This window comes from Euprymna scolopes, chromosome 33 (genome assembly GCF_053919585.1).
Source record: "Euprymna scolopes isolate OS-2025 chromosome 33, ASM5391958v1, whole genome shotgun sequence".
NCBI classification, from domain to species: Eukaryota; Metazoa; Mollusca; class Cephalopoda; order Sepiida; family Sepiolidae; genus Euprymna; species Euprymna scolopes.
In genome coordinates, this window is record NC_136514.1 from 159048 (window position 1) to 231136 (window position 72089).

General features: G+C 39.8%; 1 protein-coding gene across 1 annotated transcript; it reads right to left on the bottom strand.

The window, feature by feature from the left end:
* Positions 1 to 28339: 28339 nt before the first annotated feature.
* Positions 28340 to 54494, bottom strand: LOC145258080 (uncharacterized). The gene is made up of 2 exons (XM_080115807.1): positions 53765 to 54494; positions 28340 to 30158 (listed from the first exon to the last, which is right to left on the bottom strand). The coding sequence occupies exon 2, from the start codon at positions 29955 to 29957 to the stop codon at positions 28986 to 28988; it is 972 nt and encodes a 323-aa protein (XP_079971933.1). The 5' UTR covers positions 29958 to 30158; positions 53765 to 54494; the 3' UTR covers positions 28340 to 28985.
* Between the last annotated feature and the right edge of the window lie 17595 nt (positions 54495 to 72089).

The window sequence follows — 72089 nt, forward strand, 5'->3', positions numbered from 1 at the left end:
TTGTTCTGTAGTCGAAATCCCCGAGCCATTCCGTTTTCCAGTGACTCAGGCGGTTTTGTCGTCAGTCCATATGCTTTGATATGCTCTATCACCCTTTTCGCAGTCAGCTCTGTTTCGTCCACTAGTACATCGCCGATGTAAGAGCAGGTGCCTCTCTTCACTGCATCGTCTTTGGCCAGCACTGTCTTAAGAACTGCCGTCATTATCTTTGTTGCGGAGTTCAGACCAAATCCTAATTTGGTCAGACAATAAACTTGACCTTTGTACTCTACGAATTGATATTTCCACAATTTCTGTTCCACATGAAGTTGGAGGTAGGCTGACTTCAGGTCCACAATTTTAGTTGCCTGCTTCATCCTCCTCCATTTCCTTACGACTTCTTCACACACGTCGATTCCATCCTTTGTGTGACAAGCGACAAACTTGTTCAGCTCACAGAAATCCAACACTGGCCTAACTTTCTTCTTAATAGGTTGGACCACAGCCATTAGTGGCAAAATTCTTTCAAATTTCCCTGACCATGGCATTAATATTCCTTCATCTACCCATCTCTCAACTTCTTTTTCAAACTGCGGCTCCGCAGCTCCTTTCAGTGTGCTTTTGTAGCAGCTGACCCGATTCATCAATACAGGTGGCTCCGCGGTCCATCTCCATTCTACCATTCATTTTTCGCCATCGATGCAGGCTCGGAAGTCATCATCCTCAATCAGACATGGTCGGGGGTTTGACGGTTGGTTGGTATCAGCCCTGGTTACACTTCCTGTTATTCCCGGTGCACTGATTGCCAAATTTCACCTGGCCTTTAGCAACAGTAGCTCCTCCCAGTCGGTCTATCGCGTCCAGGCCCAGCACCACATCAATTCCCGCAACCAGTCTATCCAGCACAATCACTCTTAGTCGCAATGGCATATTCCTCACTACAATCTCCGCATTTGCCTCTCCACATCATTTCACTTCTCTGCCATCCACCGCTCTAACGTTGCTGGTTCCATTCCAAGAGTTAGCGACGCTCGTAGTAATAAGTGTTGTTGTACATCCAGTATCAACAAGAGCTCTAGCCCTCTTTCCATTGATTGTGATCACTAACTGTGGCAACAAACTCTCATACGCCTGTTCAGTATAAAAGGGGTGACTACTGGCGCAATAGCACCCCTTTACTCGTTTCACAGAATCTGCTAATGTGCCCTACTTGACCACACTGAAAACAGATAATGTCTGGCCGTGGCTGCCTACAGTCTCTCATCAGGTGTGGTCCTTGACATCGAAAGCATTTACCAGTAAATCCACGGCCTTGCTTCATCACTGGTCGCTCCTTTCTGCTTGCCACAGCAGCCGCGACTGCTCCCAGCTCACCGGGCTGTTTCGCCAAAACTCTAGCATGCCTTAGAATCTCCTCCACCTCCATGGTTTCAATATTAGTAAGTCGTTGCAGTTCCATTGAGATGCGATCAGGGAAACCAGTTACAAGCGCCAGCTTTACAGTCTTCTCAAGGCTGCATCCTCCGTATCCAGCCAATCCTGCTAGTCGCGTTATCTCTGCCACATACACGTCCACAGACTCCCCAGTCAAGGTGACTCTTTTGAGCTTGTTGTAAGCCTCAAACGCGCTCTCGGAAAATGCGGTCTAACCGGTTTTCAATGCTCTCAGCAATGGCCTGATCCGTCTCTCCCATTTCTAGATAGACCGCTAGAGCACTTCCTTCCAAATACATTGGTATTAATGTGGCTACATCCTCGATCTTCAGCAGCCTTGCCACCAACTTCAGCTTGTTAAGCCACGCAACCACGTCACCTTCTCCAGTAAATGGCCTCAGGATATCGCTGCTCAATCTTACTCGGTCACCCATTTTTGTCACTGTGCCGAAATAGTTTGACGTTAAATTTGAACTCATCCTCAGATCAAAAGTCTCAAACTCAAATCCAACTGTTCTCTTCTCTCTGTACTTTCTACACTGACACCCAAAATAAAGAAGACGGCTCTTTTATAGAGAGACCCAACCACATGTCAGTTGCATACCCCCTTCCCCCTCTCGTCACATCACGTGATTTTCAGTCCATAAATACCAGGGGCGGCCATTTTTATTTTCTCTTTTTTTTTCTTTCCTAACACGAGCCGCACGATGCATGAGGTAAGGTTCTTTACTTTTAACCACACAAAAGTAATACTGCTTACACGTTCTTTGATGATTTGTCGGTCTCCTTGGATGTTATTAATTCCATAAACACCACTGCTGCCATGTTACGTTCACGGGTTAGTATCAGAGTGAAGACAACACAGAAGTTAAAATAAATTAGCAGCTTTATTGAGCGGCCATGTTACAAGACATAGTCCTCCTTCTTTTTAGGAGAGTTCTAAAAAAAGGGTGATGGCAGTGGTGTGGGTTTAGTTATACACAACAGTATTTACCCACTATGGTCAGTGCTGTCGCACGAGAAGGCTGCATGAAATTAAACCTAGCTGTGAAAGTAATCCGAGTGCGTACCTTGGTGTCCTGACGATATCAGATAAACAAATTGGTGACTCCGAGAAAATATATATGTACACGCACATACATAATAATAAGTTCTGTTAAAAAAAGTAAAATAATATTTTTATGAACAATAAGAAAAAGTTAGGATGTAAATTTTATTTCTAGAATTCTAATTATTATTCCCTAAATAAAAATTCGTAGGGTAGCGTAATTAAGATAGCAACACGATTTTTCTTCTATTCTTTACATATTTTTGTCGATAGAATAAGGATAGAACTAGGGTTTTGTTTTAATCGTGCACAACAAATGCATCAAGTTTTTTTTTTTTCGAAACTAAATTATTCCTTATAGGAAAATTTCGTTCCTGAAACGGCTGTCGGTATTCCTGTCAAATTCGGCGCCAGATACAGGATTGGCTTATATGGGCGAGTACGTTGTGTTCTGTCTCTGTGCCCCCTTACCCTCCGTATTGTATTATTACTATTCCTTTTTTTCCATGCCCTGCTGCTAGACTGTTGTAGTTTCCAGTGCGGTAAAATAAATAAATAAATATATATTTTTTTAAAAATGGCGACAACTTGTAACGTTAATGCCTCGTTAGTTCGCGACGACCCTGCTTTGTTTTTTGCTCAACTCGATTTATTTTTCAAACAAAAATCGATTGACAACCAGGCAGAGAAATTCTGTTACGTCGCATCCATTTTACCTCAGGATACAATTACTGAGGTAAGAGAGTTGATAATCTCTCCACCTACAGAAAAGCCGTACGATGTACTTAAGGAGAGAGTCACGACTGCTGTGACTGTTTCCACACATAAGCGTATTTCGCAGTTGTTGGAACAAGAGACTCTGGGAGATAGCAAGTCGTCCCAATTTCTAAAACGGTTACAAAAATTAGCTGAAGGTGCGATGGATAAAAGCATCGTTAAGCATATTTTCCTCCAACGGATCCCGACGGAGTATAAGGTGGCTATCGCTACTCAGGACGAGTCCACGCCGGTGGAACAACTCGCCGTCATAGCAGATCACATTGCAGACATATTATCCACACAATCGTCTGCAGTATCCAGCGTGAAGACCTCTGGAAGAGACGAGCTTCTGGAAAAATTAATGGAGGGCCAAAAACGGTTGGAAGCCCGTATGGACAGAATGGCGGAAGACATCGCCAGTATCATTAAAACAGAAGCAGGGACATGGCAGCAAAGGAGATCGCAGCCAGTCCTGGGAACGCAAGCAAGAAGCTATTTGTTGGAAGCACAAGAGATTTGGCGAAAATGCCAACTCTTGTATTCCACCTTGCAACTAGAAGGGGCAGGGAAAAGCCTAAACCGACAGACGAGAGCAGCATCAACTGTCGGTGCATCCTGCTCTGGCCACCTACTTTATGTTGTAGATAAAAATACAGGCATCTTGTTTTTGGTGGACAGTGGGGCACAAGTTTCCCTTATCCCGGCAACATCAGTGGACAAATGGTCTCCTCCCTGTAAATTTACACTGCGAGCTGTGAACTGTTCGATAATACGGACTTATGGGGAGAGGTGCATGGACCTTAACTTGGGTTTACGCAGATCGTTTATCCATGTTTTTATAGTGGCTGACGTAAGCAGTGCTATACTGGGTACTGACTTTCTGCAAGCATTTGGCCTGGTAGTAGATATGTCAGGCCAGTGTCTCCGAGATCCAAGCATACAACTTGCAGCATGTGGGGTGGTGGGGATTGGCACACCATTAGGTCCACATGTAGCACATGCAGACCAGGACGAAGCCTTCCTGAGTCTGTTGAAGGGATATCCTTCAATATCGGTCCCCTCCTTTCACAAGGAAGTGTTACCACAGACTGTAACTCATTACATTGAGACAAAAAGCCCACGCGTCCATTGTAAAGCCAGACGTTTAACACCTGAAAAAATAAAGGCTGCGAAAGCAGAATTTCAGCAGATGACGCATCTTGGCATAGTTCGTCCTTCAAATAGCGAATGGGCCTCGCCTCTTCATCTTGTTAGTAAGGGTCCAAATGCATGGCGGGCATGTGGGGACTACTGAGCTTTAAATGCCGCTACGAAACCGGATAGGTACCCAGTACCACATATCCAAGATATAACAGCAGTGGCCCAGAATAATAGGGTCTTTACTAAATTAGACCTTATTCGGGCATACCACCAGATCCCTGTGCAGTCCGAACATATTCCCAAAACGGCAATTACCACACCGTTTGGAATGTTTGAATTTTTGCGTGTTCCATTTGGTTTATGCAACGCAGCTCAAACGTTCCAACGTTTTATAGTCCAGGTTCTGCGAGACTTGCCATTTGTGTGTGCATACATAGATGACGTCCTCATTGCTAGCAGGAATAGGCAAGAACACATAGATCATGTGCACCAAGTATTCGATCGCCTGAACCAATATGGTGTTGTTTTAAATCCATCGAAATGTACTTTTGGTCAATCCGAGGTTATATTTTTGGGGCATCATATTTCAGAGAAGGGAATTTCCCCATCCCCAGAGACAGTCAAGTCCATCCGAGATTTACCTATCCCTGCTACAATGAGACAGTTGCGGCAATTTTTAGGATTAGTTAACTTCTATCGTAGGTTTCTCCCTCATGTTGCCCAAGTACTTTTGCCATTGACAGGTATGCTGACAAATGTGAAGAACTGCAACATTACACTATCGGAGGAAGCAATAGCAGCATTCAACAAAGTAAAGGCCATATTAGAAGACACCGCAAAGCTGTCCCACATTCAACCCGATAGTGAACTTTGCCTGGCAGTAGATGCATCTGCAACTGGAATTGGAGCGGTCCTGCAGCAAAAATGTAATGGGAACTGGCGACCTATTTCTTTCTTCTCCAGGAAATTGACTGACACAGAAACACGCTATAGCACATTTTCCAGAGAGTTGTTGGCCTCGTTTTCTGCGATAAGACATTATCGGTAGCTTCTAGAGGGACAGCCATTCTACTTGGTGACTGACCACAAGCCTCTATTAGGCGCTCTGCAGTCCTCCTCAGACAAATACTCTCCCCGAGAGGTTCGTCAGTTGGACTATATCCTACAGTTTACGTCGGATGTCAGACACGTGAAGGGAGCTGACAATATACCAGCAGATACACTGTCACGAGGAATAAACTCTTCACATTGGAACCTTCCGTCGAAGCCAACATCTTAGCTATGGAGCAAGAAAAAGACGAGCACCTGCAGAAGCTTCTGCAGAATAATGGAACATCACTGCAGCTGGTGAAAATGACACACCCCAACAGCCCTAGAAAAATAGTGTGTGATATCAGCACTAACAAACTGCACCCATATGTTCCAGCATCCTTAAGGAAAGACATATTCAACGCAGTACACGGGTTATCACACCCAGGGGCCAATGCGTCGATACGTTTGATGACAGACAGGTATGTCTGGCCGAGGATGAAAGCAGATGTGCGAGAATGGACAAAGAAGTGCTTGCAGTGTCAAAAAGTCAAGGTCGGTCGACATACACGTGTGCCACTAGGCACATTTCCAGTACCTGATGAGAGGTTCAAGCACATACACCTCTACATCACCGGTCCATTTCCGACATGTGAAGGCCAATGCTATCTTTTGACATGTGTCGACAGATTTTCAAGGTGGTTTGAAGCCTTACCAATGCCGGATATGACAGCATACACAACAGCCAGAACTTTCCTCGCTGGATGGGTAGCAAGATTCGGTGTCCTGGAAAATGTGACAACTGACAGAGGTAGACAGTTCGAGTCCGAACTGTTTCATAAACTCTCAGGACATTTGGGCACCAGAAGTATACACACGACAGCATACCATCCACAAGCAAACGGAGCAGTCGAACGTCTACATCGCAGCCTAAAGGCCTCTTTACGCGCAGTGCTTACCAGCAATACAAAGTGGTTAGAACACCTTCCTCTAATTTTGCTGGGTTTGCACACAGCAGTGAAGAAGGATATGTATTGCTCAGCAGCAGAAGCGCTGTATGGTACCACACTCCCCCTGCCAGCACAATATTTTTGTGATACACCAAATAAAGTTTGGAACCCTGCATCATTTGTTGATAGACTGACAAGAACCATGGCCAAAATGGCATATTCTCCATCAGAAATAAACAAGTGCGCTAACACATATGTGCCAAAGGCACTAGAGACATGCACACATGTGTTTGTTCACGATCCAGCTAGGTCGCATACCCTGAAACCACCGTACCGCGGACCTTTTAAAGTCAACAAGAAAAACAAGAAGAATTTCAGCGTCCTCATTAAGGACGAAGAACTAAATATCTCAATTGACAGGTTGAAACCCGCAACACTCGAGGATGCATATTTGGAAGTAGATCTCTCACAAAGGATGCCAGTCGAAATGACATTGGAAAAACGCCCTTATAAAAAACACGTTCGGGAAGACAGGTAAAATGGCCTGCCCATTTAAGAGACTTTGTCTCTACATAAAAAAAACAAAAAAAACAATCCTCTCACAACATTCAATTAAAAGTACTCCGTATTTGGGGGGGGGGAAGTGTTGTAGGGTGTGTAATAAATTGCGAACAGACGGGCTTACCTGACAAACGCTCAAGGTGTGCACTCTGCAAAGCGGGCACGTCCAAAGAAAAATGGCAAGATGGCGGCGGCCGGTTAATATTGCCAAGTAATCACGCAAAATCTCGTGTTCTCTCGCACACACGAGAGTTCAGCTTAGCATAAAAACGGGTCACGGTGAGCAAGAAGGGAGAAGGAAAAACGTAGTCAAGACAAAGACGACGCTTCTGACGACTGAGAAGAAAAAAGAAGAAAAAGAGCAAGAAGTAGAAGAGGAAGAAGAGAACGATACATGAGAAGACGAGGTGTGTGCGGTTTTGAGTAAATCGAAACAGACAGAAAAAAAACTCTGATTACAAGCTATTCTGGCTTTGGTATGGAGAAATTTGACATTAGATTAATTCCGGAATTCGATGGCTCCCCCACTGGTCCCTCGGTGGTCGAATGGCTGAAAAAGGCTGAGCGCGTTTGCCGGTTGTGCAAGATTAAAGACCCAGCTATGGTTATCCCATTGAGACTCACTAAAGGGGCTTATGCCGAGTACCAGCAGATAGTGGAGGATCCGACCATGGAGCAGATTACACAAGCGCTATACGGGGCATTTGGTACAGACCCTTTTGTCGCCTGGAGGCAGTTTTCTGAACGCCGACTTGGGCCGGGGGAGACAGTGGATGTCTACATGGCCGACTTGAAAAAGCTTGCCACTCCCTTCGGCGGTGCAAGTGATCGCATATTGGCATGCGCCTTTTTGTCGGGACTTCCGGATGAGGCAAGTCGACTGCTGCGAGCATCGTCAAGACTCACTGAGATTGGATTGGAGGAGTTATTGGCGAGAGCACGAAACATCTTGAAAGACGATCGAGAACTAGTCTCCGCAGCTGTTGACACTCTGGACTCGCCAACGAAGGGTCTACGATGCTATACCTGTGGTGGCCCCAACCACTTTTCCAGAGACTGCAAAAGCGGTACAAGGCGCACCCCTAATTATGGAGCACGACAAGTAATACGGTGTCACCAATGCAATAAGCCAGGCCACATAGCGCGGAATTGTCCGGGAAACGGGCAAGGGGAGGACGCCACAGCGCTAGCACCCTCCCCAACGCGGCATTGAACAAAGCGCTGCCTGCAGTAACAGTTCAAGTTGATGGATGTGAACGTTCAGCGCTGGTTGACACCGGCTGTACCCAAACCCTTCTTCGAAAGGAATATTGCGCCACATGGAAGAAACGAAGGATCCCTGTACTTACTGTCGGCCAAGGCTCATTGGTGTGTTGTGGGGTCAGCGTTGTTCATATCAGCATTGGCAATGGCTCTCCGGTTGCTGTGACGGTGTTAGTGGTCGATGGGGAGCTGCTCGGATATGACCTTCTCCTTGGAATGGACGCTATCACACAGCTAGGCGGAATTACTGTGAACGGCGCCGGTGATGTGAGCTTCTCTCGACCAAACAAACAAATGTGTGCAGCAATCACTCTCGATGAGCCCGACTTCCATGCAGAATACGATAAGGGCACAAACACTTGGGCAGCGTCCTGGAAATGGGCAGGCGACCAGCCACCAGTGTCATTGCAGAATCGACTTACAGAGTATCCCCCTCCTGCGTGGCTTAGGGGGCAGTACGAGGCAGAACTTCAAGTGTGGCTGGATAATGGCTGGTTAGTTCCATACCCAGAGGATGAGCTCGGGCCCCCGCGGGGGCTAATTCCCCTGATGGCTGTCAGACAAGAGAACAAGCAGAAAGTTCGACCTGTTCTTGATTACCGGGAACTTAATGAATACGTTGACCCACACACTGCGGGGGCTGATGTCTGTGCTCATAAACTATGGGAGTGGCGGCGGCAGCGTGCGGAAGCAGCCATACTGGACTTGCGAAGAGCGTACTTGCAAATACGTGTTGAGAAATCGCTGTGGCCGTTCCAGACGGTGGTGATCAAAGGAACTCGCTATTGCTTGACCAGGCTAGGATTCGGCCTGAATGTAGCCCCTAACATCATGACAGCAATTATGCAGGCGATCCGGCGTCAAGATGAAGCGGTGCAACATGCGACATCGTCATATATAGACGACATTTTTTTCAATGAGAGCCTCCTGTCTGCCCAGGCGGTCAAAGAACACTTCGAGCGCTTCGGATTGTCGTGCAAGGAGCCGGAGCGGCTACAGGACGGGGCGAAAGTGCTCGGACTGCAGGTGAGCGGAAGTGCAGATGGCCTTCAATGGGGAAGGAGTGGTGAAATCCCGGAAATCCCATCTACCATCACACGTCGGAGCACGTTTTCCATTTGCGGAAAATTGGTGGGTCACTTCCCTGTGTGTGGGTGGCTCCGAGTGGCTGTAGCGGCCATAAAGCGACGGGCAACTTCTATGTCAACTGGATGGGACGATGAGGTGCATGATTCTGCCCTGCGAAGCATGCTGGTGGAATTTGTGGCCAGAGTGACCAATGATGACCCTGTACGGGGGAGCTGGTGCGTTGATGGGAGTGAATTTACAGTTTGGGTAGACGCCAGCTCACTTGCCCTTGGCGTTGCTCTGGCGGTCGACGGAAGGATAATAGAAGATGCCTGCTGGCTTCGGCCGGAGAATAACGCCAAGCATATAAACCTAGCTGAACTCGATGCTACACTGAAAGGAGTCAATCTAGCGCTTCAGTGGCAGGCTAGAATCCTTCACATCATCACGGATTCCACGTGTGTGCATCGGTGGATGACCAATGCCTTGAACGGAAAAGCACGTCTGACAACGAAGGCGTCGGCCGAAATGTTGATCCGGAGGCGGCTTGCTACCCTAACCGAAACCACTAAGGAATACGACTTGGTCATAGATGTGACACTAGTGCAGTCCTGTTTGAATCAGGCGGATCGTCTGACCAGAGTGCCACGCCGTTGGCTAGACCTGCCAAAAGAAGTGAACGAGTCAGCACCTGTAAATTGCGCTGCAGTGGGACATAGACTCAGCCCGGAGCATATTAATGATGTCCATTGCCAAAGCGGGCACCCCGGTGTAAACCGAACGCTTTACTTCGCCAGATTGGTTGACCCCTCTGTGTCTCGGAGGGCTGTGAAATCTGTTGTGGGAAGCTGCAACACCTGCCGCTCGATCGACCCAGCACCTGTCCGGTGGAAGAAGGGAATACTCAGTGTGAAGCGTAATTGGGATAGGATTGTTATGGACATAACGCACTACAACAGGAGGCATTTTTTGACGCTTATCGACTGTGGACCATCTAGGTTTTCATTGTGGCGGCCCCTTCGCCGGCAGGACGCGGCTGCCATTATCCATGAGTTGGAAGGTGTGTTCCTCGAGCGTGGCCCTCCTTCTGAGATACTCACCGACAATGGCCCCGCTTTTGTTAGTGAGCCGTTTAAACAGTTTGCAGATGGCTGGAGTGTCCATCTGCGTTTTCGGTGTGCCCATGTTCCCAGTGGAAACGGGATTATTGAGCGCAATCACAGAACTGTTAAGACAATCGCAGCGCGGAAGGGGTGTACGATACCTGAAGCAGTCTATTGGTACAACGTCACCCCTAAGGACGATGTTTCACCCTCCACCGCGCCAGCCAACGCGCTACATACATACCGTGTCAGGGTGAGAGGTTTGGAGAGCAGCTCACTACCCAAACCGGAGCCACCACAAAAGAACATAAAAGAAGGAAATGTCGTCTGGGTTAAAAAAACCCGAGGCCAGTGCACGACTCGCTACGGAACCGGTCATGTCACCGAAGTGATCAGCCCACAGGCGGTGCGAGTTGATGGAGTACCTCGTCATATTAAAGACTTAAGATCAGTATTCCAAACGCAGCTGCCACTTGACGAAGATAGTGAAATTGAATCCGTGACCAGCGACCCATCATTCTGGTTCATGACGGCTTCAACGCACAGCGATACTGAGAGTGGTAGCCTTCAAAGTACTGACCCTCCTGCTGATGATGAAGACCCGGACAGTGATACTGCGATGCTCAGCTTTAGGTTCGCTGACCTTCGTGTCACGGAAGACAGCGCAGACGATGATGAAACCCCAAATCCCCCTCTCCGAAGAAGCACTCGAAGAAAAAGGCCACCGCCTCCCTGCTCTTTCTGTGATAATGAGATCAGGGGGGAGTGTGTAATAAATTGCGAACAGACGGGCTTACCTGACAAACGCTCAAGGTGTGCACTCTGCAAAGCGGGCACGTCCAAAGAAAAATGGCAAGATGGCGGCGGCCGGTTAATATTGCCAAGTAATCACGCAAAATCTCGTGTTCTCTCGCACACACGAGAGTTCAGCTTAGCATAAAAACGGGTCACGGTGAGCAAGAAGGGAGAAGGAAAAACGTAGTCAAGACAAAGACGACGCTTCTGACGACTGAGAAGAAAAAAGAAGAAAAAGAGCAAGAAGTAGAAGAGGAAGAAGAGAACGATACATGAGAAGACGAGGTGTGTGCGGTTTTGAGTAAATCGAAACAGACAGAAAAAAAAACTCTGATTACATAGGGGACTAAAAATCAGAGGACACCGGAGATGAGTAATCTGCCCCTGCTCTAAGGCTGGTCGGTTTTTCCCTTTGGTCACGGGCAGACGTGTCGCCTTTTCCCTCTCAAGAAGAGGAGAACCTTCGTTCCACCACGATGTGCGCTTTGAGAACTTTCGAACAGTCGGTGAGTCTTATCGAACCGTCGCTATTGTATTGTGTTTTATTGTTGTTTAAATGTTTGTCAGTGTATAATAAATTTGTAAACGTAATTGGGCGATTGTGTTTATTCATATATTTTTTGTTTAGTTAAAACTAACATGAGTAAACCATGGCGAACCGATATTATTATCAATGTAATTTCACTGAAATTCAAGCTGAACTCTGTGGCAGACGTGGCAGATGATTCCAGAACACATCTACAAGTTAAGGAGAGACTTAATCAGATCTCTCGGATACCCACAAAATCCTTCATGGTCCAAAACGTATTACATTCAAAGTGACTGGAATGATCACTGCTACTATCTCGCATGAAGAAGTTTCAACAAAATAGCGGATATGTATTATCCCTAATCTCGAGGAGCCGCTGTTAGGAAGCCAGCCATCGAAGCACTTAAGCTTGTAACTGTCCACCAAAACTTGCATACCATCAGTAGCCAAAAACGACTATTCGACAAAAAAAAATGCCAGACCTATTCCCAGGCCCAAGCACATTTGGGGAGGAATATACCATATTGTTACATCCAGATGCGAGTTCATACTCTGTACCCACACCATGACGCGTATCACTACCCTTGATGGAGAAAACACAGGCAGAAGTCCAGAGAATGGAAAAGCTGGGGTCATAAGCAAGATTGACATACCCACCGAATGGTGTTCTCCATGGTGATAGTACCAAAAGCAAACGGGACAATTAGGATATGCGTAGATCTCACAAAGCTCAATAAGTGTGTAAAACGTGTACTCCACATGCTCCCCACAGTCGACCACCTTTTGCCCCAGTTAGGGGAAGTAAAAATCATGAACAAATTGGACGCCAACAGTGGATATTGGCAGATTCCACTTTCATCAGAATCACGTTCACTGACGACCTTCATAACTCGATTTGGACGATACCAATTCAACCGAGTCCCGTTTGGTATATCATCAGCGAGTGAGATCTACCAAAAGCGTATGTCACAAGTACTAGAGACCGAAATCAGAGCAATACTGTGGGGCATATGGTTAGAAAAAAAAGAGTACCGAGCGTATCTGCATCCCTCTTTGGGAAAGAAGAAGGAAAGGATGGCTAGCTCATTTATATACACGAAGGGCATCTTGGGAAGGCAGGGCATGATGGGAGAAGCTAATTTTTTTCCTGTCTCTTCCTTTTTTTCTAGATAGGAGGATATAAAAGCTGGGGAAAATTCCCTGGAGCAGACACAAAGAAAAGAGTCGTGAACATCTTCTCTTGGAAAGTATTTCGTGTTGCTAACGCTCAGATTGTGCAGAGTGACATTGGTAGCGAGAGGCCAGGTGTGGTCGATTGGACAAGGAGAGGGCAGAAACGTGCTGTTGTCGAGCAAATGACTCACTCCTTCCCGAACCCCAGAACGTAATCCTGATTGTAACTTATATCATCAGCGAGTGAGATCTACCAAAGGCGTATGCCACAAGTACTAGAGACCGAAATCAGAGTCATATGCATGCAAGATGATGTGTTAGTATATGGAAAAATCAATAATAACATGATACTCGGCTGAAAAGCACACTACAAAAAATTCAGGCTGCTGGCATTACACTCAATTCCGAGAAATGTGAAATATCCAAGTTATTAGTAAAATTTCTTGGACAGATCCGGAAAGGCTTACTGGTGTCTTCAAATTCCGAACACCAAGGAACATGACGGAAACATGCCGGTTCCAAGAGAATCTATTAGTAAAATTCATCCCAAACCTAGCAGACATAACTAAACCATTAAGAGATTTGAGTCAGAAATACGCCTTTGTTTGGGACAGACTATCTTGTTGGACTACACTTCACACTGGAGACAGATCACAAACCACTGGTGCCACTACTAGGTAACAAGGACCTCAGTGAACTTCGAGCAAGGATACAGAGGTTTCAAATACGTTTAATGAGGTATGGATACACAATTCGCTATGTTCTTGGTAACGAACTATATACAGCTGATGCACTGAGAGCGGTATCCAGCAATGGACCCACCAAACAAGACAAGGGCCTAGAAGTGTTAGCAACGGCATTCGTCCACACCATGATGGAATCTTTACCTGCCACAGAAAAACGTATGAAAGAGTCGGAGGAATCCACTAAAACTGATGAAATGAGCAACTACATATTACAATATGTAAAAAACGGCTGGCCATCAAAGGACCATGTTCCAGCATCGATTAAACCCTATTGGGCCTACCGTGGCAGCATCACATATGAAAACAGATCATTGATGTATGGCACACGGATCATAATCGCATGACTGCTGAGACCGACCATCACCGCAAAAATCCACTCCGGTCATCAGGGAATTACCAGGTGCAGACAAAGAGCTCGCCAATCCATATGGTTGTGTAGCAGAATTAGCAATAACCGAAATGAGGGGAAATAGAGAGCTTACCTCGGATAGGTCTGTTGTGTTTCAGCCTGAGCGGAAGAGAAAGTTCCAAGATGGCGTCCATGGGGTTTTATTAGCGTTTACCCCATGCAGTTATCATAAAATCTGTCTACTCTCGCGCGATTATGCAAATACATAATTCCCGGTCATTATAAAGGCAGGTCACTGGAAAGCAGTCAGCGAGCGTCCTGCAGATTGTGTGTAGGTGGTTCTGGCGATTGGATTGTTCTTTGTGACGAACCACGTGTCTGCGAGAACGATTTTTTTCTTTCTGTTTTTTTTTTGTCTTCTTCTTTCTCCACGGTTATTACAGACAAGAAATCCCTCTCTTCTAGAGGTGGGCGATACTGACTATTTCCTATCTGTGTTCCTGATGTTTTGTTGTTGTTGTTTTTCCTACTACATTTTGCTTCAGGTGGCCAGGACTGTCTGACCAAGTCAAAAGGACTGTGGAAAACTGCCCAAGATGCGTCGAGCTAAGACACCAACCGCTTCAACCCCTAATGACAACTAAGTTTCCGACAAGACCATGGCACACTCTAACCTCTGATCTGTTTGAGTTGAAAGGCAGCAGCTATGTCATAGTTGTCGTCTACTTCTCTCGATATGCAGAGACCGCTGCTTACATCAATGATTCCAGTGCAATAATAAAGAGCTTCTTTTTTTTGCCAGACATGGAGCATCTGTCATCCTAAGAACAGACCCAGGAAGCCAATACACTTCAAAAGACTTTGCCAAGGTCGCAAACGACTGGGGATTTCAGCATGGTACAAACAGTCCTCGCTACTTCCAAAGCAATGGAGCTGCAGATGCCTGTGTAAAAACAATGAAACGAATGCTAAAAAAGATAAAAGACCCATATCTTTCTTTGCTTGCACACAGAACAACATTAATGGACTGTGTGTTTAGCCCTAGTGAACTGTTAATGAAGCGACGTCTGAGGACAAATGTCCCGACTCACCCGGATTTATTAAACCCCAGATGGCTCGATCTTGAAAGTTTTAGACAGAGGGAAAAGAGCCAGAAGGCCCAACAACGACTCATGCACTGCCTGTTTCATGCGTGAGGATGCCCACGGATAAAATATAACATAAAACGAGTCGTTGTGTTTACTCGGCAACCATCATTATTTAGTACTCTTTTTACACCGGTCACCTCCAAGGGGCGTTACTCCAAACGGTGTAACACCTGTTGCTGTTCATGCAGCATCTTCCCTTTTCACAAAGAAAGGAGAAAACAAACAACAACAAAAAACGTCTGAATGGAATTAAAATATATATATAAAAGCGACCTAGGCATTCATTGGGCAGACTACTCTCCTGCCTAACAGGGATTATTCTGCCCTTCCCTACTTTATTTCGCGTAGTCCCTGAATCTCACAGGATCTCTCACTACTCTTCCCGACCGTGTTGTCCGTAGGCTTGCTTTTGTTTGTTTGGGGCTTGATATCATTGGGGGTGGTGTCGAGTTAACTCCCTCTGCCAATTCACCTTCATACCCAGGTTGGCCTGTGTCATCTCTCTCTTCTATGCCGTTACCTTCATTCCTGACTATTTCGCTCTGCACTCCGCATGGCGGGTGAATCAACGATGTAAGTGGGGGTGCTTCTGCAGTTTTTTTCAAGTCGACCCTATTCCGTCGATATAACTCCCCATTCACTTTTACATTGTATGACCGCTCATCCAGTCTCTCCCATACTATTGCCTTCTTCCACTCTCTTTCTGGCCCTTTATATGGGGTTTCATCCGTACTACATCTCCAGGGTGTAACGGTTGAAGTGGTTTCACTTTGTGATTAAAAAACTGCTCTTGTCTCCTGCTGTCTCGTTTGACACACTTTTTGAGTTTTTTTGCCAATTCTGATCTGAGTAACTCCTCTCTAGTTGGGAGAAGCGTTTTTGATCTCCTTCACATCAGCTTCTGAGCTGGTGATAAGAGACCCTTAGATGGTGTATTCCTATGATCCAACCTTGCTAGGTATGGATCAGCCTTATCCTCCGTCGCTTTCCGAAAAAGGTTCTTTGCCATTTTTACTGCAGATTCCACTTTCCCATTCGCCTTGCTATTGTATGGACTGACAGGTGTATGTATAAAACACTTTTTAGCAAAGGTGGAAAATTCCTGGCTGCTAAACTGAGGCCCATTATCAGTTACCACCTGATCTGGTATTCCATGTCGTGCAAAATGATGTTTCAGTTTGGTTACTACTGTCTTAGCTTCTGTATTTTGAAGATGATCAATTTCCAAGAAGTTGCTCATGTAATCCACAGTACAAAGATAGTCTCTATCTGTAAACTTAAACAGGTCCACTCCCACTTTCGCCCAGGGTCTGTCAGGAACTTCATGGGCCATTAATGGTTCGGCTAGATTGGCTACTTCGTATTTTCTGCATGTGGGGCATTTTGAAACAGTCTCTGATCTCACTGTTCATGTTTGGCCAATACAAACATTCTCTTGCCCTTCTGCAACATCCTTCTATACCTAGGTGTGTAGAATGCAGCTTCTCCTTCAGTATAGCCCGCTGGGTAATTGGAACCACTACACGATTACCCCTGAAAATGAACCCATCTTGTACAGTCATTTCATTTCGTATACCAAAAAACGGTCTCACTTCTGGGTCAAGATGTATTTTTTCGTCTGGCCATCCCTCCACAATTACTTGCTGCAACTGCTGCATGCTTCGGTCTTCTTTTGTGGCTGAGCGCAGTTCAAGCAGCCTCCTCTCTGTTACAGGAATGTATTCAGCTTCCTTGACATCATCTTCATTGTCCATATCTTCGCTGTTCACTCCGTGGATGTGGTGAAATCAGAAGAACTCTCCCATCAACATCCGTTGATTATCTCCCTTTTCCTACTTCCTGTACAGCCCTCCTCCCTTTACCTGATTCCTCCTTTTTCGAGAGTCTCCTCGTGGTACGCACGCTTCTCTCATGGACTCCTCATGTGAGGATTTAGTTCAATAAAGCCCACTTGAGCAGTTACTCCACTCTGCCTTATTCTGTTCTCGTTGGTCTCTCTTTTCATCACAGTGGATATATGCTCTTGATAGTGATTCCTACCTGGATGGTACATAACGGTAGCATCGTAAGCCTGTAATCGCATCAGCATAATTTGCAGTCGTTTGGGGCATTTTCCCAACTCTTTTTTCATGATAGCTTCTAATGGCCTATGATCGGTCAGTACCGTTACCTGTCGACCAAGCGTATATTGATGAAACCGTTCGGTAGCATAGACTACTGCTAGCAGTTCTTTTTCAATTTGCGCATATCGGGTTTCTGTGTCAGTCAGCGCACGGCTGATATAGGCTAAAGGTTGACCTTCCTGCAGTAGTGCAGCCCTCATACCCTTCTCACTTGCATCACATTGAATGACCAAAGGTTTGTTGGGTTCATAGTATCTCAATACTGGTGCCTCCCTTACTAACCTTTTAATTTTTTCAAAAGCTCTTTCATGAATTTGGGACCACGTCCATGTTACATCTGCCTTCACTAAATTCCGAATTAGGGCCATCACGTCATCACGTCGGAAATATGTGGCAGAAACTTTGCCAAGTAGTTTACAAATCCAGCCAATCTTTGCACGCCTTTAACATCTGTTGGGCATGGCATCTCTTTTATAGCTTTTACCTTCCCAGGGTCAGGAAGTAAACTATCACTGGTTATCGTGTGACCTAGGAAAGATATAGATGTTTGTCGTAGGTTCAATTTCCCAGCATTCAATCGAATCCCACGATCCCGGCCTCTCTGCAACAGTTTTCTCAGTTTTTGTCATGATCAGCTGTTGCTTCCTCCATTGTTTTACCTTTCCCAATCACCAGAAGATCATCTGCTTTGTTGATCACACCCTCTAAATCCCATACATTGTTAAAGAGGGCCTTTTGAAATATCTCTGGAGCTGGAGTAATCCCAAACGGTAAAACCTTCCGCCGAAACCGACCAAATGGCGTGGTAAATGTAGTCAAACGACTGCCGACTTCATCCAATTTCAAATGCCAAAATCCATCTCGTAAATCCAGGGTGGAAAATACTTTGCTATCAGCCAGTTCTGGCAGCAAATCATCCAATGTAGGTAGTTGGAAATGTTCCCTTTTCAAAGCTTTATTTAGTGGTCTTGGGTCTATGCAAATCCTTAGATTTCCATTTTTCTTCATCACCAATGCCAATGCATTTACCCATAGAGTTGGCTCACTTACTGGTTCAATAACTTTCTTTTTAACCAGTTTCTCCAATTCAACTTTTAATTTGTCTTTCAGTGCGACTGGCACTCTTCGTGCTGCAGCTACATTTGGCGTTACTGCTGTATCCACCTCCAAATGTACCGCTTCAGGTAACTGACCCAATTCCTCTTTAAATACATCTCTGAACACGTTTATAATGCTGTCAGAGTTCTGGCTGCTGGATTCATCCACTTGGGAAATTTGGGCTATCATTTTGAACTGGTCCTGGTTGGTTGTGATGAGTGCCATCTTCTGAATTGCATTTGCTCCCAGTAAAGGATGGAAATGCTCTTTTACAATGACAAACTTAACTGTATATTTTTGTCCAGTTTTGGGGTTTATAATTTTGACTCGACACTCTCCCAATGGCTTTACTTCTGTTCCATTCCACATGACCAGTGTCTTATTTGAAGGCTCCAGTGTTTTCCCCATTACATGCTTCTCATTCAGTATGTTTACTGATGCTCCACTGTCAAGCTGCAAAATAATTGGCTTTCCTTTCACCATCATTTCCGCTTTTATCACCTCATGATTCACAGCGTTAACTTTTTTATTTTATTGTTACACTGTCTACCTGCCCATAGTCTGAAAAACTACTACTGTCATCTTGATCCTCGTATTGTTGCGTTTTGACAGTCTGCACCTTCTTTTTCCTTGTTAGTCTACATTTCGCAGAAAAATGATTTTTTCCATTACAGTTGTAGCATGTCTTGCCAAATGCAGGACATACTTCCTTGTTCGGTCCATGTTGCAGTGTACACGCTTTGCATTCTCTCACAGTTTTTTCCCCTGGCTTTTTCTTGTGTCTGAACTCCACTCGGTTCACTCTCTCAGGCCTTAGGATACTGGCTTTGTAACGTAGCATTTTCAGACAGCTTACAAATGTCTATACATCTTTGTAAATACAGCTGTCTTATCTTAAGTAACTCAGCTTGTGTCTGAGGGTTACGTATTCCCAGCACTACTTGATCTCTGAGTACTGAGGAAACGCAATTGTCACAAAAATTGCACGTTTTTACTAACGTCTGAAGTGCCGTAATAAAAGATTCCATGGTCTCCGTTTGTCCTTGCTTTCTCGTGTGAAAAACATAACGCTCGTAAGTTTCATTTGTTTCCCCTATAGCATATTTATCAAACGCCTGAATAATTTCCGTAGGCGTTCTTTCATCTTCGGGCGTTGAAAAGAGAAAGCCGTAGTACACTTTCAAAGCATCATCCCCTAACGTGTGAAGCAAAAGTGCAGTTTGATATTGTATCGACTGGGTTGTCAGATACCTAATAATAGCATAATTATGCCATTTCAGCTTAAATAGCTTCCAATTCTCTGTCAAATTCTGCTCCATACAAAGGGGTGGTGGTGGTCTTATGCCAGCTACCGCTCTGTTTATTACACTCATGTCTCCTTCCGACATTTTCTTTTTTCCTCAGCACTTCGTGGCGTCGTAATTTTCACACTGAAAAATTGAACGTTACTTATCTGTTTTTTTTTTCTTTTTCTGCTACCTTTCCACCGTTTTGTTTTTCTTCTCTTTATAGTACATCCCACTGCTATCACCATGTTTCATGTGTGAGGATGCCCACGGATAAAATATAACATAACATCAGTCGTTGTGTTTACTCGGCAACCATCTTTATTTAGTACTCTTTTTACACCGGTCACCTTCAAGGGGCATTACTCCAAACGGTGTAACACCTGTTGCTGTTCATGCAACAGGCTGCTGTCCAGTACCATGAGTGGGGCAGCAGCAGCTGAGGTGATGGCGGGAATGTAGTAATCTTAATAGCTGTTGTCGCTGCTAAAGGTTAATGGCTGCCGGCTGCTGATGGAATGAAGTTCTCAGCAGGACATGCTGATTGCTGAGCCGATCTGCCTGCTTGTCGGAAAGTATTTATACTTGTGTTGCGGACATAGTTGTAGACAAAAATGGCTTTCAGTGCTGGTCGTTGTTTTCATTTTTTATTTGTGTTTGTTTTTTGTTTTATTGTACTGTAGAGAGTAATCTATTTGATGTTTTTATACATGTGTCATATCAGTTTAAAGCTAAGAAAGTTGTGAATGTGTTCTAGAAGGCATTGTACTGTTGCAGTATTTTATGAGATAGTTATTTGTGTTTATGTGTTGCCAGAGTTTCGTCTGCTGTGATGTTTGCGATTTAGATTTTGATTGATGGCTTCCTGTTGTGGTTTTCTTTGTTGAGGTGAGTTGCGAGTTATTCCATTGATGTGAGTATATAAAGAAATGAGCTTTGATGTTGTCATCTGCATTTAGTGTGATCATTTATGTTGTATCGATAAACAGGGGTTGTCTTAGAGTCACCATTATTATCACCATCACTGTTCCTGCTGGTTTCTGGTTTATTCATCTAAATATGGAAGGGTATGCGATATTACAATGCCCCCCCCCCAAGATTTCGTTCATACTTACATGATAAAGTCTCTGAAACATGTTGGGAGTTGTCCCCTTGTTGTTCTTGCTGAGATTTTATATAAAAGGTGAAGTAGGCGTAGAGCTATACGTCTTATATTGTGCGTCTAGATTGTGGTGCCTGTTGCTGAAGATGTAGTGGTTGCTGTTGCATCTGTAGCGGTTGTAACTGTTTTATGGTGATTTTGGTCGTATGATGCTGGCTGTGTGCGTCGAACCTCCTTGGGTGGGTGTTGGTATCTGCATCTGTATTTAAAGCATGGAAGATCTTCGAGATATATCTGGCATGCGGGGAAACTGTGGCTGTTGACGAGCTTCTTGGTGCTGCTGTTCGGGCGAGGGTATCGATTGTGTCGATTCATTGTGTCTTTGTGAATCAGGTGTTGTTCTTAAGAAAGAAATGGGTGTTATATTGTCTCTATAATAAAGGGTTGAGTGTTTGATTATCATAAAGGGAATCGTGTGTGAGTGACATGTATTTTCAGAACCTACCTCTGCTTCTTCGATGTTGGACCATCTGGAAATTTCTCATCCTGGAGGGAGACTTGATACCTGTTTTTGGATGAAGATTCAATCACTCCAAGACAAGGAATTAGTTCTATAGTTTTTATTTCACTTTCTCCAGATGTCCTGCAGAAGGTGGAAGTGAAATCGACCTGTGTGGGTTCTTCTTCTACACACATCAGCGTTCGCCCCCCCCCCGTTAGGAGGAGGAGACAACGGGAAGCCGTCCATTGTCTTCTGTGTCCAAATCAAATCTCCACGATTCAGCTAACCTGATCACATGACTCACACGCAATCAAATCAGCTGATCTTTTACTTCTGGCCAACGTGTCTACACTATAACTCACCTCTTCCCCCTCTCTCTCTCTCTCTCTTTATCCTCCATCTTCCTCTCTCTCTCTCTCTCTCTCTCTCTCTCTCTCTCTCTCTCTCTCTCTATCCATTCTCTAACATGGGCCATTTTTGGGAGTCAAACTTTACACCGCGATCGAAGTATCTTTGTACTTTGGACCCTATACCAGTTGTGGTATAGGGATTGTCTATCATCCTGACGAGGTGGGGGTAGATGTTTGAGTTCCACACTTTGACTTTTTCGCTCAAAAGCATTGGGCTTATGATTAAAATAAGCTCGTCGACAGATAGTTCTGAGTTCCTATCCTTCTTGAATTTGCTCTTAATGTGGATGGCTGCTTCTCTAAGTGCATTTTCGAGTCGTCCTACAAAGTCTGTAAGTTTTTCATCTTCTCGCTGTTCTAGGTCCCACGCGCAGCTTAGGTGCGGAAGCTGGTCATCTAGCTGCTGTGGGTTGTTAGGAAGTATTCCTTTAAGAGGGTGAAGGTGGCTGTGTCTTGTTCAGAGTCGAGCATCTGTTGAAATACGCCTTGGTCCAACAAGTCTTTTGCGGACTTGACAAATTCGCCTTCCAGACTGGGGAATGTTGCTAGCTCTGGTGCGACGTGTATCATATATATTTTGTATAGTGCTGTGATAAATTGACTCACATCGTTTCCTGGGCAGAAGGGCTTTTGTTCTCTTGTAGCAGAAACAAATAGAACTCTTTTTCTTGTGCGTCAGTGCCTCCCCTGACTGTGCTATATGACACATACTGACCAATCAGAGGCATAGCGCAGGGACTTTCCTTACCCTCTAAGGAACTCTAACTGTTTCCGTTCCGGATGAGAAAAACTCCTTTCTTTTCCAGCCAGACGCTAAAGAGAGCGAACCTGTTTCCCCACTTTCCCTCTTTGCCTACACCGATATCGACGATTCCCACTTGGGAATAACTACCGGGCAAAGGCAGACAAGTTTTATCTGAGTTATCTCTTTTTGGCATCTTACCCTTACTCGCTTCAATAAACCTTTTCCTTGTTAAGTTTTACGAAGTTGTTTGTTCGTTTATTCAGTAACTTGTGTTGAAATATTTATTTTATTAGGGAGTGCCCGAAAAGCACTAACTCAACTCCCTAAAATGGTGACCCGACGTGTACACAAGTTTACTGAATGGCGAGCCTAATTTCTTCCCCATTTAAGCAAGAAAAAGGTGGCGAACAGAAATTCCTGTAAAATACTTTTTTCAAAAAAAAGTAATACTATACGGACAAACTTCACACCTCTGAGAAGGATATATATATATATATATATATATATATATATATATATATATATATATATATATATAAATTTGTCACGGAAACATTTTTTTTCGTCACCGTATAAAAAAACAACTTTTCTCGAGGAAAGTATGAGACAATACCGAGAGACTTCACAAAGGCATATTAAAAAAAAAAACGAAAAAGGAAGACATTATTTCCTGCACCAGACTCTTTTGAACCGCGTGGTGGATATCCTAGGAAAAAGAAAGCGAGAGATATGGATAGCAGTTCGTTGTAAATGACTTGAAAAAAAAGTGACTAAAAGTTTTTTTCCCCTCTACTTGGGGAAAATGACACCAGAACGCACACACATGCGAACAGGAGACAAGTAATTCAAGGGACAGTTAACTCCACGAAACAAAAGAGAGAACTTTTATTAAAAAAAAAAAACTTGCTTTCACGTATCAGCCAAAACGTAAGTACCCGTTTAAAGAATTCATTTACCTCCAGGTTATAGGTCACACACACAGGCACACACAGAAAACAAACAGAAAAAACACCCACAAACACATATTGTCCATTTTTTTACCACTGTTCTTTTGAATCATTTTTCTAGTTTATTTTCTTGTAAAATTTTTTATTCTCTCTTTTTAGCCTGTCAAATATTTTTCTTATTTTCGCCTCTGTCTAAATATTTTCCCTAAATATTTCCCCTTTTTTTCGTGGTCCTTCGACAATATCCTTTCTATATTTCGGATAGTTAATTTTTTTTGGTCTGTTATCACTTTCTTTATATATATATATGAGTATATAAAATAGTTGCTACAAGCCTTCGCAATGATGTCACAACCTAACGACATCGTGGGTATGGCTATTTTAAAAGCCATTGGGAGACTCACTCATGAGGTAAAAAAAATTGGCAAGCTGGAGCCGCAGTTGTGCAGGCACCGACTCTAGGCTAACTCCTTACATTCACGCCACTACCATCGCTACTCAAACAAGCCGAAACTGTGCTTTTATCACAGTCGTTTTGGTATGGAGGGGTGGAAATGCAAAAACCCCTGTTCATACATGAACCAGGGAAACTAAGGTCTGGGGAGCTGAGCACGGCAGACCTTAGTTTCTCCACGGGATATTCACAACAACCGTGCCTATTTCGTTATGGACTCGCAATCCCAAGCACGTTGTATTGTTGATACGGGTGCAGCTTGCAGTATCTGGCAATTGAAACTCATTAAGAGAAGCCACCAGTGTCGCTTATCACACTGCAAGCGGTAACTCATTCTCCCATTCCCACGTATGGACAAATTTCACGTTCTCTGCACTTGGAATTACGGAGAGACTTTACATGGGTTTTTACTGTAGCGGATTTACCTTACCCCATCCTAAGCACGGACGTCCTGCATCATTTTAATTTAATGGTAGACATGCGCAGACGCCAGCTGATAGACGCTAGTATGGAACTTTCCGTCCCTGGCATGATGCCAAATGTCCCATCTATCAGCCCGGTATTTTTTATTGTCGCTTCAAATGATCCTTACCATGAGTTGCTACACTCCTACTCGGAATTAACAAACCTAAATTTTGTGGTGAGCAAACCCACGCACACCACATCGAGACCACAAGTGCTCCTGTGTTCACACGCCCTCGTCGCCTCCCTGCTGATAAACTTAAAGCAGCGAAGGCTGAATTCAATCATATGCTACAGTTGGGAATAATATGCCCCTCGTCCAGTCCATGGGCTTCCCCTTTGCATATGGTCCAAAAACGTGACAGAGATTGGCGTCCGACTGGGGACTACTGATGACTCAATGCCATGACGGTACCTGATCGTCACCAATCCCACATATACATGATTTTGCTTCCTCGTTTCATGGTTGTAAGACCTTTTCCAAACTAGATTTGGTCAAGGCTTACCATCAAATCTCAGTAAATCCGGCCGACATACCAAAAACGGCAGTAACAACTCCATTCGGAGCATTTGAATTTTTAACTGTGCCTTTCGGTTTACATAATGCCGCTAGTACTTTTCAGCACTTCATGGACGAAGTATAACTATATAGACGACATTTTTGTGGCAAGTGCCTCACCTGAGGAACACGTCACTCACCTCTGCCTACTATTCGAATGGTTTCAGCAATACCAGGTGAGGATTAACCCTGGTAAATGCGTTTTCAGTGCTTCGTCACTAGTTTTCCTGGGCCACATTATCAGCCCAGACGGTATATCTCCATTACCGGAAAAGGTGAAGGCTCTGCAAGACCTTCAACCACCTACTTCACTTCACCAAATAAGGCACTTGCAATTAGTTTACTGGACATATTTTTATAAATTCTTTTTTATGCATTCGGTTGCTCATAAGAGCATAATTATGCAATGATGGATATCTACCTAAGATTCCAGTTTCCTTTAATGCCATGCATGAGACCGTGATATTTTATTATCTGCTCCCTTCTAGCTCTTTTTAAGCCAGCATCATTAGCTACACTGACTTTAACTAGACTTACTAACTTACTACAGGGTGGAACGATAAAGTTGTTGCCCAAAAGAAAACAACACTACAGCTTTATTTTAAAACTTTTATTGAAAATAATCAATTCAGGTAACTGGATTATGTTATAGAGCTATCTATCTAAGTAGCCGCCTTCAACCTCAATCACCGTCTCGATATGAGGAACTGAGAGCATTCTTTTTCCACAAGCACTAGCGGGAGTTCAGTGAGTACTCGGCAGATGGTGGTGATCAGGCTGGCTTTGGTGTTGTGGCAGATCATGTTGGTGATGTTCTCAATGTATGACCAAACGAACTAGTCCAGTAGGTTCAGGTCGGGGGAGTCCAAGTAAGAGAAAGGTACAAAGTCATAGCACTCCTTCCCAAGCCAAGCCTGGATCTCTTTGGACTTGTGGGCCGGCACAGAGTCCTGCTGCCACACCCAAGGCTTATCAGCGGCCACCTGATTGCACAAAGGGATCACCACATTCTTCAGTAAATTCAGGTACACTTTGGTGTTGACTTTTAAACCGACTTTGAAGATGTGAGGTGCATGATTTAGCCCTCACTTGAAACCACACTAAAGACCATAACCGTGGGCAAAATCTGTTTTCATCACTCTGGACACGTCCGTTATTCGTGGCAATCCATCGATGCAGTTTGGGGGTTCTGGCAATGGCCCTGTTGTCATAACTTGAATTGATAGAGAGCATGAGGTGTACAGTGGCGCATCTCTGATCTCGAACACTGAACATCACTTTCAGACATGATAGAAGCTCCTATCATTCTTGGGATTTGTACACAACAGGCCAACTAGTAGATGGTATGCAACAAAAAAGAAAACCGGTTTTCATCAAACAGAAATGGAATCATGTCTTTTCGAGGGCAACAATTTTATTGTTTCACGTTGTTCTTTCTCCTTCTTATCCTATATCACTATGTCATGTTTATTAACTCTATTTCATTTTCTTCAGTCGAAATTCTCATGAATCAAGGACTCATTCTCGATCTCTATATAAGCTACATAGATATTCGAATTTTTCATTAATGCTTTCTTTACCTTAAAAACACTTAGTAAAAAAATTGAGAACAATAATTTCTCTCTCAATAATTAACCAGTTAATTATGTTATAGTACATCTTTCTTGTAGTCATTCGGTGTTCCCTGATTCCATGATAAGAATTTATCTACAGTTTCGTTCTGCTACTGTAGGTAGCATCGCTGTAGAAAGGTCCACTATTTCTCGTATATGGGCTGTGGAAAGATTTTTCACCAGTTTTTATACATTTATATATTTTTAATTATAATTATTTTTTAAGTATAATTATTTTTAAGTATAATTATTTTTTACGTATTATTATTTTTTAGTCTTAGTTTAATTACTTTTGTTTCATTATTTTTTAAAGTTGCTTTTCTATTGGATACGTTTTCTTTGTTTTAACTCATTTTGATGTATTTTTGGTCCTTATTCAGATTGGCACTTTTGGCGGCAATCAAAAGTAAAGAAAACACAGAAAAATCCGTATGATGTATGTACCACTCATGGAACAAAGACGAAATATTCCAAAAATCACGTCATTTGATCAAAGCCAATCAAATTATATGACCAAGCGAATAATAGTGCTTTCCTCAGCCATGATTAAATCTGATGAAATAAAAAAAAGTGAGGACAACTCAAATCGGCATGTTGTGAAAACTCACCCTCATGTTTAATGCAGTTTAGTATTAAAATTGCTAAAAGTCATAAATTTTGATTTTTGATGAGCGATAATTTTTAGAATATATCTCCGTTTTGTAATGAATACATACATCATAGACATTTCTGTATTTTCTGTACTTGTAATTGCTGCCAATCTAAATAAGTGCCTATTTTTTTACTTAAAAAATTAAGGTAGTGCAATACCTTTTGAATTAGAATGAAAAACAAAATGGTTGCCTCATTCGAGCAATAGTCTAGCCCATATAATTACTCAAAATTCGAAAATTAAACTAAAACATCAATTCTTTTTAATGATTTTAGCATTTGAGGAGAGTTTTTATTACAAGGTTTTGGCTCATCAATTTCTGATAGTAACTAACGAGTCATTTTATTGTTATTGTTAGTGCAGGATATGTGTATCTTTGTTTTCTAAGTATGTATTTGTAGGAATTGCATAGCCATAGTTTATTTATTTTCAATGTTCTTTCTGGTATATGTTCCCATGAATTACTGGTACACTGAAATTCAATATTTTATAGATGGTCTAGTAGAGATATGTACACACTTCATTGTGTTACACTATGTAGTAACAGAACTCTGGCAGAACATTACAACTGTATGTCACGTGACTCAGTTTCTACTTTTGTATAATAGAAATTGCACTTGCACTAAACCATGTGATTAGGCACTAAGCCTTGATCTTGGGCACTCATTATCATCCTCTCCTGATTATAGTGGAGCTATCCTATTTTAAGCCAATCTACATAGCCTGACTTATAAATTTCTACAATAGTTCTTCGAGAAATTATTTGCCAAATTGTTAGTTGATATATTCTTCTAGCTTTCTATTATGTAAAGTTTGGTGTATTTCTGATGATTTATTTGGACTATTTTAATGGCAGTTTTTTTGTGTTTATGTCTCATTTGTCAGTGAGTATTGTTCAAAATGTTTGGCCAGTATAGTGATAGATATTAGTTTACTAGTTTTAGTTGCTTAATGTTGGTACCATTATAAATTTTACACGAGTGCTCACATAGTTACAATAGCGATCAATGTTATTGGCTAATTCCTGTAAGACCCATACCTCTTGCACTTCTAAGCAGATACAGCTTTGGTATACAGTGGTTTTTGTATAGTATTAACCGTGCATGAATATCATAAAATTATTTGAAACATTTAAAATAATTTACAATATGGATCCACGGATTCAACAAAAATAATGTGCAATATGTATTTTTTATTTCAGTTCTGTATGAAACGAGAGGGTGGTGGCTCCTAGAGCAAATGTAATAGAGCCGTTATACTTTAGTAATTCATAAAAATTAACTAAAAAGAAAGAAACATCTGGGTCAGCATCTTTTCGTTTATAACAAAAGTATTTATTAACATTACTCTCCCACCTCAAGACAACTTAAAAGTCTCTCACTGCCACAGGTCATCTAATCTGGTGTACATTTTTCTTTCTACTGACCATACAGTCTGTAGCAAGCCATTTTTCATATTTTACTTTATACGTCTATTTTCTTTGTCATCAACTTTGCTTCTCCACTTAGCATGTGGTGTCTTTTTTTTTGTTTTCTTCATACGCCAGCTTGCACACACTTTCTAATTTACATGCTTCTCTTTTTTGGCTATTGCTGCTAATATGTATGACATAATCATGTTGATACACCAGTTCCCTCTGGATCACTAAAGTTAAGCAATGTTGAACCTGCGTGACCATTTGGGGCTTCCAGGTGCTGTATGTGCTCTCTGCTTATCTCAGCATTGTTTCCAGTCATCCTGAACTTGTCCTTGCCACTAGACTCAAACAGTGTCGATTCAGGAGAGGTGTGGTTGAGAATCGTGCAACCTCTGCTACACAATTACATGCACAGCTGCCCTTACAGGGGGTATCATTTGTCTTTTGAGACTGAACGGAAGCATCGATTGCTGCTAATATCTTTGCAAGCAAGCTATCTTACAGCTGCTATTTTCCACTGGCTTATATGTGCTCTGTTACACTAACACTTGCTTTCTTTATGATCTAGATTTATATCTTGGGTCTCTGTTTTGATGTCGTGTGTTGACATATGTAATTTTAAATGAGAATTTCGGGAAAAAGTTGATTCACAGACTTCACAACTGTATGGTTTCTCTCCCTTGTGTATTCGAATGTGTCGAATTAGATGAGAATTTTGTGAGAATGCTGCCCCACAGACTTCACAATGATATGGTTTCTCACCAGTGTGCATTCGTGTATGACGTTTTAAACTGGAATTTTTTGTAAATGATGATCCGCATAGTTCACAAGAATAAGGTTTCCCAATCAACTTCTCTCCAGCATGTGACTGCATGTGTTCTTTTAAATGAGTATTACTAGGAAATTCTATCCCACAGACTTGACAGAAATAAGTTTTCTGATTCTTATGATTTTGCTTGTGTAGTTTTAAAGAAGTGTGGAATGAAAATGCGGCACCACACACTTCACACGAATATGGTTTCTCTCCAGTGTGAGTTCTCATGTGATATTTTAATGTTAACTTCATTGAAAATGCAGAGCCACACACTTCACAGGAAAATGCTTTCTCGCCAGTGTGTGTAAGCATGTGAGTCTTTAGGTTTGAATTTAGTCCAAATGCTGCACCACATATTTCACAAGAATATGGTTTCTCTCCAGTGTGTTTTCGAAGGTGATTTTTAAATGAACTATTACTTGAAAATGCTGAACCACATATCACACACTTATAAGGTTTCTCTCCAGTGTGTATACGTGTATGTTCTGTTAAAGAAGACTTTCTGGAGAAGGATGACCCGCACACGCCACACTTATAAGGTTTCTCCCCAGTGTGTGACCTCATGTGGACTTTTAATCGAGCATTTTGCGTGAATGTTGCCCCACATATTTGGCAATTATGTTCTTTCTCTCCGCAAGAATTATAAGGATACTCTGGATCACACATTTCACAAGAATAATGTTTCTCTTTTGCTTGCATTTTCTTGGCTGAATAATAAACTCCTTGGAAACGTTTACTCTTACATGTCCTAGAAACCTCTTTATTCCAATATTTCAAATGATCATTTAATCATATCACAAGAAGACGACTATATGTATTCATTAATGAGAAATGCTGATCAACTCCATAAAAAATAAATTTATTTCCTTTGATTCGTTTATTCTTTACTGGAATTGCTATCTGTGGATGAAAAAAGAAAGATTATATTAAAAACATCTAAATATTAATTTACTTGTCTGTACGTCAAATATCACAAAAACCATCATCGCATACATTAATGAGAAACGAATTACCTCCCTTTATCGTCGCTCTTTATTAGTTAAAAACCATTAAAACCATTTCCTCTCCAAAAATTTTCAGAAAAACATGGTTGTCTGTTTATGGTTTAAAATTGGCTATTTTATTTTATAATAAAAAAAAATCATGTTGAGAAGAAACTAAGTTTTTTATATTTGTAGAAAATTTAAAAAATGTGCAAGTGAATTGACATCTGTTCCTTTATAATTTATATGAAAAATATCTAGAAAAAAATATTGTGCTGAATTTTCATTGAAATAAATCTAATTTTTTATAAATCAATATTTTTTAGCTTTAAAAGGTTCAGAAAGAATTTGCTAAAAAATTGTTTTAACTTTGTCATATTTGTTTATTTCGCTTTTTATTCATTTTATGCGTTTAAAATATTTTCAACTACTGTGGAATTTCTGAATGGTTCTGCTAGTTAATATCAATTTGATTGAAGAACATTTCATATCATATCCATTGCTATATGCACATTGAATAAGTTTACTGTTATATTAGAATTATATTATAGGAAATAAAATGTCAGTATTAAAGTACTTTGTTAATTTGTTTTTAATAGAAAGCTCTTTTGGTTTCTTTGTTCTAATGAATGAATTATATAAAACAAAACCCTTATTAGAACCAATTCACTCTGAATGTTTTAAAACTAAAAGTATTACAGACTAGAAAAAAGAGAATTTAAACTTTTCATTCATAGATTGCTATCACTTTAGTAGTAATGAATAAAGGTTATTTTTTACATATTGTAAGTTTTGTGGCTTGGCACTATGAATATTGCATTGTAATTGACTCAATCGTTGTTTAATAGTAAAATTAATTTCTCTTTGAACATGATAAATAAAATGACATTCGTACATAATTCGACTACACCACTCTAAACAACAAACTTTTCATAATGTATACATCCATGAAATAATTGATATAATTATCAACTCGTGTCACCTTTACTTAAAATCGATAAAATATACTAAAAACTATTACTATTAATTTGTACCACTAAAAGTACGATTTTAAGATTTCAAGTGAAACAGTCAAAATTTCAATGAGACTTTTACCGAATTCTGTATAGAAAAGAACATATTTATAACACTAAAATTATCTATTCACATGTGTTATGCCAATGATATTCTCCTTTTTGGCTGAAAATAATGAACAAATACACAAACTAATAAACCATAATAATTAAAGATATTTCTTATGTTGTCTTTATCATTTATTGTTATTTCATTAGATTAATTTATTCTTTATTTGAACAGTTATTTGCCAATACAGAATGAAATATTCAATAAATTATTTATTACAAAAATCAAATGTGCATTAGTTTAAATTTTCTAAGACAATATTTTATATAGGTGACTATACATCAATCTACACTGGATGTTTCATTTAGTATGGACACATTAAACAAGTTTATTGATGTTATATTTTTGTATAGTATTGTGATGGGGCAAGTTACTGCCTCTAGTTGCTAGATATTGATGTACCATCATAAGGTTTTGGTTCTGGGAACTAATCACATATTGCTCAGAGCTCAATAAGTGGTTTGTTACTCTAAGATCCAAAGCTCATGCTCCTCTAAGCAATTACAGACTTAATCTACACTATATGATTTAAGTGCATGTGTTTAAGACGCATTGAATAGCAAACTTAAAATACTAGAAAAAAATAACTCTTTCATTCCACATATTTAGATTATTTTTATTGATGTATTTTTATTCCAGTGGCATTCACCCTAATTGTGTTGAACCGACTTCTTATAAAGGAGGGAGTTAAAAACTGGAAAAAGTCGTGTGTCTACCTGCTGATAATAACTCTTATCACAGATATATGTACTAAGTAGCAGGAATATGGTAATAGGTGAAAAACCTTGAAATGCCTTAAAAAACAATTAGCATAGGAAACACACATAATTTGATGATAAGGGTTAGTGATAGCCAGAGGCCCCACACCTCTACTGTATGACATGTTCGGTGCATAACCGGCATGTATAAAACATGTTGTTTGATATTGCTACTTTGATCATCATTGTCACATTCATTCCTACCTGATTAAACCATTAACCTTTGGTGGGCAGGCAGGCAACAGAACTACCTTGCTACAATATATATATATATATATATATATATGGTACTAGTGCACTTATTGATCCGTGCTAAAATAACGTTATTATTTAAAAAGCCATTCTTAACATGTGGAGGGGAGGGTGTTTTGTAACTATTCTATACTTTAATCTTATAACTGAATAAAAAAAACATCATAAAAGTTTAATGAACCGTTACTCGAAAATGCTGAACCACATATCACACACTTATAAGGTTTCTCTCCAGTATATATACGTGTATGTTCTGTTAAAGAAGACTTTCTGGAGAAGGATGACCCGCAAACGCCACACTTATAAGGTTATAACTTGGAAATACAATTAAAAAAATAGCGCGGATCAGTAAGTGCACTAGCACCATATATATATATATATATATATATATATATATATATATATATATATATATATAAAATTGATCCTCAAAGTAGTTACATATTTGCCTCAACGCATCAGCCTTGCAAGTGTAAATAATGTCACACATTAGAACAGATGAATGGCCCAGGATTATTTTTCTGTTAGAAACAATAAATAGCAATTCTAAAGTAAATACATGTGATACATGTTGTGATAAGCTGGCATGTTATTGTTGCCTTACATGCTGACATCCGTGTTGGGCATTTTGGGTTGTGACGGTACATATTAGACTGAGACTAATGTGTGCCATTTTGTCTTTATTATCAGTATTGTGGACATGAGAGGAAGTAATAGAGGAAATGAAAATACAGATGACGATGTAAACAATTATATTTACAAAGAGGCAACACAAAGAATGATACAAATTATATCTATCGGTCTTAGTCCAATATTATGTGTTTGTGTGCCACAACTATCAGAGACAGAAGTAATATTTCTCTATCTTCATTTACTTAGATTCAAAGCCATCCTTTCTGATAATGATCCACTTGTCTCATCTGGTTGGTGTCTCTACACGAGAACTCATACAACAGTTAAAAGAGGGGACGTAACTTCACCTGAAAACACAAGAGTTAGTTCCTTTTGATCGTTACTTCTATTCTCTTAACATTAACTTTGTGTGTACATTTGCATACCTTTCTACCAGTGTATACCACTAGTATATCTGTAACAGTCCTGCTAGTCAAGTGAATGACAAGGTTCAGTCATGATCTATTAGAGTTTAAATGTTTGGTTCATAACAAATTAAACTGCAACGATTGTATATGGCCCATTTTCCTTGATCAGCAATGAAAGTTTGAGTTTCAAAGATGATCACATACTATCGTAGTTCTGGCCATAAACAATATAACTGATAATCCCCAGCACATATTTCAAAAATATAGCCAGAGAAAACCAAAGTTTAGTTCCTGAAGATTGCAAAGCAGAAAAGTTTGGTTCCTAAAGATTGCAAAGCAGAAACTTGAAGGGAATTGACAGAATGGTACCACCAGGAATTGAAACTGCAGTTTAACTTAACTAACCATAGAGAAACTCACTCTTAGTGCAGCAATCCATCTAGTTGATTCAGATAATTAATAAGACTTCTCATTGTTTCATTTTTCTTCAGTCAAAATTCTCAGAAATCAAGGTGCCCTCTTCCTTGCATTAACACTTGAACTTTATATACATAGATATTCGAAGGTTCCATTAAAGTTCTTTATCTCTCAAGAGTAAAGAAGTTGAGAACATTATTTTACTTTCTTCATTTAATTACTTTAATATGTTATAGTATATTTTTCTTCTTGGTCTCTTGGTTTTCCTAGATTCCAGAACAATAATTCATCTAGTCTAATGGATTATTCAGTTTTATGTTACTACTTGAGATAACATCACTTCGAAAAGGTGTAACATTCCTTGTAAAAGCCAGTATATGTTAACCATATTGAGATTTTATTTAGGCTGTGAATACTATGTGCTTTTGAATTAAGGGTATATTTCTAGGGAAAAGTATCCTCATGCCAGGTTGTTCTGACAAACCCTGTGAAGAGAAACATTAGACACTCAAGTTCTCACCAATAATAATAATAAGACTCAAGTTTGCAAACAAATGTAAGTGATTTCACACTGGACTTAAGTGTCCATTATAGTGTCAGAGTTCCAGGTTAGTTTTCTCACTCATAAATTTTTTAGAAACTTAAATGAAGAAGAGCAATAACACGTCTGTAATGCTCTTAGATGTCTAGAGCTGCACATATGCTACACTGAAGGTATTAGAAGGGAGGGGGCAAGTCTAAGTGGGTTGTAAAATATTAAAAATAATTGACTCCTAGTATAGATATTGGGGCATATAACCGACTTTGTGTATAAAGAATTCCCGATAGGCAAGGGTCAACAGTTCGCATCAACCATGATGGTGTTCTTTGTACACACCAATGTCACTAATAGCAATTGAAATAAATTTGCCTGAAAACACTACTACTGCGTGTAACGATGTACACCAACACTTGTGTGTTGAAGCCTTGGCATTCAAGGTCTGGATAAGATGTGATCATGATCATTTAGAGAAAGTAAAAGTTATAACAAGTTTTCTGTGTGTATTATTATTGTTGAACATTCTTCATTAATATGGTTGTTGGTTTATGAGAAAATAAATGTAGAGTGAAATGTGAGCCACGACTGCTACTGTTGCTCCTTTTTTGCCCACAAACTAATAGATGCTGCAGAAGCAGTAACTGCCACTGCCTCACACAAACGAATTAAACAAAAATCATAAAAAAACAAACCAACTGCTACTTTACATTATTTGGATTATTCAGACTACTATTTTCATCTTGAATGTTATTATCATAACTATAAGTAGATACAACCTCCGACCTTTTTTAGGTATATCTTGTCAAACTCTGGATTTTTTAGTAATAAAAAGTGATTTATAGTGATGAGTAGTAAGATTGTACATCTAGGTTTAAAATGTTTAAAAAATTCATACAAGAATTATACTCTTCTGGGGGTTGAAGGTCCAATGTTCAGTGCAACCAACACTAAAAATATAATTGTGAATTTTTTATGACTTTTATTCAGTCATGGCTGATGGAACAAAAGCATGCTAAGCCCTGTGGATAAAATAAAGGACGTTCTTACAAATTCAGTGCAGATTCCCAAGTTCAGCAGAAAGATTCCTGTGTTCGACAAGATACTTCTGAAGAAGGTCAGAGGTTACATTGATCGAAATGTTGTGCAAATAACACTCAAGATAAGAACAGTAATCTGAATAATCCAAACAATACAAATTACTAATCCTCATCTAAAAAATTCAGAAACATCAAACCAATTGCTAATCCAAGGCATCAAAAGCTTGAATGGACATTGTCTCAAAGCTATCTTCAGTAAACTCGCAGTGAAAAATATCTGCTATCTTTATACTACTACAGTGACAGCTCTTTTGTTTGTTTTTTTTTACTCATGTTCACCACCAACAAGGCATATCACCACTTTAACATAAGGAGCTCTACTTGAGACCATGTCTAGGAAAGATTAACAAGATGTTGGTTTACATTACATTAAAACTTTTGTATATTAATACAGTCAATGAAGCAGGTAGCAGGAAGGGAATTCCAAAATCTAGCTGTTCAAGGGAAGAAACTATTAGAGTAGAAAGTCTTCTGCCATTTGGGAGCCTTAACAGTGAAGGGATATGATTTTGTTGCTAAGCGAGTTTGTCAAGGTTCTCAGAAATCGAGGGGGCAAGTAGTTCATGTAAAGCAGGCACAGAGATGCAACATTGCAGTGATGGGAAAGAGGTTGGAGCTTAGTTGACAAAGTGGAACCTATTAGATTAAAGACTTTTTTGGTCTCTATCAAAGAGAAGAAGACTAGTGGTAGATGCATTCAATGTCCTCAATGTGTTTGTTCCTGTTCATATACAGAAGCATCACAGTGGACACAAGGACGTCACAGAAGTGTGTTGCAACAGCCATTACTTCCTTTTCTCCCACTATCATGTAGTGGAATTTATCCTTTCAATCATGTGCAGAAAACTATGAAAGAAGGAAAGTCTCTCCATTGTTTCATCTGTCTTTGCAAGAGTCAGCTAGTCATTTTGCTCTTTGTGAAGGTGGTCATGTCAGCAGAAAGTAAGGCACTGGCCACCAATTCTACCACAACAGTTTAAACATAGTACCAACTCAAACTGGTCTCATTTCCTTAAAAGAAAAATCTCGTCTGCCATTTTCAACTTAGATAAATCTTAAAGAGAAGCACATTGCTAAGTGGATGAAAAGAAACAACCAAGACTCCCTTAGTAACAACAAATGAACTAGGAGAAACCTAATGCCAAATCCAATCATAAGTAAAAGTCTTTAGCAAGTGTGGCATAGTTCAGAGTTACCTTGATCAGAGCTATCTTTCTGTGCAAAGAGCGATTGACAGCATTTTTTTTTTACACAGTAGTCACCACTTATCAAGGCCCGGAAGCCACTCAGGGATAAGGGTTATTGCAAGTATGTACATTACGTTAGTGTGGAGATTTGATGAAGTGTTTACTAAAGGGGGCGGTTCATTAGGAATTTGTTAACATCGGACTTGAACACATCCAAGTTGTAGTCAGGTGGGAAGCAGGCAGACGGAACAGAGTTCCACAGGCGTGCAGTTCTAAGAAAGAAGCTTTGTTCATGGAATCCACGTTTTGATTTAGGCACAGATAAAGAGTGGGGGAAATTTTTCAAAGTGGATTCGGCTACACAGGTGTTTTTCGTGAAAGATTAGCGAGGGGAGACCAGAGATTGGAGTTCAGACGAGCACCTGCCATGGAAATAACGATAAAACAAGGATAGGCTCGCAACATCTCTTCTGTGGGAGAGAGGTTACAGGGTAGAGAAAAGGGCATCCCCCACTAAGCCACGAAGTCTATTTTGTACTCTGTCAAGGCAGGACAGGCTGTTTTTAGCAGCTCCTGCCCAGATATGGCAGCAGTATTCCATTTTTGGACGTACTTGGCTTTTATATAGATAGAGAATTGCATCAGTAGTGAGATATCTTCTTGAGCGGTAGAAGGATCCCACCATCTTTTCAGCGACCTTGGCAACAGACTTGATGTACGTGTTCCATTTCAGATCAGGAGTAAAAGTCAAACCCAGAAGCTTGTCAAAACACGGGCCTCTCTCAGACGAGAGCCATCCATCACAATTGATGCCAGATGGGGATCAGAGCGTTGATGATGTAAGGATAGGAGTTTGGTTTTAGATGCATTAAAGGTAACCAGCCACGTCTTCCCCCACTGAACCATGCGCTCGAGATCAGAGGAGAGAGAATCAGAGAGAACTTTGTCATTTACAGCCTTTGATGTGTTGCCGTAGATGGTCGTGTCATCAGCATAGATGTCAACGAATGATTTAAGTATGTGTTTAGGGAGGTCATTGATGTAGATCAGGAAGAGAGTTGGGCCCAGGATTGACCCCTGGGGGACTCCAGCATTAATACTGCAGGCCTCTGATTTTTGTCCATCGACCACTACTCTTATGAGCCTATCGGAGAGAAATGTTGAATGATTGAGAAAACATTTCCAGTTATACCGTAGCTGGAAATCTTGTGAAGTAGACCCTTATGCCATACCTTGTCGAAGGTTTTTGATATGTCAAGAGCAATTGCCCTAGAAAGGAAGCCTTTGTCAAGAGATTCACTAATCCTGTGAGATATAACTGTCAGCACATCTGCGGTAGATCTTGCAGAGTGGAAACCATATTGTGTGTCACTAAGAAGGTTGTTTCTGTTGAGGTGGTTGACTATTTCTCTATTTAATATAGATTTCAGCAACTTACTCATAACACACAGGAGACTTATTGGTCTGTACTGAGAGGGAGATGACTTATCACCTGAATTCTTAAATACAGGGCAAACTGATTCAATCTAAGAATCAGATTCCTAGGGAATACAGCCCAAACTAAGGGTGGTAAGCTCCATCCAAGGCTAAATAGCATGAAGCGTTCAATGGTTGATGAGTACAGTTAAAAACGGGGAAAATAACAATGCAGCAGAAGATTAAGAAAACATGAAATCACCTGGGGGGGGAAACAGGTCGGATTGCTCACCACAATAGTGGTGGAATCACTTGTGCTTCCTAGGCTCAAGACCAAATTCTATGTTTTTGAATAGGTTGTTGTGGACGTTATTATAGTGTTATAGGTTTTATGCCCACATGGCCAATAAAGGAGACAGATCGCATAAAATGTGATTACCATGGTAACAGTGGCTGCAATAAAGAAGCCATGTGTCAGATGTGTGTCTCCTCTTACCCTTTCACTTGCTACCAATGACCTGCCTGGCACATCTGTCACAGCCATTTCTCCCTTCTTTTTGATCTCACTACACACAATTCTACAGCTGCACCATAATACTTCCCTTCCAGTCCACCAGCATGATAATTCTAGTATGAAGTTATCCTGTCACATTTTCTGTAAATAGTAGGTTATCCTGGACCCATGAGCAGGGACCACCAACCCACAAATTTAACTACCCATAATGTTGGAGACAAAGAAAATCTGACACAGTCAGTTATACATGACTAATTGGTTCATCCCTAATTCTATTGGATATCTCATTCATATGACTATTTCATTCCTTCAGCATCTCTTCATCAAGGGTGGACATAAGATCAGGGCCGAAGAGAACCAGTTCTGCTTCGTCATCAGGTACCCTGCCATTGTTCAGTTATAGAAGTGTCGGGTGTGATCTAATATATGCCTGTTCTATCTAGCAATGCCACTTGGCAATCGCCTATTTGACTGCTTGCCACATTGGGTCAGTGACGTTCACTGACAATCTAACTGACCTATCTTGAAAAAAGGACCATTTGCAAATATCATGTTGAATTATTTTTCTTTACATATAAGAAGCTGAAAAAATAGTAAACTTTTGGTCAGAAAAATGAAAAGTTATTTTTTTTTTTAGTTTTTAAACCTGCTACACAAATAATTTACCCTGGGATTTTTTTGGCAAATACTACCTTATACTACCACAGAACACCGACCACTAATTTGCTTTTTAGAGGTATTCGAGGTCACTAGCAATGAAACTGATAATCAAACCATAGCAAATTTACCGTTTGCATGGTATTAACCCCTGGACCCTGGGACTATTTTGCACCATTTCACCACCTTCGTTAATGTTATGTTAGTGTTTTCTTGCATGATGCGTTCACGGGCACATAGTAAAGTGATTTATCACTTCACATAGGAATTGTTAGCAAACATTTGAAATAAGTTTTAAAATGTGGTTCATTTTTTTGTGTTATGTAGTTTTTTATGCTTTATAATTGATCTAAAAAATTAAGTTTTCACAAGCGATTTCCAAAAACATGTTTTTCATTCTTTTATTAGGGGGAAAGTGGGGTATTACATATTTTTTTTTTTTACATAGACATAACCACTTATTAAGGCTCAAAAACCACTCGAGGATAAGGGTTAAAGAGTGTACAGTAGATATTGGACAATATAGTAATCGTTAGTAATGGTATTTCAGTAAATTTGTTAACTTAAGTGGAACGGCTCATCAAAAAATTGTTTACATTGGACTTGAAGACAACCATATTGTAGTCAGCTGGAAAGCAGGAAAACAGAAAACAATTCCACAGGCGTGCAGTTTTAAGAAAGAAGCTTTGCTCATGGAATCTACGTTTAGGTTTAGGCACAGATAATGAGTAGGGGGAATTATTGATAGTGTTTTCAGCTAGACAAGTGTTTCTTGTGAAAGTGTGGCAAGGGGGGACCATAGATTGAAGCTCAGTCGAGCACTTGCCATGAAAATAACGATAAAGCAGAGACAAACTCGCAACATCTCTTCTGTGAGATCGAGGTTGCAGGGAAGAGAAAAGGACATCTCCTATGAGGCTACAGAGTCTAGTTTAAACTCTATCAAGGCAGGACAAGTCTTTTCTAGTAGCTCCTGCTCAGATGTGGCAACAGTACTCCATTATAGAACTTCTGTAGTTTAACAGGTGCTTCTGCAGTTTAATTAACCATTTTTCCATAAGCAACACGCTGATATCCACTACTCCCCACAAATGTAAACACAGAATTTCTGTGAAATGTAAAACGGTATTCTACTCTGTAAATATCGGTGCATTACTTACGGAAAAACGATTAATTAAACTGCAGAGGCACCTAACCTGTATAAGTTCCATAATTGAATACTCCTCCCTAAAAAAAGAATGAAACATAAAAAAGTTTTGTAAACCGCTCAAGAAAAATTACTGACAGCATTATTTTTGCTATTAAATGAGGTGAAAACTTAATTTTATGAAAAATATTTCTTGTCATTTAAAATGTCCGCCATGTATTCATGCAACTTGTGAAACAGCAAGTGACTATGCGCGTCCACACATTTCAGTAAGAAACTGACCTCACATAGCAAAATGAAGGCGGTGAAATGGAGCAAAGTAGTCCCAGGTTCCAGGAGTCCATACTATGCAAACGGAAAATTTGCAACAGGTTTGATTATCAGATTCATTGTTAGCAAACTCGAATACCCCTGGAAAACCAAATTAGAATGGTCGGTGTTCTGTTGTAGTGTAAGGTAATATTTACTGATTTTTTAAATCTATTTGTAAAAACTGAAATTTCCTAAAAAGTGTCATTTGTATATTTTAAAGAGATCTTTGGAGTCCTATAAATAAACTTAGCAGAAGTTTAGCTTGGTCTGTGATATATAAGAGTGCAAACATTTCTTTAATTTAAATAATAAAATTACATTAAAACTTGATTTTGTTTATATAAAGAGAATATTCCAAGTTCATTTCCATTTAGTCTTTAATAAAGCGGACAAAAATGTGCGCATTTAATAAAGCTATTAAAAATGTACACATTTAAGAAAGCTAATAAAAATGTACACATTCAAGACATCTAATAAAATTTTTTACACATTTAAGAAAGCTCATAAAAATGTACACATTTAAGAAAGCTATTAAAAATGTACACATTTAAGAAAGCTATTAAAAATGTACACATTTAAGAAAGCTATTAAAAATGTACACATTTAAGAAAGCTATTAAAAATGTACACATTTAAGAAAGCTATTAAAAATGTACACATTTAAGAAAGCTATTAAAAATGTACACATTTAAGAAAGCTATTAAAAATGTACACATTTAAGAAAGCTATTAAAAATGTACACATTTAAGAAAGCTATTAAAAATGTACACATTTAAGAAAGCTATTAAAAATGTACACATTTAAGAAAGCTATTAAAAATGTACACATTTAAGAAAGCTATTAAAAATGTACACATTTAAGAAAGCTATTAAAAATGTACACATTTAAGAAAGCTATTAAAAATGTACACGTTTAAGAAAGCTATTAAAAATGTACACATTTAAGAAAGCTGTTAAAAATGTACACATTTAAGAAAGCTCATAAAAATATACACATTTAAGACAGCTCATAAAAATGTACACATTTAAGACAGCTAATAAAAATGTACACATTTGAGACAGCTAATAAAAATGTACACATTTAAGACAGCTAATAAAAATGTACACATTTAAGAAAGCTCATAAAAATATACATATTAAAGCTAAACAAATTATACACATCTAAGAAAGCTAAACAAAATACACACATTTAAGAATGGTAAACAAAATACACACATTTACGAAAGCTAAACAAAGTACACACATTTACGAAAGCTAAACAAAATACACACATTTACGAAAGCTAAACAAAATACACATTTACGAAAGCTCATAAAAATATACACATTTAAGAAAGCTCATAAAAATATACACATTTAAGAAAGCTCATAAAAATATACACATTTAAGAAAGCTCATAAAAATATACACATTTAAGAAAGCTCATAAAAATATACACATTTAAGAAAGCTCATAAAAATATACACATTTAACAAAGCTCATAAAAATATACACATTTAACAAAGCTCATAAAAATATACACATTTAACAAAGCTCATAAAAATATACACATTTAAGAAAGCTCATAAAAATATACACATTTAAGAAAGCTCATAAAAATATACACATTTAAGAAAGCTCATAAAAATATACACATTTAAGAAAGCTCATAAAAATATACACATTTAAGAAAGCCCATTAAATTGTACACATTTAAGAAAGCTCATAAAATATACACATTTACGAAAGTTCATTAAAATATACACATTTAAGAAAGTTCATTAAAATATACACATTTAAGAAAGTTCATTAAAATATACACATTTAAGAAAGTTCATTAAAATATACTCATTTAAGAAAGTTCATTAAAATATACTCATTTAAGAAAGTTCATTAAAATATACTCATTTAAGAAAGTTCATTAAAGTATACACATTTAAGAAAGTTCATTAAAGTATACACATTTAAGAAAAGATTAAAGAGTACACATTTAATAAAGCTAAAAGATTATACACATTTAATAAAGCTCATAAATGAGCACATTTTAGGAAGTTAATAAAAATGTGCACATTTTTTAATGCTACAGAAAATACAAACATTCAATAAAGCTAGTAAAAATCTGCACAGTTTTAATGCTACTGGAAATACAAACATTTAATAAAGCTAGTAAAAATGTGCATATTCAATAAAGCTAGTAAAAATGTGCATATTTTATAAAGCTAATAAAAATTCGAACATTTGGAATAGCTTATAAAAATGTGCACATTTTATAAGGTTAATAACAATGTGCATATTTAATGAAGCTAATAAAATGTACATATTTATAAAGCTAATAAAATGTGCACATTTAACAAAGCTTAGAAAAATGTACACATTTAATAAAGCTTATAAAATGTTTACATTTAATAAAGCTTATAAAATGTTTACATTTAATAAAGCTTATAAAATGTTTACATTTAATAAAGCTTATAAAATGTTCACATTTAATAAAGCTTATAAAATATACACATTTAATAATGCTTAAAAAATGTTTACATTTAATAAAACTAATAATAATATGCATATTTAATAACGCTAATGAAAATATACATATTTGATAATGCTAATGAAAATATACACTGGTAGAAAATTATATTTTTTACCCAATGCTTATTGTTTTTGTTTTTTTTTTGTTAGAGTTTTCAGTTATTTTATGACTTCAAAGTTTAACTTTGTTTTATATCGCTATCAGTTTTTTTAAAATAGCAAGTTTGCATGATTAAAAAGCCATTCATCATGCATGCAAATAAAAATGCTTTAAAATACTTTACAAGATGGAAAAGATAGAAAGTAACTTTTTTTTGTTTATTGTAACAGTTATTTGTGAAATATTTGTTTCTTTCACTCCTGTTTTACCCCATTGGAAATTGTATCACAAAACAAAAAAAATTTTTTTTAAATGTTGGCGCTTCTGCATCGTTGTGTACATATGATATATGCCAACTGTAATTTAACATATGACATTAAGGGGGAATAATTCAAACATTTTTAGGAATGATAGTGGTATATTTTTCATATGATTGTGATATATTTTTCATATGATTGATGATATTCATTGGTTGTGTTTTTACCAGTGTTTTTTTAAATTTTCGATTTTTGAACGATTATGAAGACTCTGTTATGTGTGTAGACATGCATATAATATGGACAACAAACACGGATGCTAGGGACAATATTCATATCGTAGTTTATTCTCCATAATGGCTATTTTACAGACACCCCACACCAAGGTGAGTTATGCCGGCCAAGGGAGGTAAGTAGGGGAAGTGTACCTCTACTAGGAGAGTTACACCTAAAGGGGGGTATTGTTTATATACGTAACATCTCCCTCCTTACAGGGGAAAAGAGAAAGTGTGTCCTTTTCAAAATTCAGGTAGATCATTCACAATATCTGACAGGCTTTCTTATGACTCTGTCTGTATTGGTGATATTGGTCTCTCGTTTGGGTCTTGTTGATCTGCTGGTGTTTCCATCTCATTTTGTCTATTTGTTGCATTGTCTGGGGTGAGTCTTTCTATCTCAGAGTGGTTGTAGATGGTGCCTCTTGGTTGGTGTATGGGGAAAGAGTGTTTTGGTTGTATTGTTTGGCGTATGAAACGACGGTTGCGGCGGTATCGTTGTCCGCTTGCATTTTCAACTTCGTACGACCGACCAGTCAACCTTTTTCTTACCGTGCCTTCCTCCCACTCTCTTGTGTGAGGTCTTAGAGGCTGGATCCAGACATTGCTGCCCACATGAAGTTGGCTCAGTTCTCTGCCTTTGCCCTGCCGCCTCAGCTTCTTATTTTCTTTCTTTTGTGCCTCATAATGTGAGTAAGTGTAGCTGGGCCTCAGTAGGGCCTCTGTGGTTGGCACTGTTGCCTTTGTCCGTCGGCCTAGCAGTCTCTGTGCTGGACTAGTATTGAGACCTTCAGTGGGTATATTTCGCATGTTCAGTAGCCCAAGTAATAGGTCCTCTCCCGAAGCTTTGCAATTTCACATTAGACGCTTCATAATTTTCACAGCTGCCTCAGCAGCACCATTTGCCTGACTATTCCCAGGGGATATTGTTTCGTGAGTAAACGCCCAATCTTTTGCGAACTTCCGAAACATGCTAGATGAGAATTGGGGTCCATTATCAGAAATGAGGGTGTCTGGTATACCATATCTAGCAAAATGGCCTCTAAGACGACTGATCACTGCATCTGACATTGAGCCATTCAACTTGTCCACCTCAAAAAAACTGCTATGCTGGTCCACCGTGACCAAATATTCACTTCTACCCCATGAGAAAATGTCGGTAGCAACTCGTTGCCAGGGTCTCTTTGGTACTTCTGTGATTATGAGGGGCTCCGCTGGTTGACGGTCTGCATATGTTGCACAGGCTTGGACATATTGCCATATTCCAGCAGACATACCTGGCCAAAACAATAGCTCTCTTGCTCTTCTGAGACAAGAGTTTATGCCTAGGTGACCCGCATGACATTTTTGTTTCATTTCCGCTCTCATAGATTGAGGTACGACTATTCTTTGTCCTCTTACTATTAGTCCATCTTGTGCTGTCAACTCGTCCCTGTAGTCAAAAAAAGTTTTACTGAGTCGGGCAACAGTTTTTTGTCACTGGGCCAGCCTGTCGCAATAACCTCGGCTAATATCTTCATGATAGGATCCTCCAGTGTCTTGAATCTGATCTCAGAAAGTCTGCGGTCTTTGATGGGATGCATCGTCAAATTATTTACAGTCATGAGCTCTTCTGATTTTGGTTCGTCTATGGCCGCAAGTGAGAGAGTATCTGCTAATGGGATTTATTTCCCTGGCTTGTATCTGATAGAGAAATCATACTGTTGAGCCCGTAGCAGCAAGTTTTGGAGTCGTTTAGGTGCTTTCGCTAGTGGCTTCTGGCAGATTGCCACAAGTGGTTTATGGTCAGTGAGGACATTCACTTTCCTTCCATGCGTGTAATGGTGAAATTTTTCCAGACCATATACCACTGCAAGCATCTCTTTTTCAATTTGGGCGTATCTTCCTTCGGTGTTCGATAGGGAACGGCTTGCATAGGCAACTGGTTGCCCTTCTTGGATCAGGGCTGCTCCCAACCCATACTCACATGCATCATTCTCAAGTGTGAGTTCTTTAAGTGGGTTGTAGTAAGAGAGCACTGGTGCTTTGCATATCATATCTTTGACTGTATTGAAAGCCGATTGCTGTGCCTCTGACCACGTCCACGTGACATCTTTTTTTGTTAGGTCTTGGAGGGGCTTTAAGATTGTCGTAAGGTTGGGGATAAATTTCCCAACATAGTTTACCATGCCAAGAAATCTATGTAGGTCTCCAATAGTTTCTGGTGCTGGCATGTCAGTAATGGCCCTGATTTTTTCTGGGTCAGCCATTATACCTTCCTTGGTTATGCGATGCCCCATGAAAACGATAGCATCTAGGCCTATTTTTAACTTTTCAGGGTTTAATTTTATCCCTATTGTCTGGCATTTTTTTAGGAGGCTGTGAAGTCGTCTGTCATGTTCCTCCTGGTTAGTTCCATAAACCACCAGGTCATCAGCAATGATAATGACTCCTTTCATGTCCTGGAATTGCTCTACCAGCTTCCTTTGAAATATTTCGGCTGCCGAGTTTAGACCAAAAGGTAGTCAACGCCAACGGTATTGGCCGAAATATGTTTGGAATGTGGTCAAATTGCTGGAGGCTTCATCAAGTTCGACATGCCAATATCCTGAAGATAGATCCGCCTTGCTGAATATCTTTGCATCCCTCATATCGTGGAGGGTATCCTCGAGGATAGGCATGATGTAGTGTTCCCGCATGAGTGCTTTGTTGAGCTCATGCGGGTCCAGGCATATTCTTAAGGCTCCATTCTTCTTCCTTGTGAGGACTAGTTGGCTAACCCATGGAGTAGGTTTATATACTGGCTCGATGACTCCCATTTTTGTCAGTCTGTCTAGTTCCTTCTTTAGTTCTGGTCGTACCGCCACAGGTGTCCTCCTGTTCGGCATTATAGCTGGGATAGCATCTGGCTTGAGTTGTAGGGTTGTAACTCCTGGTAGCTTTCCCAATTTAGCTTCCAATGTAGCTTTGACAATTTTCCATCAAACACTTCCTGATAGTTATTGTCTATGTTAACTGCTGCAACACGGTGGAAATTCTGCTGTTTTATTTCAACCAGGCCCATATGCGTACTTGTAGGTAGGCCCAATAAAGGTTGACAGTCGTATTCGTCTCTGAATATGACAAACTCCACTGAATATGTTTTGTTTGTCTTAGGGTTTTTAACATTTTTGTGACATATTCTGAGTGGTTTCAAAAGAGATTTGCTCCACATTGTCAGAACCCCATTGTATGGTGTTAATTCATTTGCAAACTTTGCAGGAAGTGTGTTGATGGTTGCCCCTGTGTCAATCTGGAAGACAATTTCCTGGTTGTCGAGGAGCATGAGACACTTGGCATCTTTCCTATGCGTCTTATTTGACTTCACTGCATTCACCCAGTAGGTATATTCTCCCTCATCATCCTCTGATGAAGTGTAGACATGGTGCACATGTGGTCGTGGCCTACTGTACTTTTTATTCTTTGATGTGTTGCTCCATTGTCCCATAGCTTTACTGGACTTGTTGGGGCACCTTTACTCAAAATGGCCTTTCTCCATACATGCGTTACATCGTTTACCAAAAGCTAGACATCTGCTGCGCTTTGCTGCATGCAAGTAACCACAGAAGGAGCATTTCTTCTTTTGAGCTGGTTCCCAAGCTTTACTGGTTTCACTGACCCTCATTATCCGGGCAGTAGCATCCTCTGTTCCCATATTTTGACTTTGTATAGAGGCCTTTTCAGCTGCCCTGCAAATGTCTACACTTTTCTGCAGGGTAAGGTTTTGGAGTTTTAGAAGGTCCTGCTTTGTGTTTTGATTCCGGATGCCTTCCACAAGCTGGTCTCTGAGCATCGACTCATAGCATTTGAAGCAAAAATTACAGCTTCGTGACAGGAGTCTTTAGTCGTTATAGAAAACATCAAAAGCTTCACCTTCCTCCTGCTTCCTCTGACGAAAAACAAACCTCTCGTAAGTTTCATTCGTTATTCCTACAGCATATTCATTTAAAGCCTGTAGTATATCTTGTACAGTGCGGTCTGTATCTGGGGTGTCGAACTGTATACTCTGGTATATCCTCATAGCTTCATTGCCTAAACAGTTTTCTAGCACTGCCACTTGTATTTCTCTCGGTTTTCGGTCAAGTCGGGTTAGCAGTGCATAGTTGGACCATCTTTTGAAAAACAAGTTCCATGAATCAGCCTTATTCCCGCCGAATACGAGTCTTTCAGGAGCCCCCATGTGTAGACCAGCCATATCAGTAGAGAGATTAGTGACAGTAGTAGTAGTAGCCATCGTGTCATCAAAAGACATCACGATGGTGTAAACAAGACAGATAAATAGTCACAGTGACAAAGTGATGCTTGTAAGCACTAGAAATTAACAGTAAATAGACCAGACACCGTCACCGTCCGTACAGACGTCGCACATAGCAGAGAAGACAAAAAAAAATAAAAAAACAGCTTACTCAGTTTTATGAAGACCGGCAGTTGTTTTTATAGTTTAGGAGACGTGTTTCGGTTTTTACCACAATCTGCCACCATGTTATGTGTGTAGACATGCATATAATATGGACAACAAACACGGATGCTAGGGACAAGATTCATATCGTAGTTTATTCTCCATAATGGCTATTTTACAGACACCCCACACCAAGGTGAGTTATGCCGACCAAGGGAGGTAAGTAGGGGAAGTGTACCTCTACTAGGAGAGTTACACCTAAAGGGGGGGGGGTATTGTTTATACACGTAACAGACTCCAAATTGGTTCTGAAGACAGCGTTATTTTTTGTTCAAACTCAGATTTTAAACATTTGTTTTAAGTAAAATAAAACAAGAACAAGAATTCAATTACAATAAGTACAAATACAAAAACTTATTCAAATCTAGGTCGAAGATTAATCAGATTGCTTATGCTGACATTTATTTGCTGTATATTTATCTTTTTCATGCCCTTTTTTTTTTGTTTTGTTAGCTATTCTAATAAATGCCCAAGAAACCTAAGTCAGTCCTTCTATAATTTAATGATTTCAAATTTGTTTTAATGTAATGAATATTTCCGGTATTTGTGGAGAAGCCCGTGCTGTTTTGGGGATGTCACGAAAATGGAATGGAAATTGTAATTTCGTTCCGGTGCAGTTATTTTTTGTTCTATGCACGCATGAAAGAAATCGATAATAAGCAAAAAAACTAATTAAACAAGCAAAAAACTTAATGTAATGTATGAAAATGGCTTGCACGACCGATAATGTATGTGCAAGGTGCAACTTTAAGATTTTTTTTCTATTGCTAAATTTTGGGAGCAAGAAAGTTTCAGTAAACCCCATTAATTTTTTGCATTTTCAAAAAATAAAAAAACATTGAATTTTTCCTGTTAAATTAAAAACAAATAAATGTGACTTTTTCCCGTTTAAAAAATATATATATATATATATGATTCATTGTTCCAAATTTCCTTTTTGTTTCATTCTATTAAAAAGCAAAAATGATTGCATTTAATTTTCCTGTTAAATTGAAAAATAATAAATTTGACTTTCTTCCGTTTTAAATAGGTACGGGCAAAATGAATGCCGATGCTCAAAATGTATAAACATTTTTACCCCTCCCTTTACTTAAAAATTCACCAAAACTCAGGAAATTAACCAATTTTAATGAAATTTTCAGTGTTTATCAAATAATGATCGTGAAATATAATGAACCAATTATTTTTATTGAAATCTAAGTGGAAATGTATTATTTTATTTAAATAAAAAATACCTTTACAAAAGTTATAATTTTCAGTCGTAAATAAAAAATGCAAGAATTTATTTTTGCTTTTGTATATAAATAGAGCATCGTAATTTGTAACAAAAGAAAATAAAATAATTTTCACAGGAACATTGCAAAAAAAGCCCCTAAAGTCCATATTAATGAATTTGATATAACTCAAAGAAAATGAATTTCTCGAACTGCTGATATTACCATTGAATTAAGCATTGTTTATTTAATATTTTCACACAAAAAAAATTATAATAGCAAAATTATTTCTACTTTTTTTTTAAATTACAGATTTCGCATAATTTTTATATGCAAGATTTTAATAATTTCCATGCTCACAAGAATGTGAAACTTTCGGCATAACATAATTTTTATATAATCTCGAACAATCATTTTTAAAAAATTAATTTAAAAACAGGAACATAAAAAATAATTAAATTAAAAAAGATAAAAATCGATGCAAACATTCAGAATGGGAATGTATGGATGCACGTCTGGGGGGGGGGGGGAGGAAAAATAAATATGACATCCCTACCTCCTTTTACTATCATGACTTCATTTTGAAACAGCGTTTCGATTGGCTGAAATGTTGAGCCTCCTTATGATCGTGTTTACATTTTTTTAGTTTGTTGCATTTTTGGCAAACGGTAAATTGCTTGCTTTTTGAGGGCTTTTTGCACAAACAAAATTTTTTTTTTTTATTTAATTCAATATCGTAGGACTTTACTAATTATCTTTGAAATAGACCCAGAAAACTAATATTTATCTTTTAAAGGATTTTTACAATGAATTTATTTAACTTCAAAATTTAGCTGAATTGGTTAGCTCGCCATGAAAACATTTTTCATAACTTTTTTTTCACGTGTACAAATATTTTTTTTCCTTTAGGAAATTAACTTTAGTCTCTAATCTTCCAAATACAATCAAAAAGTAGTCAGAAGCCTACAAAAAAATTATGATAAATCGGCTTTCAAAACTAGGTCCCCTATTTTTGCCCACCCATTTTTGCCCATATCTAGTTTAAAATATAAGAAAAAAAAATTCAGTTTCTTGTGTACATAATTCGTTGTTTTAAATTTCCTTTTGTGTAAAAAAGCACACCTGTTGTTTATTTAAAACATTATTTTGTGAATTAATTAAAATATTGATTGTCAGTCATTTTCTCATTTATGCTCGATTTCTTTGTCGTGTGTTCAATTAGAAATGTATATTATTGCACCGTAACGAAATTACAATTTCCGTTCTATAGGGTCTGCCAAACAATTCTGAAAAATGGACCACATGTTCCCGTGACGTCAGATTTGTGTTACCTATACAAACTATGGAAAAGCAGAAGCGACTTAATGATTTTTTAAAACCTTTGTTTATCTTCTTCAAACTGCAATTAATAATTAATCTTTGTTATAATTTTGTTAGGATAAAATAGCCGCAAAATCAAGTTGTTGTTATTTTTTAAAACGAAATTACATTTATTAAAATCCATTATTTCTGAGTAACTTTTTTTTTTCCAGAAAGATAAAACCCTGAATTTTATCATATAGAAAACAGAATAATGTAAAACTTTTTCTACTATTTTTAATTCAATTTTAAATGTTAAATTTTCCCAAAAAGTTAACAATTGACATTTTTTGTCTTGTACAAAAAACGTACTTAAATATTAAAAAAAAAAGGGTTTTTGAAATAATTAATTTATTTATTTATTGTCTAACTAAGATTTAGGATGATTTTCTAAGAGAATATGCAAAAACATTATAATATAAGTACCTGAATTTCAAATAATTCCACTTATTCATATAGGTAACCAGATATTTCGCGTTGACGTAGAGTTCAGATCGACTCTGTTTACGATTTCGTTTGATAAAAAGCAAACTATGGAAGACCAAACAGGCCAAAAAAAACTTATTTTTCAGTGACGAAAATTTCAATGTATTATTAAGCTGAGGCTGGCCAGTACCAGATGGGTGACCATTTGTATGCGTTTGGTTTTTAATGTGTATGTGTGTGGGGGCCAGGCTCCCCAAAATGGGGGGGGGGGGCAATTTAAAGCAGAATAAAAAAAAAATATTTCAGCGCGTTTGGTCCACCGTAGTCGAAAGGCGGCAAACGTTTACAAACGGGATCGAAAAAAATGATGCTATTGTTAACACAAAGGGCACAATATTTATCGAATTTTTTTTTTGGTATCGATTATTCAAAGCATGCCCTGTTTAATAATGGTCATGCATTATTCGGCTCGCTAAAAAAAAATTGTTGATTTATTTATCAAAAATTTTAAAATAGCTTTTTTCGTATAAATATTAAAAAAAAATTTTTTTTGTTTTGCTTAACTTAATTAATTATTTTACTTAACATATTCACCGAATTTCACACTTCAAAACTCAAAAGCGGGATAATTAAACACAATCGAAGTTCTGATATTCAGACGTCAAAATAAGGTATGCAAACAATTTTTTTTTTTTTTTTTTTTAATCTATAATTCTGTCCCTTACAACAACACAATATGTTGATTTCAGTTTCAGATGATTATTTTAAGCATATTTGTTCCCACTTCAAAACAAGGGGGGGGTTGTAAGCAAAAATATATATATATATAAATATCGTTTATGAAAAATAAGTACACTGTTATAAAGTTCATTCTTCTCATAATAATCGCTGAAAATTTCGTATTGATCGGATAATTACCTGATTTTTGGTAGATTTTTAAAAAGACGGTCCGTCAAAAAGTACTGACCTGCCCCCCCCCCCCCCAGTTTTGGCGGTGCCTAGATTTAAGATTTACACAGTTTAACGATTAATAATATTATAAACATTTGTATATTAAATATGAAATACGGTTTTACTGAATGTTCATTTGGTTACCTACGGGGTTCCATGTTTTATTCGGTAAAAAGAGACATAGAAAATACGAGGGGGGTGGCTACAAAATGCATAATATTTATGCAATAATATTTTCAAATTAGTTTTAATCTGGCGATAAAATAGCTGACAAGTCATGTTTATATTAAAACTTTATATTTAAAAAATATTTAAGCACAATTAATTAAAAATCTATGTTGTAACGGAACATTTTGAAATAATGGAATTTTAATCGTTTTAACCTTTTAAAAATTAATTAATTTTTAGGAAGTTTCTTTTTCTTGGCAACTCAACTGATTATAGTATATATTAACTCGAAAAAAAAAACGCTATTTAAAAAACATAACAATATTAAATTTATATCATTTTTTTAATTGCAACTTCAATGTAATTTTTTGTTCAATATGTGTATTTAAATTTTTTTAAATAAATGTTTTACTTATTTGAACTCTTATGTTTCATAATAAATAGAAATGTCGATAGATTTAAATATATTTTGTTCAAATTTCGGAAAAATAAATATGGGTGGGGCAGTGGGCACGCACTAAAAAAAATATATTTTTCCTCATATATTTTACGGAAACTGCATCTTATATGTAATTTGATTCTAAAATAGATAAGTATCGAAAATTTCACGAAAATCTTACCATCAGTTGATTTTTGCTAGATTTATTAAATACGGGTATGTTTTCACGTTCAAAATGCTTACTACATGGGAACGTTATTTTAAAGGGCCAATTATGTAAACACGATTTTCGTCTCGCAATTTCATTATTTTCGTACACAAAATTTCTTTTTTTTAATTATTACTAGTTTATTTTGCCCTTCTTCCTTTAAATGGTACAAAAGTTATATTGATAATATTAATTTATAATAAAGTTACATCGTTTTACATATACACCCCTAAACATCAAATACCATATTTGGTGACACTCCAAAAAAAAAAACACAAATACCATATTTTCTATTCAAAATCATAAAATATATGGTACTTATGTATTTTTGCTACCGTGCTGTTTTTTTTTTTATTTCGAAAGCTATTCTTAAAATGGGGAGGGAAGGTGTTTTGTAACTATTCTGTTTCCACCTAACAATTTAATAATAATAATAATAATAAAGAAAAAAATAACGTGAAATTTGAATTTAACCTTAAAAAACTATTTAAAAATAGCACGGTAATAAAAAATACATAAGCACCAAATATATTGCTAAATGAAGTGACCACCACACCAGTAAAAAATTTTTAAAAAGCTCTCAGCATGATTTTTAATTAAAATGAAATTAAAAAATATTTTTTTAAAAAGCAATTATTAAAATACAAATTTTAAAGGCTCCATAACAAAAAAAAATGTGAAAAATCTTACCTATCAATAAATAGAGAAAATTTGGTCGATTTGTTGGGATGTCTTAATCTTAAATCGTTAGGTTGCGTATTAAAGATACATGTGGTTAAGACTGCCGATGACTGTCTCGTCGTCCACGTTTCATGCAACGCAAGGGGACGTAACTATTGCTTGCAACTAATATGTCGGTTTGGAATTTTAAATTGATACAATTTATCTGTTCATAAACAAAAAAATAAAAGAAAAGCTTGGTAAGAAATCAAAAGAGGAAAGGTATTTAAAAGTTACATTGTTTAAAGAAAGCATTTATTCTGATAAAATTGGAGTTTATCATAATGCGGTGTAAATCACTATTAAGTTCCTCGTGTAGCCGGTAGATTTGTAGGGGATTGAGTCGACAGTCACAGATGCCTTGTATCACTAGGGCAGGTCGATTTTGGAACCCCGGTGATGCAATGGTGATGATAGTTGGGATTTGACATAGAAAAGACCTACGTGACACAAAACATTTTTTTTTTTTTTTCAAAATCGTTATCTTTGCATGAGGAAATGACTTTAAAAGTTGAAAAATTGAAATATTAAAAGATTTTCGGTGAAATATCCAGAATGTCCCGTCATCAAAACAATCCGAACTGTTAAGAAAATGGAATCATTAAAAATGTTTTAAACTAAATTTTTAAATAAAATGAGCGAGGGTAATGAATGATTAAATTAAATAATAACTGTAAAGGCAAAATTATGTTTTTTAAATAATAGCGACCAAAGCTTGCTTTTTCATTTCAGGAACTTTGGGGGGGGGGGGGTAGATTTCTCCGTAGTTAAGTTTACTAGTCCGCCATGTTACTTTATAGTGTTGACGTCGGACCCGATGTATCGTTCTTTTATGCTAATAAAAACCTTATTTAAAGGGTATACTGTAACTTATAACAGTTGTTTAACAAATAAAAAAAGATAAATAATGCAAGATGAAGTTTTAAAATGATTAAATGTGTTTTATTTTATAATTTAAAAATAAACAATATAAATAAAATGTTGATTTTGTTCTCGAAAAGAAATAACGAAAGATGAAGTTAAATATTGAATTCTTGTGGAGACACAGGAAGAAGTGTTTCCGCGCATCATGCATCATTGCATCAGAGAACAATATAAAATCAAACCAAAATCTTATTTGTAATGTTCAATGTTTTAAATTTTAAATTATGAAATAAAAAGGTAAATATCCAGATACGACAACACCGACCACTCTAATTTGTTTCGTTTTTTTTATATAGGTAATTGAGGTCGCTGACAACGAATCTGATAGTCAAACTTGGGGCAAATTTACTGAAACAAAAATGTAGTAGGCAAAAAAAAAATAAATGTTCTGTCAGCAACAGTACAACTTCAAAATAGTCAATATCGCCCACCTCCAGAAGTGAGGGAATTCCTGTCCGTGATAACCGTGGTAAAAGAAGACACACTCCAGTCACTCCAATCGCCAGAAACACCCACACACACAATTTGCAGGACACTGCCGACTCGTCTCTAGCCTCCTGCTTTTATAGTGGCCGGGAATTATCCATTTGCATAATCACATGAAAAAGAAACGTGATTTTCCGAGAGTTGCATGGGGTAAACGCTAATAAAAAACCCCGGACGCCATCTTGGAATTCTCTTTTCCCCCCAACCGGTGACACAACAGACGTACCCGAGGTAAGCTCTTTTTCCCCTCATTTTAGTTATTGCTACTTCTGCTACACTCCCCCCTGATCTCATGATCACAAACGGGGCAGGGGGGCAGTCGTCTCTGTCTGGTACTTCTCCGAAGAACCGAAGGCAGCACTTCCTCCCTGCCATCCTCGTCATCGCCATTATTGCCACCAGTCTACTCCATAGGCGGTGTTTCACAATCAGGGCAGGGGGGCAGTATTCGTCTCTGTCGGGTACTCCTTCGTAAAGGCAAGACGGGTGGTCCTTCCTCCGCTTCTTCAGTATGTACATTATATGGCTCAAAATCCTCTCCGTCGTCCTGCATCATACTCTCTGTCTTTTCAGAAGACATCATACTGTCTGAGTCTCCCTCTTCCTCCGATGTAACAACATAATGGCGAGGGTGCAAATCCTTCACGTGACGAGGCACACCGTCCACCAAAATCGACTGAGGGCTGATCATCTTGGTCACCTCACCCTTGCCGAACCTCGTGGTACATCGATTTTGCGGTCTTTTGACCCATACGCGATCTCCAACCTGGTAAAAGCTGTTCTTGGGACCTGGGGACGCAGTTGCGAGATTGGTCTCCTTTACTCGAACTTCGTATTGATAAATCCTGTTGGCAGGCGCAGTGGAGGGAGATGTGTCATCTCTTGGTGTGATGTTATACCAGTAGACAGCCTCCTGTATGGGACAACACATTCTAGCCGCTATTCGTTTCACTGTACGGTGACATCGCTCCGCTATGCCATTCCCGGCTGGAGCATATGCACAACGGAATCGCAAGTGAACTCCCCATTTACATGCAAATGCTTGGAACATATTGCTGCAGAAAGCTGTGTCATTGTCTAAAAGGAGTTCATGCAGCGCGCCACGCTCGAGGAACACTGCCTCCAACTGATGAATCACGCTTGCCGAGTCCTGCCTTGCCAATTTCCTCCAAATGGAGAAACGCGATGGACCACAGTCTGTTAAAGTTAAAAAATGGAAGATGCCATATTGCGTGATATCCATTCCAATTCTCTGCCAATTCTCGTTAACTTCCAGCTTTCCCTTTTCCCACCTGACTGGCGCTGGGTCAATGGACTGACATTCCTCACATTTCTGTATGACTGTTCTGACAGTTGCTTTTGTCGTGGTTGGACATCTTCTCCTGACAAAGTAGGTAGTGCGTCGCACCCCCGGATGTCCACTATCTTTGTGAATAGCCATGATTTGACTCTCATCCAGCTCGTCTGTGTGGACCGCGCCTATCACTGGTTCAAGACCGTTTTTCTTTTTCATTGCCTCAAACCACCGCTGTGGCACTCATGTCAGTCGGTCAGCAATGTTTCGTGCTGATGGAACCAGCGTCACATCCACTGTCAGCCCGTACTCTTTCACAAGCTCCTTAAGAGTGCTTAATCGCCTCCTAATAAGCATCTCGCTTGCTGCTTTGGTGCGTACTTGCGCCTTTCCGGTTAGCGTGTCCGAGACCCAATGGTATACGCAAACAGAATCTGTCTTTATGTGTAGCACCTTGCTCTGCCACTGGAGAGCCAAATTGATGTCTTTCAATACGGCATCCAGTTCAGCCAAGTTGATATGTTGAGAGTCATCTTCAGGTCGCAGCCAACATGCATCTTCCAACACAGTTTCACACATCTCCAAGGCTGCCCCAATTGCTAGGGAGCTAGCATCGACCCATACATTCAGCTCTTTGCCGTCCACACACCAATTTCCCTGTGCCGGATCGTTCTGCTGCGCAGATTTTAAGGTTTCGAACATCATACGATGTAGTACGGCGTCCCTTGCTTCATCATCCCAGCCCTTCGTTACTGAACTTACTCTCCTTCTGAGTATTCCGCAAGCCACACGAAGTCAACCGCACACCGGAAAGTGCCCGACAAGTCGACCACACAGGGAAAAGATTGTTCGTCGCGTAACAATACTGGGAGCCTCCGGAATTGCATTTCCTCGCTTCCACCGCAGTTCATTGCGTTCCATCCTGACTGCCAATCCCAGCACCCGTGCACCGTCCTTCAACTGCTCCGGGTTCTTGCACTCCAATCCGAACTGCGCGAGGTGTTCTCTCACACGGGTCGCAGGCACCACGTCTTCATTGACAAAAATGTCATCAATGTAAGCAGATGCTGCGCGGCTTATAACTTCTTCCTGAGATAGTACTTCGCTGACAATTGCTCTCATTATCAAGGGAGCCACATTCAAACCAAACCCCAGACGGGTCAGACAGTATTTTTTCCCATCGATTTCCACAGTCTGGTATGGCCACAGTGTCTCATGGACCCGGACTTGTAGATATGCTCTTCTGAGGTCCAGTAGAGACACGTTAGCACCTTTTTGTCTCCACTCACGCAGCTTAGCCGCACAAACATCTGCGTTGGCCGTAAATGCGTCTACGTAATGATTTAGCTCCCGGTAGTCCATCACCGGGCGCACTTTGGCTTTGTTCTGCTGTATCACAGCCATCAGGGGAATTAGACCTTTGGGGGGTCCCAATTTATCCTCTGGGTATGGCACGAGCCAACCATTATCTATCCAGGTGTGGAGCTCCTGCGTGTATTCTTCACGAATTTCTGCTGGCACTGGGTACTCTGACACTCGATTATGCAGCCTTTCAGGGGGGTGGTCCACAGACTATTTCCACGATGCGGTCCACATTCGGTTTTGATGGTCAAAGGTAGCAGTGAAATCTGGTTTATCGATAGAAATGGCTGCGCATTTAATATTTTCCTGGCGCCCAGCCGCACTGATCCTGTAGGCTTGACAACGACACCTCCTAGAGCTTTTATGGCGTTGATCCCTAGAAGCAAGTCAAATCCCAGTGGCTTGCCATGCACCACCAACACATCGACTCTGGCAGACACACCTTCATCAGTGGATACAGAGACCGTTCCAACACCGCAGCACGCATGGGACATTCCACCAATTGTGTTGACATTTACGTTTGTTTTTCTCCAAGACCGGCACCGGTCTGCATGTAAAATTGTCCTGGAGCATCCTGTATCAATAAGCGCCAAACATCATGTCCCGTCAACATGGATGCTTATCACCGGGAGCGTCGTGTTCACATCTTGGTTGGGAAGGAGACTGGCGCTTATGCATCCTCCCCTTACTCGTTTCCCGAGCAGTTCCGAGCCCAGTGTCCACTCTCACCGCAACGGTAACACCGTGTTCCACGTTTTCGACAGTCCCTTGCAAGGTGGCCTTTAACATTGCATTTGAAACAGGTCACGTTAACAGGATTATTCTGGGCCCTGTTGTTGGGTGAGCGTGTGACCGCAACCACATCCTGATTTTGTTCGCCAGTCGTCGTCAAAATTCTCGCTCTCGACATTAGCTCCCCCATGGTCAGGGCTTTGATGTTCGGCACCTGTTGAAGAGCAATTGAGATGGTGTCAGGGAATCCAGTGACAAAAATTAATTTTTTGTGAGTCTCTCTAAGCTTTCTCCTGTGAATCCGGCCAATCCAACCAACTGCCTGATTTTGTTGGCGTACACATCCACACGTTCACCAGCCCATCTAACCATAGTTATTTTTCTATATGCTGCAAACGCGTCATCAGTAAATGCCTCCTTTAATCGAGCCTCAATCTGATCTATTTTCTTTTGATCGTCCTCCTCCATTTCCATGTAGAGGGCCAGCGCATCGCCTTCCAGGTATAAAGGTAGCAGACTCGCTACGTCATCCACCTGCTGAAGTTGTGCGACAAGTCTCACTTTTTTCAGCCACGCTACAACGTCTCCCTCGCCAGAGAACGGCTTGATAATATCACTGCTTATCCGCACCTTCGCCATATTCGGGCCGAAATAGCTTGAAACAAAAATGTAGTAGGCAAAAAAAATAAATGTTCTGTCAGCAACAGTACAACTTCAAAATAGTCAATATCGCCCACCTCCAGAAGAGAGGGAATTCCTGTCCGTGATAACCGTGGTAAAAGAAGACACACTCCAATCGCTAGAAACACCCACACACACAATTTGCAGGACACTGCCGACTCGTCTCTAGCCTCCTGCTTTTATATTGGCCGGGAATTATCCATTTGCATAATCACATGAGAAAGAAACGTGATTTTCCGAGAGTTGCATGGGGTAAACGCTAATAAAAACCCCCGGACGCCATCTTGGAATTCTCTTTTCCCCCCAACCGGTGACACAACAGACGTACCCGAGGTAAGCTCTTTTTCCCCTCATTTTAGTTATTGCTCCTTCTGCTACATTTACCGTTTGCATGGTATTAACCCCCAAACCCACGAATAACTTTCCACCATTTTGCAGCTTCCGTTTACGCTACGCGCGTGCGCTGCAGCATGAATGGCGGCTTGCTTCACCTAGAAAACTGCCTTTTCACATGGCGTACCAATCAAAAAATTACGGACTGACATTTTTTTAATGACTTACAGTTAAAGAAAAGTTCAACAAATTGGGGGACTTTTTTTTTTTGTCTCGCGTAGTTTTTAATGTGGTTTACAAAAACATAAGCACCAAACATCTTTGTTTTTCATTCTTTTTTTGCGGGAGGGGGATTCAATTATAGAACTTATGTGGCTTAATAGGTGCTTTTGCAGTTTAGTTAAACGTTTTTCAGTAAGTAACGCACCGACATTGACCAATTAGAACACCATTTAACATTTTCCGAAGATTTTACTGTGTACATTGGGGGCACGAGCGGGGGGGGGCGGATGTGATGTTGGGGCACGCGCGATAACAGATAAATTACCCCCCCCTACTCCAACTTGGAGTGCTTTCCTTTTCTTGTTTTATTTCTTTTTCAGCTAATTTTAAATTTTCCACCCAAAAAGTGCTATAATGTATTTTTGAAAATTAGAAAATTCTATGTCCTGGAAAAAAAAAAAAAAAAAAATCCCCATCCCCCAACGTAGTTTGCTTGGTGAAGCCGTTGTTTATGCTACAGCGTGCATGGTGGAAAGTAGTTCATGGGTTCAGGGGTAAATACCATGCAAATGGTAAATTTGCCCCAGGTTTGACTATCAGATTCGTTGTCAGCGACCTCAACTACCTATAAAAAACAAATTAGAGTCGTCGGTGTTCTGTAGTAGCGTATCTGGATATTTACCAATAAAAAATTTAAATTATAAAATAAAGCACGTATAATCATTTTAAAAATGCATTTTTCATTTCTTTTTTATTTGTTAAACAACGTATTGGTGAACGAAACAAACAAGGACTCGGTTGAAAGTAGAGTTGTAACGAACACAAGCTATTCCGGCATGACGTCAGGATTTGACCCCAAGCTAATTCCCCTGTTTGATGGCAGTAGCACTGATCACTCAGTGCAGGAATGGGTGGAAAAAGCAGAATTAATATGTCAGCTCAGTGGGGTGAAGCGTATAGAATGCGTGGTCCCAATGCGCCTCACTGGGGGAGCATATGCAGTATACCAGCAGTTGGCTGATGAGGAAAAAACAGATTTTGCCTGCATCAAGCGCGCCCTTTTTGCAGCATTTGCATTAGATCCAGTTACTGCATGGAAGGAATTCATGGCCCGAAAATTACATCCCGGGGAAACGGTGGATGTGTATTTGGCTGAGCTAAAAAAGCTATCGGTCCTCTTTGGAGGGATGTCAGACAAAGGCTTGGTGTGCGCCTTTGTTGCAGGATTATCTAAGAGTGTGGAAGATCTGCTCCGTGCCTCATCCCAAGTGGACGAGATGGACATATCAGAAGTATTGGCGCGGGCACGAGCAATACTAAAGAAAAGCCCTAACACTATAGACCAAGTGGCAGCTGTACAACCATGACAGGTTGGATTGCAGGACCTGGGCGTAGCTACAACCTGCTATAAGTGTGGAGGACCCAACCATTTGGCCCGTGATTGTCTTTTGTCACGTCAACCAACTCGGAAACTTGACGGGCCGCAGTGCTACAAGTGCAAAAAACGCGGACACCTGGCCCACACCTGTCCGGGAAATGGGCAAGGGGAAGAAGCTACAGCGCCAGTCTTCTCCCCAGATCGTCATTGAGCAGGGCGCTACCCACTGTAAGCATACACATTAATGGAAGCGAGCGCCTCGCGCTTGTGGACACTGGGTGCACCCAGACTCTCGTAAGCAAGATATGCTGTGCCACTTGGAAAGCAGAGAGAATTCCGGTACTAACTGTAGGTGGAGGTTCACTAGCCTCTTGTGGGGTGAGCATTATCTGCGCAAGCATCAACGACGGGCCTGCAGTAGCCGTGCGAGCCCTGGTGATGGAGGGAGAGCTTCTCGGGTACGATCTACTCCTGGGTATGGACTTGATTACACAACTGGGTGGAATTACCGTGGACAGAACCGGCAAGGTACAGTTCTCCCGATGTGAGGAACATGTTTGTGCTGCCATAACTCTCGACGAGCCTGACTTTCATGCAGAGTATGATAGAAACACCAATGCATGGACGGTGTCTTGGAAGTGGTCAAACGATCAGCCACCAATATCCTTGCGAAACCGGTTATCAGAATATCCCCCACCCATGTGGCTAAGGGAACAGTATGAAGAAGAACTGCAAACGTGGATCGACAATGGCTGGCTTCTTCCATACCCAGAGGATGAGCTTGGCCCCCCCGCAAGGGCTGATTCCCTTGATGGCCGTCGTACAAGAGACCAAACAAAAGGTCCGCCCCATCCTAGACTACCGTGAGCTCAATGAGCATGTCGACCCATATACAGCAAGGGCTGATGTGTGTGCACTCAAATTAAGGGAGTGGCGACAGCAGGGATCGAATGTGGCAACTCTGGACCTACGCAGGGCCTATCTGCAAATATGCATTGAGAAGAAATTGTGGCCATTTCAGACTGTGGAAATTAGAGGAACCCGATATTGTCTAACCAGGCTAGGGTTCGGTCTAAATGTGGCCAATCATGCTATCCGGCAGCAAGATGAGACAGTGCAATAGGCAACATCCTCATTCATCAATGATATATTCGTCAATGAGAACCTCATGTCAGCGCAATTGGTTAGAATGCATTTTGAGAGCTTTGGACTGACATGTAAGGAACCAGAGCGTCTGTGCGATGGAGCAAAAGTTCTCGGCCTGCACGTGTGCAATAGCAAGGAGGGACTTTGCTGGAGAAGAGGAAGTCACGTTCCCAAGGTCCCATCAAACATCACTCGACGAACAGTGTTTTCGCTTTGTGGAAAGATGGTAGGCCATTTCCCTGTGTGCGGTTGGCTCAGGGTGGCCGTGGCAGCCATAAAGAGACGTGCAACAGCCGTGTCATCGGGATGGGACGATGCAGTACACGATGTCACCCTAAGGAGCATGTTGACAGAGACTGTGTCCAGAGTGACCAGTGATGACCCCATTCAGGGAAAGTGGTGCGTCAGCGGGAATGAGTTCACGGTCTGGGTGGATGCTAGTTCACTGGCCCTTGGAGTTGCCCTTGCAGTTAATGATTCCATTATTGAAGATGCCTGTTGGCTTCGGCCAGAGAATGATTCGAGGCACATAAACCTGGCCGAACTTGATGCCACATTGAAGGGCATTAACTTGGCGCTTCAATGGCATGCCAAGGTTCTACATATCATGACTGACTCGGCATGCACTCATCGGTGGATAACCGATGCATTAAGTGGAAGAGCATGGCTGACGACACGAGCATCGAGTGAGATGTTAATTCGAAGACAGCTTGCCACCTTGGTCGACACCATCACAGAGTACGACCTGACCGTGGACGTAATGATGATCAGGTCTGCGCTCAACAGAGCAGATGCTTTGACAAGAGTCCCTCAACGATGGCTTCTGGCTGGTGCTTGGAGAGATGCTGATAATCTGCAAAACACATGTGCAGCAGTTGTATGTAATGTGGATGCAGCGCGCATCATGGACATTCATCGACAGTGTGGACATCCTGGCATCAAGTGGACACTGTACTTTGTCAAGATGATTGATCCAGGAGTAGAAAAAAAAGATATCCGAAGAGTGGTGGAAAGTTGCGAGGCCTGCCAATCCATCGACCCAGCTCCAGCACGATGGAAGAAAGGGGAGTTAGGAGTGAGTGGTAAGTGGCAGAGAGTGGGCATGGACATCACACACTATGGTGGCAACCACTTCCTTACCCTCATCGATTGTGGGCCTACACGTTTTGCAGTCTGGAGACTCCTCGGGCACCAGGACTCTTGCAACATTATTCGCCAGCTGTCATCCGTGTTCTGTGAAAGAGGTGCGCCCGATGAAGTGCTGACGGACAACGACCCAGCCTTTTGCAGCCATCAGATGAGGCAGTTCTTACAAGAATGGGCTGTGCGGCTGCAGCTTAGATGCGCTTATGTGCCTTCTGGCAATGGTATAGCTGAGAGAAGCCATCGCAGCATCAAAACAATTGCAGCCAGGAAGCAGTGCATCATCGCAGAAGCTGTGTACTGGTATAATCTCATGCCAAAGGATGGCGTCTCTCCAGGAACGGCGCCGGCAAACGCAATCTATCAGTACCGTGTCCGAGAAAAAGGAATCCACCCCGATACAACTGTGGCCACTGAGATAGAACGGAATTGATATGCCAAAGGGGATGCTGTCTGGGTGAAGCCGCCAGGAAACCGATGTACTGACAAGTATAAACGAGGCACAGTGACCGATGTGGTGAGTCAGCAGTGTGTCCAGGTTGATGGCGTACCCCGTCACGTTAGGGACCTACGGCCGGCGACACATGTACCACCTCCAGTGAACGATGAGAGTGATTCTGACTCTGAGACGAGTGGGCCATCGCTTTGGTTTGCACCATCCCTATCAAGCAGTGACTCTGATATCAGTAACCTCCACAGAGATGAAGCCTTCCCCGACCATCAGGCGGTGGATGAGAGCGCACGCGAAGACGAGAGCAGCACTGTCCCCCTTCGTAGAAGCACCCAACGGCGGCGATCACCACCCCCCTGTCGTCTCTGTGATCATGAGATCAGGGGGGAGTGTGGAGAAAGTGGCTACTAAGAATCAAGATGGCGCCCGCATGCGTTTATGTGGAAAAAAGTCTCGTGGAATCTCGGGAAATCTCGGAGAATCTCGTACCCTGATTCCATAAATAACGAGAGGAGGAAAGCGGGAAAAGAGACGAGTTTGAGTCACGAAAACGAACGGACGTGTGTAAAAGAAGAGGTAGAAGAAAAGAGTGTGGTGCTGGTGAACGAAACAAACAATGACTCGGTTGAAAGTAGAGTTGTAACGAACACAGTATTATTTGCATTGTTTAATGTTTTAAATCTTTAATTATACAATAAAAAATTTGAATTATAAAATAAAGCACATTTAATCCTTTTATTTGTTAAATAATGTGGTTAATCTAAAATAAATTATACGTAAACAAACTTCTGGATATATACCGGTGACGACCCAACGTGTTCCTTCTTTTGATAACTGTGTTGAAGGCTATTTGTACAACTAAACGGCAAATCTGCCGACAAACAGGTGCGCCTCTCTCTTTCCTGTCGAGTAACAGAATTTTTAGAAGGCTCAGTAATATACAAATGGCATTAATTTGCATAAGAGGACAGAAACTGCTATGAAAAGGGCGAGTTGGAAGCAGGAGATGTTTTCCCCCCTTCTTCTCTCGACAGATGAGGGTAAGAACGGACGGTGCAAATGGCAATTGAAGTTTGTCATGAGAAAGCAAGAGTTCGAATAAATATTTTTCTTCATTTAATTTCTTTTTTTTTTTTTTTTTTTGTTTGTTTCATTCAAAATGTTTATCACCGGAAATTTGTTTTTGTTCAAAACTAAAATAAACGTAACTTAACGTTATAATAGAAAGGGATCCAGTATAGGATATATATATATATATATATATATATATATATATATATATATATATATATATATATATATATATATATATATAGTACTAGCGATGGTATCGGGTGTGGAGAGGTGGTGTAGTAAGGAGTCAATACAACCAGAAAAAAATAGAGGTTGCCTTGATAGAGAGAGGTGTGAAAAAAAAGCAAAAAGTTTAAGCTAACAGTAAAATAATTCGCTCTTTCTTTTCAAAGGAAAAAAATCCCACTACGTAAGCCTCAAAATAAGAAAGTAAAAAAAGGAGTAGGAAGGCAGGCAGGCTTGAACCTAAAACCCGTAGGAGAAAGAAGGTAAAAAAAAAAAGCAAACCACTTAACCTCCGTGGCCACCATGACATACGACTTCGATTCACTTAAATTAAGGCTAGTCACTGCAAACGCATATGATGACTTTGCAAAAATGTTGGCGAAAAAGTGACCCCTCATTGTACAAAACTGCCCAGTTGAGGGTGAAGGAATGAATGTTTTTGTCCAATTTTTCGATATTTGTCGTCCAAGACATCAAACTTCAAAACGATACTCATCTGGTCAGGATCCCTCTCGTGTGTCGAAAGATTTTGCAAGACATACAAACACACGCACACATTTTGCCTTATATATATATAGACTAGCCTGGGTGCCTGACGTTTCTCAGGTGTTTGGAGATGTGTGTTGAGCAAAAAAAAAAAAAGTAAGAAAGTGGCAGTAGGCAGGCAGGCAGGCTCGAACCCGTACAGCAAAAGAGGAAATGTGGAAAAAAAAAATGTGACGTCTTTGCTTTTGTGCCCAATCGCCAAACTGGAAATGACGAATGTTTAAGTTAAGGCTAGTCAATCTAAACGAGGGGATGACTTTCGGAAATGTTGGTGATAAAACTGACTCCTCCCTATAGAAAAGTGCCCAGTTAAGGGTGAAGGAATTAATATTTTTAGCCAATTTTTCAATATTTGTCGTCTGAAGAGTCGAGCTTCAAAATGATACCAATCTCATGAAAATCCGTCGCTTCTGTCGGAAGTTTTAGGCATACATACATACATACATACATACATACATACATACATACATACATACATTTAAACAGACAGGTGAGATTTATATTACAGATGTTCATTATAGAAAGATTATTAGATACATGCATATATTTTAGTGGAATCTCAACTTAAAGAGACATATCTCATCATACCAAAAAAAAAAAAAAAAAAAAAAAAAGAGCTACACTCAACACTTTTTTGGTCTGATGAGGTGAGTCTCTCTAAACTGAGATTCCCTGAAACGTGCATGCACATATGTAACCAATAATGTTTGTATAATAAACATACCGTATACCTGCTCTGCCCTCCATCGAGCACTATTTAGTAAACATAGGATTTTCAGTGGATCTACACCAATGAAACCAAACCATACATTATATATATATATATATATATATATATATATATATATATATATATATATATATATATAGAGAGAGAGAGAGAGAGAGAGAGAGAGAGAATAAATGACAAAAAGTTATATTCCAAAATTCATGATGCTGTCCATCTTATAATTTATTCCTTTAATTCAGTTGGCTTATACAATTCTTGACAGTATCAACAGTTGACTTATACAATTCTTGACAGTGTCAACTGAATTAAAGGAATAAATTATAAGACCGTCAACATAATGAATTTTGGAATATAACTTTGTGTCATTTATTCTCTATATTGCTCTGTAATTACATTGAGCTTCTTAAATAAGGATTGATATACATTATAATAAAATATATTTCTACAGAAATATATATATATATATATATATATATATATAAAGAGAGAGAGAGAGAGAGAGAGAGAGAGAGAGAGAGAGAGAGAGAGAGAGAGAGAGAAATGAATAAATTCCAGACGAATAGTTTCTTCTGATTACATGACAAGCGACTTGATTTAGCTGGTTACTACAACTTTTTTAATGTAACAATTTCAGTTTTTTTTTGTTTTTTTTTGTTTTTTACAAGGTGATCACCACTTATAAAGGCCCGGAAGCCACTCTGGGATAAGGGTTATTGCATGTACAGTACGTTAGTGTGGGGAATTAATAAAAATGTCTACTTAAGGGGACGGTTTATCAGGGATTTGTTTACGTTGGACTTGAAGACACCCAGGTTGTAGTCAGGTGGGAAGCAGGCAGACGAAACAGAGTTCCACATGCGTGCAGTTCTAAGAAAGAAGCTTTGTTCATGGAATCTACGATTTGATTTAGGCCCAGATAAAGAGTGGGGAAAATTTTTGACAGTGGTTTCAGCTAGACGGGTGTTTTTCATAAAAGATTTGCGAAGGGGGACTAGAGATTGGAGCTCAGACGAGCACCTGCCATGGAAATAACGATAAAACAAAGATAGGCTCGCAACGTCTCTTCTGTGGGAGAGAGGTTGCAGGGAAGAGAAAAGGGCATCCCCCACTAAGTCACAAAGTCTATTTTGTACTCTGTCAAGGCAGGATAGGCTGTTTTTAGCAGCTTCTGCCCAGATATGGCAGCAGTATTCCATCCTTGGGTGTACTTGGCTTTTATATAGATAGAGAATTGCATCAGTAGTGAGATATCTTCTTGAGCGGTAGAAGGAACCCACCATCTTTCCAGCGACCTTAGCAACAGACTTGATGTATGTGTTCCATTTTAGATCAGGAGTAAAGGTCAATCCCAGAAGCTTGTCAAAACATGGGGATTCTCTTAAACGAGAGCCATCCATTTCAATTGATGCCAGATGGGGATCAGAGCGTTGATGATGTAATGATAGGAGCTTGGTTTTAGATGCATTAAAGGTAACCAGCCACCTCTTCCCCCGCTGAACCACACGCTCAAGATCAGAGGAGAGAGAATCAGAGAGAACTTTGTTATTTACAGCCTTTGATGTGTTGCCATAGATGGTCGTGTCATCAGTATAGATGTCAACGAATGATTTAAGTATGTGTTTAGGGAGATCATTGATGTAGATCAGGAAAAGGGATGGACCCCTGAGTGACTCTAGCATTAATACTGTGGGCCTCTGATTTCTGACCATCAGCCACTACTCTTATGAGCCTATCGGAGAGAAATGATTGAATGAATGAGAAAACATTACCAGTGATACCGTAGCTGGAAATCTTGTGAAATAGGCCTTTATGCCATACCTTGTTACTTTTTATTAAAGGAAATTGCAACAGCGTTATCTATTTTATATGAAACAATATTGCTCCTTGATACAATTCAATATTCTTGAGAAGTAGTTGAAAAAATAATCAGAGATCCCTTAAGAAAGTAGATAGTAAATCAGATAAATAATGTCGACTATCTTTTAACTGAACAAAAATAAACAAAATAACAAATCGCGGCACTTCTGCATGTACATGACATGAGACGAATGTGTGCACTTTAGTTTCAAAAACTGCTGACAGATGTCACTTGTCTGCCAAAGAACAGGGGTTGATAACTCTTCCTTTTCTAAAAGTGCGTGCAAACTAAAATTATATTTTGCTACATTTTTATACAATCATTCTGTATATGGAGAGTAGAAAATGGATTGTGAAGGCATTATCGGCAGCATCTGTTACTCTCGCTTCTCCTTATTTGTCCCTTAGTCCTCATTTTTAATGAATGATTTTTCTGACAAAGGGAGAAAAAAACAGCTGTATTCTAGGTTGGCAGTATTTTGTGTGAATAGTCGCCAAAGATGTTGAAAATTTGCTGTTTCTATGTCTATCCTTGTAGCCATGTCACTAATAAAGATCGTTTTCCATGAGGTAGGTACATCTCCAGAGAAGATCCTAAATTACCCTATATGTGCAATTGCTCATACTACTGCATTTATATTTACCCTCTATCGCCCCCAGAACAGTGGAGTTACTATCATCTGAGAAAATTGATCACAACCTGTCTGCTTATTTTTTTGGCTAGCATTCACATCTGTGAAAACTTCAATGTTCACAATGTGGAATGGTTAACCCACTCAAACAAGACAGATGATGTGGGGAGGTTCTGTCACGATTTCTCCAGTGCTTATGACCTCACTCAGATTTTCTGTGAACTCACCCATGTGCCCGATACTGATGGTTAGTATGCAAGTCTCCTAAACCTTTTCCTTGCAACTTGCCCAGAGCTATGTTCATTTTCTATTTTGTCTCCACTGGGATCCTCCAACCACTCTGTTGTATCAGTTAAATTAAAAATGAAATGTAATAAGTCCTCAGACATACCTCTCATCATACAGTATATTGATACTCTATGGCTGACTGGGATAGCTTCCGTACATTTATATCAGATCTACCTCTGGATTCTGTGTTTAAAAAGGATGTCTTCTATAGTATCAGACCTGTTGGAATGGTTAATTGTAGGTATAGTCCGTTTCATGCCCTCAAAAACCTAACAGCCAGCTGTGGTTCTCTCCGGAATGTGCTGCTGCCATTGCACACAGAAATGACTTTTTTAATTGCTTCCAATGTAACAGATGTACTGGGACTAAAGCCGATTTTAGGACTGCCAGCAACCACTGTGAAAGAGTAATGAAGAATGCCAGAGAATTGTATGCTCAGTCTCTCAAGTCCAAAGTGGTTGAGCAGCGGCTTGGTTCCCACCAATTTTGGCAAATAGTAAACAGGATCCTGAATAGAAGCATGTGCCCCATCCCAACTATCATCAATAGATCTGAGGTAATCTTATCAGCATCAGACAAAGCCAAATTTTTTGTGAAGAACTTTGCAGCTAATTCTATCCTATGTGACCAAGGCTGTCAACCCCCTGTATTTTCTCCTGCACCAGAAAACATGCTATGCAAGACGTACAGATATCTGTGTGTGATGTTGTCAAGCTAATCAAAAACCTTGATTCCAGTAAAGCAACTGGCCCTGATGGCATTCCAATTATAGTGCTGAAAAAGCTTCAACCAGAACTAGCTCCCATACTTACAAAGCTGTTTAAGTATTGTCTTAAGGAGAATTGCTTCCCAACACTCTGGAAAATCTCATCAGTATGCCCTGTATTTAAGAATTCAGGCAATTGGTCATCTCCCTCTCAGTACAGACCAATAAGTCTCCATTGAATTATGAGTAAGTTAATAGAATCTGTGTTAAATAGAGAAGTAGTCAATCACCTCAGCAAAAATTAGCTTCTTAGTGGCATGCAATATGGTTTCCATTCTACTAGATCTACAGCTTATGTGCTTACAGTTATATCTCATATGATTAGTGAATTTCTCGACAGAAGCTTCCTTTCTAGGGTAATTGCTCTTGACATATCAAAGGCCTTTGATAGTGTATGGTATAAAGGTCTACTTCACAAACTCTCCAGCTATGGTATAGCTGGAAATGTCTTCTCAATTATTAAATCATTTCTCTCTGATAGGTTCATAAGAATAGTAGTTGATAGGAAGAAATCAGAAGCTCATAGTATTAATGATGGAATCCTGGACCCAACTCTCTTCCAAATTACATCCTTAGATCATTTGTAGCCATTTATGCTGATGACACTACCATTACATCAAAGGCCGTAAACAACCAAGTTCTCTCTGATTCTCTCTCCTCTGATTTTGAGCATGTGGTACAATGGGGTAAAAAGTGGCTGATTACTTTCAATGCATCTAAACCCAAGCTTCTATCTTTACATCATCAATGCTCTGATCCCCATTTGGCATCAATTGAAATGAATGGCTCTCGTCTTAGGGAGGCCTCATATTTTGACAAGCTACTGGGATTGACCTTTATTCCTGATCTAAAATGGAACACATACATCAAATCTGTTGCTAAGGTCGCTGGAAAAATTATGGGACTCTTCTATTGATCCAGTAGATATCTATCTGCTGATGCATTTCTCCACCTATATAAGAGCCAGGTACATTCAAGGATGGAGTACTGTTAACACATCTGAGCAGGAGCTACTAGAAATACCTCATTCTGCCTTGATAGAGTTCAAAATAGACTTCATAGCCTCGTAACGGATGTCCTTTTCTCTCCCCTGCAACCTCTTTCTCACACATGTTGCTAGCCTGTCTCTGCTTTATCGTTATTTTCATGGCAAGTGCTCGTCTGAGTTCCAAACTATGGTCCCCCCTCGCCAAACATTCATGAGAAACACTCGTTTAGCTGAAAACTATCAATAATTTCCTCTACACTTCATCTGTGCCTAAACCTAAACGTAGATTCCATGAACAAAGCTTCTTTCTTAAAACTGCACATCCGTGGAAACTGGAACTGTCTTCCGTTTGCCTGCTTTCCAGCTGACTACAATATGGTTGTCTTCAAGTACAATGTAAACAAGTTCTTGATGAGCTGTCCCCCTTAAGTAATCCAATTTACCAAATTTGCACTTCTAACGATTACTATATTTTCCATTTGACTACTTCTTCTTTCTTAGGACTGTACGCCTGTGGAACTCTGTTCCGTCTGCCTGCTTCCCTCCAGACTACAACTTGGATGTCTTCAAGTCCAATGTTAACAAATTCCTAATGAACCGCTCCCTTAAGTAAACACTTCAGCAAATCTCCACACTAACGTAATGTACTTGCAATAACCCTTATTCCTGAGTGGCTTCCGGGCCTTGATAAGTGGTGACTGGTGATCACTGTGTAAAAAAAAAAAAAAAAAAAAAAAAAAAAAACTTCACACTCTTTAACCCTTATCCTCGAGTGACCTCTGGGCCTTGATAAGTGGTAATTCCTTTGTAAAATTTTTTTTTTAATTATACTTAAACCTATATAAATGTTTCATATTTTTTAACTATATTTTGTTCCAAATTTTTATACAACCTTACAATAATAAAAAAAAAAAAATTCTAAAAACAATCAATAAACGTTTCGTGTTTTTTTATCATATTTATTATTTTATTTTCAGTTCACTCATTGAAAAGAAATTATATTAATACATTAAAATTATATTTTGATACATTTTTTT

Bases quoted from the DNA above. Each gene is read 5' to 3' on its own strand.
- LOC145258080 (XM_080115807.1), bottom strand. From the start codon at position 29,957: ATGCAAGCAAAAGAGAAACATTATTCTTGTGAAATGTGTGATCCAGAG.